The 60,948-nt window shown below is 49.2% G+C and overlaps 1 protein-coding gene across 1 annotated transcript; it reads left to right on the forward strand.

Annotated features, from left to right (window-relative positions):
* Positions 1-42,079: 42,079 nt before the first annotated feature.
* LOC106579780 (xin actin-binding repeat-containing protein 1) lies at positions 42,080-60,319 on the forward strand. The gene is made up of 3 exons (XM_045702860.2): positions 42,080-42,329; positions 53,894-53,941; positions 54,588-60,319. Exon 3 carries the CDS (start codon positions 54,588-54,590, stop codon positions 59,883-59,885), a length of 5,298 nt encoding a protein of 1,765 aa, XP_045558816.2. The 5' UTR covers positions 42,080-42,329; positions 53,894-53,941; the 3' UTR covers positions 59,886-60,319.
* Positions 60,320-60,948: the final 629 nt, after the last annotated feature.

Below are 60,948 nucleotides of genomic sequence, written 5' to 3' on the forward strand. Positions count from 1 at the left end.
GGAGAAAGAGGTCAAAGCACAGGGTAGGGCAGTGTGAGCAGGACAAGCGGTGTCGTTTGACTTAGCAAATGAGGATCGGATGTCGTCGACCTTCTTTTCAAAATGGTTGACCAAGTCATCCGCAGAGAGGGAGGAGGAGGGGGGGGAGGAGGATTCAGGAGGGAGGAGAAGGTAGCAAAGAGCTTCCTAGGGTTAGAGGCAGATGCTTGGAATTTAGAGTGGTAGAAAGTGGCTTTAGCAGCAGAGACAGAAGAGGAAAATGTGGAGAGGAGGGAGTGAAAGGATGCCAGGTCCGCAGGGAGGCGAGTTTTCCTCCATTTCCGCTCGGCTGCCCGGAGCCCTGTTCTGAGGATGTGGAACTGGCCCTGTCCTACACACTGAAACTGCTGAGCTGGCCCTGTCCTACACACTGAAACTGCTGAGCTGGCCCTGTCCTACACACTGAAACTGCTGAGCTGGCCCTGTCCTACACACTGAAACTGCTGAGCTGGCCCTGTCCTACACACTGAAACTGCTGAGCTGGCCCTGTCCTACACAATGAAACTGCTGAGCTGGCCCTGTCCTACACACTGAAACTGCTGAGCTGGCCCTGTCCTACACAATGAAACTGCTGAGCTGGCCCTGTCCTACACAATGAAACTGCTGAGCTGGCCCTGTCCTACACACTGAAACTGCTGAGCTGGCCCTGTCCTACACAATGAAACTGCTGAGCTGGCCCTGTCCTACACACTGAAACTGCTGAGCTGGCCCTGTCCTACACACTTAACTCTTAAGGGTAAAAAACGACCTGCCTCCATGTTTAAAAACAGAGAAATTGCCTTAAATTACATTTTTTAATCTTGAAATTAGTGACTTTTCCAAGCGAGACACCAACATTAGAGAAAGTGAAGCATCGCCTTTGTTCATATTTCCATGAAAGCTGAACATCACCAGGGTACACAGAATGTCTTAGGGTCATTTTTGACCTGGCAGTTATAAAATCATTTACACAAAAACCACACACACAAGGAGAAATTGTAAACAAGACATCAGACATCATCAGACGGGGACGGCAGGGAGCCTAGTGGATCTGAGTGTTGGGCCGGTAACTGAAAGGTTGCAAGTTCAAATCCCCGAGCTGACAAGGTAAAAATCTGTCGTTCTGCCCCTGAACAAGGCAGTTAACCCATGGTTCCCTGGTAGGCTGACATTGTAAATAAGAATTTGTTCTTAATAACTGACTTGCCTGGTTAAATAAAGGTTAATAGACAGACTAAAAAAGACAGACATAAAGAGAGAGGTGGGCTTGAAGAATGGATGGGGAGGGGTTTCGATATTAACCTGGGTTAGGTGCTGGTGTGTGTGTGTGTGTGTGTGTGTGTGTGTGTGTGTGTGTGTGTGTGTGTGTGTGTGTGTGTGTGTGTGTGTGTGTGTGTGTGTGTGTGTGTGTGTGTGTGTGTGTGTGTGTTGTTCCTCTCAGACATGACTCATCATTTCTCCTTCATGATCCTGACTCGTCTCTTCTCCAGCCACGTGATGTCACAGCGAGGCAACACAGGAACTGGAACACCTCCAATGTTCTTTCTCCTGCCTCCGTCTTACAGGCACACACACACACACACATACACACCCAGGCACAGGCACACAGGCACACACACAGGCACACACACACACACACACACACACACACACACACACACACACACACACACACACCCAGGCACGCAGGCACAGGCACACACAGGCACACACAGGCACACAGGCACACACACACACCCAGGCACGCAGGCACAGGCACACACACACACACAGGCACACACACACACCCAGGCACGCAGGCACAGGCACACACACACACAGGCACACACACACACCCAGGCACACACACAGACACAAGAGAACTCTTGTGTCCAGTTGAATGGTCCTGTCCGTCTCCGTCTCTAATCCCACAGAGATGAACTCAGGGACAGGAAACAGCCACTCAGTGTTCCATTGTAGAGAAATGACAGACGCTGATGTTGTATATGTAGGCAGTATAAAAGGACTATGGGTCTGGATGTGTCTCTCCTCTCTTTCTCTCTCTCTCTGTTTCTCTCCCTCCCTGTTTCCCACTGAAACTGAAACTCTCCTCTCTTTCTCTCCCTCCCTGTTTCTCTCCCTCCCTGTTTCTCTCCCTCCCTGTTTCTCTCCCTCCCTGTTTCTCTCCCTCCCTGTTTCTCTCCCTCCCTGTTTCCCTTCCTCCCTGTTTCCCTCCCTCCCTGTTTCTCTCCCTCCCTCCTGCCTAACGGCAGCTCCCTCTCTCTCCCTCCCTGTTACCCTCCCTCCCTCCCTCCTGCCTAATGGCAGCTCCCTCTCTCTCTCTCTCTCTGTGTTCCCTGTCAGCAGCTGATGTCTGTTTTAACCAAACTGCTGCTACAAGGGCTTCCAGATAACGAGGTTGAACTGACTCCTATATCCCTGAGTATTACTGGAGGTTGAACTGACTCCTATATCCTATATATTACTGGAGATTGAACTGACTCCTATATCCTATATATTACTGGAGGTTGAACTGACTCCTATATCCTATATATTACTGGAGGTTGAACTGACTCCTATATCCTATATATTACTGGAGGTTGAACTGACTCCTATATCCTATATATTACTGGAGGTTGAACTGACTCCTATATCCTATATATTACTGGAGGTTGAACTGAATCCTATATCCTATATATTACTGGAGGTTGAACTGACTCCTATATCCCTGAGTATTACTGGAGGTTGAACTGACCCTCCTATATATTACTGGAGGTTGAACTGACCCTCCTATATATTACTGGAGGTTGAACTGACTCCTATATCCTATATATTACTGGAGGTTGAACTGACTCCTATATCCTATATATTACTGGAGGTTGAACTGACTCCTATATCCTATATATTACTGGAGGTTGAACTGACTCCTATATCCTATATATTACTGGAGGTTGAACTGACTCCTATATCCTATATATTACTGGAGGTTGAACTGACTCCTATATCCTATATATTACTGGAGGTTGAACTGACTCCTATATCCTATATATTACTGGAGGTTGAACTGACTCCTATATCCTATATATTACTGGAGGTTGAACTGACTCCTATATCCTATATATTACTGGAGGTTGAACTGACTCCTATATCCTATATATTACTGGAGGTTGAACTGACTCCTATATCCTATATATTACTGGAGGTTGAACTGACTCCTATATCCTATGTATTACTGGAGGTTGAACTGACTCCTATATCCTGAGTATTACTGGAGGTTGAACTGACTCCTATATCCTATATATTACTGGAGGTTGAACTGATTCCTATATCCCTGAGTATTACTGGAGGTTGAACTGACTCCTATATCCTATATATTACTGGAGGTTGAACTGATTCCTATATCCTATATATTACTGGAGGTTGAACTGACTCCTATATCCTATATATTACTGGAGGTTGAACTGACTCCTATATCCTATATATTACTGGAGGTTGAACTGACTCCTATATCCTATATATTACTGGAGGTTGAACTGACTCCTATATCCTATATATTACTGGAGGTTGAACTGATTCCTATATCCTATATATTACTGGAGGTTGAACTGATTCCTATATCCTATATATTACTGGAGGTTGAACTGACTCCTATATCCCTGAGTATTACTGGAAGTTGAACTGACTCCTATATATTACTGGAGGTTGAACTGACTCCTATATCCTATATATTACTGGAGGTTGAACTGACTCCTATATCCTATATATTACTGGATGTTGAACTGACTCCTATATCCTATATATTACTGGAGGTTGAACTGACTCCTATATCCTATATATTACTGAAGGTTGAACTGACTCCTATATCCTGTATATTACTGGAGGTTGAACTGACTCCTATATCCCTGAGTATTACTGGAGCCTCTGTAGAAACAGTGAACTGTAGATAGATTGACTTTAGCCTCAGAGGGAGAAGGGCCCCACTTAAAACTGAGATATAATTCTCCTTCAGTGGTGCGACGTGGGATTAATAAACACGGTAATTAATGAATTAATAAAACATGTTGATGTGTGGTTGAATGACGTGTAGATGGCAGTAGGACGGGGACACCAAGCGTAGGTTGTCCATAATATCCTGTCTCTAACAGACAGATAGGATCCGTGATAATACACAGGATCTGGTGACTCCACGTGTTGAGAAACGAGGGTCCTTGTTTTGGCTCAGAGCGGCGATTCAGTGGCGACCCATTGTTTATTTCTAGCTGGTAGTTGAAGGACAGAAGCTGTCAGAGTGACAGTTTAGTTCCTGCAGCAAACAAAATAACTCTCCTAAATGTTTCAGTTACAAGTTTTAATGTCACCTGCATAAATACAGTGAAATGGCTTCCTTGAAGCTCTAAACCCAACAATGCAGTAAACAATATCAATGTAGCACTAAAGATAACAAGGTAGAACAAACACACCAGATATAAGAATGAGGAATAAGAAGAACATGAGAAAGGAAGAAGCTACTGTACAGTTTATACAGGGTCAGTTCAGTACCATATTAACAATGGACAGGGATACTGGAGGGATGGAGGTAGATATGTATAGGGGACAGGGATACTGGAGGGATGGAGGTAGATATGTATAGGGGGAAGGGGACAGGGATACTGGAGGGATGGAGGTAGATATGTATAGGGGGAAGGGGACAGGGATACTGGAGGGATGGAGGTAGATATGTATAGGGGGAAGGGGACAGGGATACTGGAGGGATGGAGGTAGATATGTATAGGGGGAAGGGGACAGGGATACTGGAGTGATGGAGGTAGATATGTATAGGGGGAAGGGGACAGGGATACTGGAGGGATGGAGGTAGATATGTATAGGAGACAGGGATACTGGAGGGATGGAGGTAGATATGTATAGGGGACAGGGATACTGGAGGGATGGAGGTAGATATGTATAGGGGGAAGGGATACTGGAGGGATGGAGGTAGATATGTATAGGGGGAAGGGGACTATATACAGGGTCAGTTCAGTACCATATTAACAATGTACAGGGATACTGGAGGGATGGAGGTAGATATGTATAGGGGACAGGGATACTGGAGGGATGGAGGTAGATATGTATAGGGGGAAGGAGACAGGGATACTGGAGGGATGGAGGTAGATATGTATAGGGGGGACAGGGATACTGGAGGGATGGAGGTAGATATGTATAGGGGGACAGGGATACTGGAGGGATGGAGGTAGATATGTATAGGGGGAAGGAGACAGGGATACTGGAGGGATGGAGGTAGATATGTATAGGGGGGACAGGGATACTGGAGGGATGGAGGTAGATATGTATAGGGGGAAGGGATACTGGAGGGATGGAGGTAGATATGTATAGGGGGGGGACAGGGATACTGGAGGGATGGAGGTAGATATGTATAGGGGGAAGGGGACAGGGATACTGGAGTGATGGAGGTAGATATGTATAGGGGACAGGGATACTGGAGGGATGGAGGTAGATATGTATAGGGGGAAGGAGACAGGGATACTGGAGGGATGGAGGTAGATATGTATAGGGGGAAGGGGACAGGGATACTGGAGTGATGGAGGTAGATATGTATAGGGGGAAGGGGACAGGGATACTGGAGGGATGGAGGTAGATATGTATAGGGGGAAGGGGACAGGGATACTGGAGTGATGGAGGTAGATATGTATAGGGGGAAGGGGACAGGGATACTGGAGGGATGGAGGTAGATATGTATAGGGGGAAGGGGACAGGGATACTGGAGTGATGGAGGTAGATATGTATAGGGGAAGGGACAGGGATACTGGAGGGATGGAGGTAGATATGTATAGGGGGAAGGGGACAGGGATACTGGAGGGATGGAGGTAGATATGTATAGGGGGAAGGAGACAGGGATACTGGAGTGATGGAGGTAGATATGTATAGGGGAAGGGGACAGGGATACTGGAGTGATGGAGGTAGATATGTATAGGGGGAAGGGGACAGGGATACTGGAGGGATGGAGGTAGATATGTATAGGGGGAAGGGGACAGGGATACTGGAGTGATGGAGGTAGATATGTATAGGGGAAGGGGACAGGGATACTGGAGGGATGGAGGTAGATATGTATAGGGGGAAGGGGACAGGGATACTGGAGTGATGGAGGTAGATATGTATAGGGGGAAGGGGACAGGGATACTGGAGTGATGGAGGTAGATATGTATAGGGGGAAGGGGACAGGGATACTGGAGGTGATGGAGGTAGATATGTATCAGGGGGAAGGGGGACAGGGATACTGGAGTGATGGAGGTAGATATGTATAGGGGGAAGGGGACAGGGATACTGGAGTGATGGAGGTAGATATGTATAGGGGGAAGGGGACAGGGATACTGGAGTGATGGAGGTAGATATGTATAGGGGGAAGGGGACAGGGATACTGGAGTGATGGAGGTAGATATGTATAGGGGGAAGGGGACAGGGATACTGGAGTGATGGAGGTAGATATGTATAGGGGGAAGGGGACAGGGATACTGGAGTGATGGAGGTAGATATGTATAGGGGGAAGGGGACAGGGATACTGGAGTGATGGAGGTAGATATGTATAGGGGGAAGGGGACAGGGATACTGGAGTGATGGAGGTAGATATGTATAGGGGGAAGGGGACAGGGATACTGGAGTGATGGAGGTAGATATGTATAGGGGGAAGGGGACAGGGATACTGGAGTGATGGAGGTAGATATGTATAGGGGGAAGGGGACAGGGATACTGGAGTGATGGAGGTAGATATGTATAGGGGGAAGGGGACAGGGATACTGGAGTGATGGAGGTAGATATGTATAGGGGGAAGGGGACAGGGATACTGGAGTGATGGAGGTAGATATGTATAGGGGGAAGGGGACAGGGATACTGGAGTGATGGAGGTAGATATGTATAGGGGGAAGGGGACAGGGATACTGGAGTGATGGAGGTAGATATGTATAGGGAGAAGGGGACAGGGATACTGGAGTGATGGAGGTAGATATGTATAGGGGGAAGGGGACAGGGATACTGGAGGTAGATATGTATAGGGGGAAGGGGACAGGGATACTGGAGTGATGGAGGTAGATATGTATAGGGGGAAGGGGACAGGGATACTGGAGTGATGGAGGTAGATATGTATAGGGGGAAGGGGACAGGGATACTGGAGTGATGGAGGTAGATATGTATAGGGGGAAGGGGACAGGGATACTGGAGTGATGGAGGTAGATATGTATAGGGGGAAGGGGACAGGGATACTGGAGTGATGGAGGTAGATATGTATAGGGGGAAGGAGACAGGGATACTGGAGTGATGGAGGTAGATATGTATAGGGGGAAGGGGACAGGGATACTGGAGTGATGGAGGTAGATATGTATAGGGGGAAGGAGACAGGGATACTGGAGTGATGGAGGTAGATATGTATAGGGGGAAGGGGACAGGGATACTGGAGTGATGGAGGTAGATATGTATAGGGGGAAGGGGACAGGGATACTGGAGTGATGGAGGTAGATATGTATAGGGGGAAGGGGACAGGGATACTGGAGTGATGGAGGTAGATATGTATAGGGGGAAGGGGACAGGGATACTGGAGTGATGGAGGTAGATATGTATAGGGGGAAGGGGACAGGGATACTGGAGTGATGGAGGTAGATATGTATAGGGGGAAGGGGACAGGGATACTGGAGTGATGGAGGTAGATATGTATAGGGGGAAGGGGACAGGGATACTGGAGTGATGGAGGTAGATATGTATAGGGGGAAGGGGACAGGGATACTGGAGTGATGGAGGTAGATATGTATAGGGGGAAGGGGACAGGGATACTGGAGTGATGGAGGTAGATATGTATAGGGGGAAGGGGACAGGGATACTGGAGTGATGGAGGTAGATATGTATAGGGGGAAGGGGACAGGGATACTGGAGGGTAGATATGTATAGGGGGAAGGGGACAGGGATACTGGAGTGATGGAGGTAGATATGTATAGGGGGAAGGGGACAGGGATACTGGAGTGATGGAGGTAGATATGTATAGGGGGAAGGGGACAGGGATACTGGAGTGATGGAGGTAGATATGTATAGGGAGAAGGGGACAGGGATACTGGAGTGATGGAGGTAGATATGTATAGGGGGAAGGGGACAGGGATACTGGAGTGATGGAGGTAGATATGTATAGGGGGAATGTAGACAGGGATACTGGAGTGATGGAGGTAGATATGTATAGGGGGAAGGGGACAGGGATACTGGAGTGATGGAGGTAGATATGTATAGGGGGGGACAGGGATACTGGAGTGATGGAGGTAGATATGTATAGGGGGAAGGGGACAGGGATACTGGAGTGATGGAGGTAGATATGTATAGGGGGACAGGGATACTGGAGTGATGGAGGTAGATATGTATAGGGGGAAGGGATACTGGAGTGATGGAGGTAGATATGTATAGGGGGAAGGAGACAGGGATACTGGAGGGATGGAGGTAGATATGTATAGGGGACAGGGATACTGGAGTGATGGAGGTAGATATGTATAGGGGGAAGGAGACAGGGATACTGGAGTGATGGAGGTAGATATGTATAGGGGGAAGGAGACAGGGATACTGGAGTGATGGAGGTAGATATGTATAGGGGGAAGGAGACTATATACAGGGTCAGTTCAGTCAACACACATAATGAGATAAGAAGAACACGAGAAAGATATGTATACCATGGAGTTAATGGAGAGAACCCGTTACCATGGAGTTAATGGAGAGAACCCGTTACCATGGAGTTAATGGAGAGAACCCGTTACCATGGAGTTAATGGAGAGAACCCGTTACCATGGAGTTAATGGAGAGAACCCGTTACCATGGAGTTAATGGAGAGAACCCGTTACCATGGAGTTAATGGAGAGAACCCGTTACCATGGAGTTAATGGAGAGAACCCGTTACCATGGAGTTAATGGAGAGAACCCGTTACCATGGAGTTAATGGAGAGAACCCGTTACCATGGAGTTAATGGAGAGAACCCGTTACCATGGAGTTAATGGAGAGAACCCGTTACCATGGAGTTAATGGAGAGAACCCGTTACCATGGAGTTAATGGAGAGAACCCGTTACCATGGAGTTAATGGAGCGAACCCGTTACCATGGAGTTAATGGAGAGAACCCGTTACCATGGAGTTTTTAATGGAGAGAACCCGTTACCATGGAGTTAATGGAGAGAACCCGTTACCATGGAGTTTTTAATGGAGAGAACCCGTTAACATGGAGTTAATGGAGAGAACCCGTTACCATGGAGATTTTTATGGAGAACATACGTTACTATGCAAGGCTTTTATAGAGAGAACACCTATAGTAGACAGTAGACAGTAGACAGTAGACAGTAGACAGTAAACAGTAGACAGTAGACAGTAGACAGGAGACAGACAGTAGACAGTAGACAGTAGACAGACAGTAGACAGACAGTAGACAGACAGCGAGACAGTAGACAGGAGACAGGAGACAGGAGACAGTAAACAGTAGACAGTAAACAGTAGACAGGAGTCAGGAGACAGGCGGCAGTAGAAAGGAGACACGAGATGGAATCAGGTGACCCTTCCATAACCCATTGGAAGTACCACCCAGTCGACTACTTTAAAATGGTGTAAACCCTCAATGTCCATGCCAAAACAGGTTTCATCCATCTAGAGTCCTCTATCTAACTCTATGGTGTGAGCACTCTGAGTCATGATGTCATGTTTCAGCGTCAGCAGCAACCCACCGTGGCTGGAGGGGACAGAGGAACTACAGTTAGAACAGATATAAGAATAGACAGGCCTGAGACCACACACACCGCCACACACACCGCCATACACACCGCCATACACACACACACACCGCCACACACACACACACACACACACACACACACACACACACACACCGCCACACACACACACACACACACACACACCGCCATACACACCGCCACACACACCGCCACACACACCGCCATACACACACACACACACACCGCCACACACACACACACACCGCCACACACACACACACACCGCCACACACACCGCCACACACACCGCCATACACACACCGCCATACACACACCGCCATACACACACACACACACACACACACGCACACACACACACCACCACACACACCGCCACACACACACCGCCACACACACACCGCCACACACACCGCCATACACACACACACACCGCCACACACACACACACACACACACACCGCCATACACACCGCCACACACACCGCCACACACACACACACACCGCCACACACATACACACACACACACACACACACACACCGCCATACACACCGCCACACACACACCGCCACACACACCCACACACCGCCACACACACACACCCACACACACCGCCACACACACCACCACACACACACACCACCACACACACACACACACCGCCACACACACACACACCACCACACACACACCACCGCCACACACACACACCACCACACACACACACACCGTCACCACACACACACACACACACCGCCACACACACACACACCGCCACACACACACACACCGCCACACACACACACACCGCCCACACACACACACCGCCACACACACACCGCCACACACACACACCGCCCACACACCACACACCGCCACACACACACACCGCCACACACACACACACCGCCACACACACACCGCCACACACACCGCGCCACACACACACCGCGCCACACACACACCGCCACACCACCCCACCGCCACACATGCAGTGACCGCCTGAGGCCAGGGGAGATGACATAAGTAGCTCATGGCATCTGTGGTTCATCGGTCGGTGGTTTGCTTCCTCTTATCTTCTCGGTTTAATAATACTCATCATGTTCACACAGATGTAGGATTTTAAAACCTCTCTGGGGTAGCTGGGACGCTAGCGTCCGCGGGACACACTATTCAACAGCCAGTGAAATAGCAGGGCGCCAAATTCAAAACAACAAAAATCTCACGATTCAAATTTCTCACACATACAAGTATTATATAAGACTCTCGTTAATCCAACCACATTGTCCGATTTCAAAAAGGCTTTACAGCGAAAGCATAACATTAGATTATGTTAGGACATCAACTTCACAAGATAAAAAACACAGCCATTTTCCAAACAAGGAGAGGCGTCACAAAAACCAGAAATACAGCTAAAATGAATCACTAACCTTTGATGATCTTCATCAAATGACACTCCCAGGACTCCCACTTCCACAAGAAATGTTCGTTTTGTTCGATAAACTCCATATTTATGTCCAAATACCTCATTTTTGTTCGCACGTTCAGTGGAGTTATCCAAATGCGCCATGCTCGCGCATTTTGTTGAGACGAAGAGTCCCCAAAATTATACTACAGTTTATAGAAACATGTCAAACGATGTATAGCATCAATCTTTAGGATGTTTTTATCATACATCTTCGATAATATTCCAACCGGACTTTGTCTTCAGAAAGTAAAAACAAAGCACCTCCCGCTGACGGCCATGCGGATGAATGATCTAATGGCACTCAGCCAGACACCTGCTTGAAATGGCTGTCATTCCCTTCCAGGTCACAGTAGAAGCCTGTAACAACGTTCTAAAGACTGTTGACATCTAGTGGAAGCTTTAGGAAGTGCAAAATGACCCCTAAGTCACTGTAGTTTGAATAGGGAATCAATTGAAAAAAACTACAAGCCTCAGATTTTCAACTTCCTGGTTGGATTTTTCTCAGGTTTTTGCCTGCCATATGAGTTCTGTTATACTCACAGACATCATTCAAACAGTTTTAGAAACTTCAGAGTATTTCTATCCAAATCTACTAATAATATGCATATCCTAGCTTCTGGGTCTGAGTAGCAGGTAGTTTACTACGGGCACACTTTTCATCCGGACGTCAAAATACTGCCCCCTACCCTAGAGAAGTTAATTTGAGCGAGTTTGCTACAGCAGGAAAAATAATCCCGCAGCAACAGGAAATGTGAATTTTTTTAATGGATTATAATTAATGGGGTTGATACATTTTCCATTAGGGCAAATCATGTCTGATATTTTAAAGTGGAAATTACAAACTTTTAAAATCATTTTTAACTTCGAATACACTACAAGTTTGCATTTCCTGCTGTGCAGGAAAATTCTCAAAAACAAAAGACTAATCAAATTAAGATCCTACGTATGCAGAGCAGGGCTACATTTCCACATGGTAGGTAGGAGCTCTTTGGCCACGCACACCAGTGGTGGGTTTGATGTTGAAATGAGACTGCATAAGCAGAAAAAAACACTATCCTGTAAAATATGGTGCTGGATATTTGATGTTATTCTACTTCCACTGGTCCTGGGGTCCTTGTTATTAAGGTCAATGGCCTCATGAACTTCACAAGTACCAGGACATTTTAGCCCAAAACCTGGTTGCCTCTGGCTGAAACTTGGCAGCAACCCCCCCCCCTTTCAGCAAGACAATAACCCCAAGCACACATCATCCTAGGTAAAGAAATGGTTAATTGGCCACAAAATCAACATTTTGCAATGGCCATCTCAGTATCTGGGCTTGAAAACCTGTGGCTTGAACTGAAGATCAAATCAAATCACATTTTATTAGTCACATGTGCCGAATACAACAGGTGTAGACCTTACCGTGAAATGCTGAATACAACAGGTGTAGTAGACCTTACAGTGAAATGCTGAATACAACAGGTGTAGTAGACCTTACAGTGAAATGCTGAATACAACAGGTGTAGTAGACCTTACAGTGAAATGCAGAATACAACAGGTGTAGTAGACCTCACAGTGAAATGCTGAATACAACAGGTGTAGTAGACCTCACAGTGAAATGCTGAATACAACAGGTGTAGTAGACCTCACAGTGAAATGCTGAATACAACAGGTGTAGTAGACCTTACAGTGAAATGCTGAATACAACAGGTGTAGTAGACCTCACAGTGAAATGCTGAATACAACAGGTGTAGTAGACCTCACAGTGAAATGCTGAATACAACAGGTGTAGTAGACCTCACCGTGAAATGCTGAATACAACAGGTGTAGTAGACCTTACAGTGAAATGCTAAATACAACAGGTGTAGTAGACCTCACAGTGAAATGCTGAATACAACAGGTGTAGTAGACCTCACAGTGAAATGCTGAATACAACAGGTGTAGTAGACCTCACCGTGAAATGCTGAATACAACAGGTGTAGTAGACCTTACAGTGAAATGCTGAATACAACAGGTGTAGTAGACCTTACAGTGAAATGCTGAATACAACAGGTGTAGTAGACCTTACAGTGAAATGCTGAATACAACAGGTGTAGTAGACCTCACAGTGAAATGCTGAATACAACAGGTGTAGTAGACCTCACAGTGAAATGCTGAATACAACAGGTGTAGTAGACCTCACAGTGAAATGCTGAATACAACAGGTGTAGTAGACCTCACAGTGAAATGCTGAATACAACAGGTGTAGTAGACCTCACAGTGAAATGCTGAATACAACAGGTGTAGTAGACTTTACAGTGAAATGCTGAATACAACAGGTGTAGTAGACCTCACAGTGAAATGCTGAATACAACAGGCGTAGTAGACCTTACAGTGAAATGCAGAATACAACAGGTGTAGTAGACCTTACAGTGAAATGCTGAATACAACAGGTGTAGTAGACCTTACAGTGAAATGCTGAATACAACAGGTGTAGTAGACCTCACAGTGAAATGCTGAATACAACAGGTGTAGTAGACCTCACAGTGAAATGCTGAATACAACAGGTGTAGTAGACCTCACAGTGAAATGCTGAATACAACAGGTGTAGTAGACCTCACAGTGAAATGCTGAATACAACAGGTGTAGTAGACCTCACAGTGAAATGCTGAATACAACAGGTGTAGTAGACCTCACAGTGAAATGCTGAATACAACAGGTGTAGTAGACCTCACAGTGAAATGCTGAATACAACAGGTGTAGTAGACCTTACAGTGAAATGCTGAATACAACAGGTGTAGTAGACCTCACCGTGAAATGCTGAATACAACAGGTGTAGTAGACCTTACAGTGAAATGCTAAATACAACAGGTGTAGTAGACCTCACAGTGAAATGCTGAATACAACAGGTGTAGTAGACCTCACAGTGAAATGCTGAATACAACAGGTGTAGTAGACCTCACCGTGAAATGCTGAATACAACAGGTGTAGTAGACCTTACAGTGAAATGCTGAATACAACAGGTGTAGTAGACCTTACAGTGAAATGCTGAATACAACAGGTGTAGTAGACCTTACAGTGAAATGCTGAATACAACAGGTGTAGTAGACCTCACAGTGAAATGCTGAATACAACAGGTGTAGTAGACCTCACAGTGAAATGCTGAATACAACAGGTGTAGTAGACCTCACAGTGAAATGCTGAATACAACAGGTGTAGTAGACCTCACAGTGAAATGCTGAATACAACAGGTGTAGTAGACCTCACAGTGAAATGCTGAATACAACAGGTGTAGTAGACCTCACAGTGAAATGCTGAATACAACAGGTGTAGTAGACTTTACAGTGAAATGCTGAATACAACAGGTGTAGTAGACCTCACAGTGAAATGCTGAATACAACAGGCGTAGTAGACCTTACAGTGAAATGCAGAATACAACAGGTGTAGTAGACCTTACAGTGAAATGCTGAATACAACAGGTGTAGTAGACCTTACAGTGAAATGCTGAATACAACAGGTGTAGTAGACCTCACAGTGAAATGCTGAATACAACAGGTGTAGTAGACCTCACAGTGAAATGCTGAATACAACAGGTGTAGTAGACCTCACAGTGAAATGCTGAATACAACAGGTGTAGTAGACCTCACAGTGAAATGCTGAATACAACAGGTGTAGTAGACCTCACAGTGAAATGCTGAATACAACAGGTGTAGTAGACCTCACAGTGAAATGCTGAATACAACAGGTGTAGTAGACCTCACAGTGAAATGCTGAATACAACAGGTGTAGTAGACCTTACAGTGAAATGCTGAATACAACAGGTGTAGTAGACCTCACAGTGAAATGCTGAATACAACAGGTGTAGTAGACCTTACAGTGAAATGCAGAATACAACAGGTGTAGTAGACCTTACAGTGAAATGCTGAATACAACAGGTGTAGTAGACCTTACAGTGAAATGCTGAATACAACAGGTGTAGTAGACCTCACAGTGAAATGCTGAATACAACAGGTGTAGTAGACCTCACAGTGAAATGCTGAATACAACAGGTGTAGTAGACCTCACAGTGAAATGCTGAATACAACAGGTGTAGTAGACCTTACAGTGAAATGCCGAATACAACAGGTGGAGTAGACCTCACAGTGAAATGCTGAATACAACAGGTGGAGTAGACCTCACAGTGAAATGCAGAATACAACAGGTGTAGTAGACCTCACAGTGAAATGCTGAATACAACAGGCGTAGTAGACCTCACAGTGAAATGCTGAATACAACAGGCGTAGTAGACCTCACAGTGAAATGCTTACTTACGAACCCCTAACCAATAGTGCAGTATAAAAAAATATTGATAAGAACTAGAAATAAAAGTAAAAAGTAATTAAAGAGCAGCAGTAAAATAACAACAGCGAGAATATATACAGGGGGTACCGGTACAGAGTCAATGTGCGGGGGTACCGGTTATTTGAGGTAGTATGTACAGGTAAAGTTATTAAAGTGACGATGCATAGATGACAACAGAGAGCAGCAATGGTGTGGAGGGGGGGGGCAATGTGAATTGTCCGGGTAGCCATTTGACTAGATGTTCAGGAGTCTTATGGTTTGGGGGTAGAAGTTGTTTAGAAACCTCTTGGACAATTTTTAGGGCCTTCCTCTGACACCGCCTGGTGTAGAGGTCCTGGATGGCAGGCAGCTTAGCCCCAGTGATGTACTGGGCCGTACACACTACCCTCTGTAGTGCCTTGCGTCGGAGGCCGAGCAATTGCCGTACCAGGTAGTGATGCAACCAGTCAGGATGCTCTCGATGGTGCAGCTGTAGAACCTTTTGAGGATCTGAGGACCCATGCCAAATCTTTCCAGTCTCCCGAGGGGGAATAGGTTTTGTTGTGCCCTCTTCACGACTGTCTTGGTGTGTTTGGATCATGTTAGTTTGTTGGTGATGTGGACACCAAGGAACTTGAAGCTCTCAACCTGCTCCACTGCAGCCCCGTCGATGAGAATGGGGGCGTGCTCGGTCCTCCTTTTCCTGTAGTCCACAATCATCTCCTTTGTGTTGAGGATCAGCATGGCGGATGTGTTGTTACCTACCCTCACCACCTGGGGGCAGCCCGACTGCTGAGTGTTGTCCTGTCCTCCAGATCAGATATATCGTCTGCTGAGTGTTGTCCTGTCCTCCAGATCAGATCAGTCCTCTGCTGAGTGTTCTCCTGTCCTCCAGATATGTCCTCTGCTGAGTGTTCTCCTGTCCTCCAGATATGTCCTCTGCTGAGTGTTCTCCTGTCCTCCAGATCAGATCAGATCAGTCCTCTGCTGAGTGTTCTCCTGTCCTCCAGATCAGATCAGATCAGTCCTCTGCTGAGTGTTCCCCTGTCCTCCAGATCAGTCCTCTGCTGAGTGTTCCCCTGTCCTCCAGATCAGATATGTCCTCTGCTGAGTGTTGTCCTGTCCTCCAGATCAGATCAGTCCTCTGCTGAGTGTTCTCCTGTCCTCCAGATCAGATATGTCCTCTGCTGAGTGTTCTCCTGTCCTCCAGATATGTCCTCTGCTGAGTGTTCTCCTGTCCTCCAGATATGTCCTCTGCTGAGTGTTCTCCTGTCCTATAGATATGTCCTCTGCTGAGTGTTCCCCTGTCCTATAGATATGTCCTCTGCTGAGTGTTCCCCTGTCCTCCAGATATGTCCTCTGCTGAGTGTTCTCCTGTCCTCCAGATCAGATCAGATCAGTCCTCTGCTGAGTGTTCTCCTGTCCTCCAGATCAGATCAGATCAGTCCTCTGCTGAGTGTTCCCCTGTCCTCCAGATCAGTCCTCTGCTGAGTGTTCCCCTGTCCTCCAGATCAGATATGTCCTCTGCTGAGTGTTGTCCTGTCCTCCAGATCAGATATATCCTCTGCTGAGTGTTGTCCTGTCCTCCAGATCAGATCAGTCCTCTGCTGAGTGTTCTCCTGTCCTCCAGATCAGATATGTCCTCTGCTGAGTGTTCTCCTGTCCTCCAGATATGTCCTCTGCTGAGTGTTCTCCTGTCCTCCAGATCAGATATGTCCTCTGCTGAGTGTTGTCCTGTCCTCCAGATCAGATATATCCTCTGCTGAGTGTTCTCCTGTCCTCCAGATCAGATATATCGTCTGCTGAGTGTTGTCCTGTCCTCCAGATCAGATATATCGTCTGCTGAGTGTTGTCCTGTCCTCCAGATCAGATCAGTCCTCTGCTGAGTGTTCTCCTGTCCTCCAGATCAGATATGTCCTCTGCTGAGTGTTCTCCTGTCCTCCAGATATGTCCTCTGCTGAGTGTTCTCCTGTCCTATAGATATGTCCTCTGCTGAGTGTTCTCCTGTCCTCCAGATCAGATCAGATCAGTCCTCTGCTGAGTGTTCCCCTGTCCTCCAGATCAGATATGTCCTCTGCTGAGTGTTGTCCTGTCCTCCAGATCAGATCAGTCCTCTGCTGAGTGTTCTCCTGTCCTCCAGATCAGATATGTCCTCTGCTGAGTGTTCTCCTGTCCTCCAGATATGTCCTCTGCTGAGTGTTGTCCTGTCCTCCAGATATGTCCTCTGCTGAGTGTTCTCCTGTCCTATAGATATGTCCTCTGCTGAGTATTCCCCTGTCCTCCAGATATGTCCTCTGCTGAGTGTTCTCCTGTCCTCCAGATCAGATCAGATCAGTCCTCTGCTGAGTGTTCTCCTGTCCTCCAGATCAGATCAGATCAGTCCTCTGCTGAGTGTTCCCCTGTCCTCCAGATCAGTCCTCTGCTGAGTGTTCCCCTGTCCTCCAGATCAGATATGTCCTCTGCTGAGTGTTGTCCTGTCCTCCAGATCAGATATATCCTCTGCTGAGTGTTGTCCTGTCCTCCAGATCAGATCAGTCCTCTGCTGAGTGTTCTCCTGTCCTCCAGATCAGATATGTCCTCTGCTGAGTGTTCTCCTGTCCTCCAGATATGTCCTCTGCTGAGTGTTCTCCTGTCCTCCAGATCAGATATGTCCTCTGCTGAGTGTTGTCCTGTCCTCCAGATCAGATATATCCTCTGCTGAGTGTTCTCCTGTCCTCCAGATCAGATCAGTCCTCTGCTGAGTGTTCCCCTGTCCTCCAGATCAGATATATCCTCTGCTGAGTGTTCCCCTGTCCTCCAGATCAGATATGTCCTCTGCTGAGTGTTCCCCTGTCCTCCAGATCAGCTGTATTTAATGGTAGTGTTGTTCTCCAGCTGTATTTAATGGTAGTGTTGTTCCCCAGCTGTATTTAATGGTAGTATCGTTCCCCAGCTGTATTTAATGGTAGTGTTGTTCTCCAGCTGTATTTAATGGTAGTATCGTTCCCCAGCTGTATTTAATGGTAGTATCGTTCCCCAGCTGTATTTAATGGTAGTGTTGTTCCCCAGCTGTATTTAATGGTAGTATCGTTCCCCAGCTGTATTTAATGGTGGTGTTGTTCTCCAGCTGTATTTAATGGTAGTGTTGTTCTCCAGCTGTATTTAATGGTAGTATCGTTCCCCAGCTGTATTTAATGGTGGTATCGTTCTCCAGCTGTATTTAATGGTGGTGTTGTTCTCCAGCTGTATTTAATGGTAGTATCGTTCCCCAGCTGTATTTAATGGTAGTGTTGTTCTCCAGCTGTATTTAATGGTAGTGTTGTTCCCCAGCTGTATTTAATGGTAGTGTTGTTCTCCAGCTGTATTTAATGGTAGTGTTGTTCCCCAGCTGTATTTAATGGTAGTGTTGTTCCCCAGCTGTATTTAATGGTAGTATCGTTCCCCAGCTGTATTTAATGGTAGTGTTGTTCTCCAGCTGTATTTAATGGTAGTGTTGTTCCCCAGCTGTATTTAATGGTAGTATCGTTCCCCAGCTGTATTTAATGGTAGTATCGTTCCCCAGCTGTATTTAATGGTAGTATCGTTCTCCAGCTGTATTTAATGGTAGTATCGTTCCCCAGCTGTATTTAATGGTAGTATCGTTCTCCAGCTGTATTTAATGGTGGTGTTGTTCTCCAGCTGTATTTAATGGTAGTGTTGTTCTCCAGCTGTATTTAATGGTAGTGTTGTTCCCCAGCTGTATTTAATGGTAGTATCGTTCCCCAGCTGTATTTAATGGTAGTATCGTTCTCCAGCTGTATTTAATGGTAGTATCGTTCTCCAGCTGTATTTAATGGTAGTGTTGTTCTCCAGCTGTATTTAATGGTAGTGTTGTTCTCCAGCTGTATTTAATGGTAGTGTTGTTCCCCAGCTGTATTTAATGGTAGTATCGTTCCCCAGCTGTATTTAATGGTAGTGTTGTTCTCCAGCTGTATTTAATGGTAGTGTTGTTCCCCAGCTGTATTTAATGGTAGTGTTGTTCCCCAGCTGTATTTAATGGTGGTGTTGTTCTCCAGCTGTATTTAATGGTAGTATCGTTCCCCAGCTGTATTTAATGGTGGTGTTGTTCTCCAGCTGTATTTAATGGTAGTATCGTTCTCCAGCTGTATTTAATGGTAGTGTTGTTCCCCAGCTGTATTTAATGGTGGTATCGTTCTCCAGCTGTATTTAATGGTAGTGTTGTTCCCCAGCTGTATTTAATGGTGGTATCGTTCTCCAGCTGTATTTAATGGTAGTATCGTTCCCCAGCTGTATTTAATGGTGGTATCGTTCTCCAGCTGTATTTAATGGTAGTGTTGTTCCCCAGCTGTATTTAATGGTGGTATCGTTCTCCAGCTGTATTTAATGGTAGTATCGTTCCCCAGCTGTATTTAATGGTGGTATCGTTCTCCAGCTGTATTTAATGGTGGTGTCGTTCTCCAGCTGTATTTAATGGTAGTATCGTTCTCCAGCTGTATTTAATGGTGGTGTCGTTCTCCAGCTGTATTTAATGGTGGTGTCGTTCTCCAGCTGTATTTAATGGTAGTATCGTTCTCCAGCTGTATTTAATGGTAGTATCGTTCTCCAGCTGTATTTAATGGTGGTGTCGTTCCCCAGCTGTATTTAATGGTAGTATCGTTCTCCAGCTGTATTCAATGGTAGTATCGTTCTCCAGCTGTATTTAATGGTGGTGTCGTTCCCCTTCTCTGGCGCTAGAGGTCGCCAGACACCGTCGTTACATTGACTCCATCACGTGTTAATTACCTCCCCTATTTCTGTCACTGCCTCAGTTTCTTTCCCGAGTCAGCATTAATGTGTCCCTTGTCCAGATTCCAGGCCTGTTTATTTCCAGTCTGTCTATTCATTAAATATTCACTCACTGTACTCACTTCTTGTCTCCCAGTGTCTGTCCTTACAGGTATCCAATAACCCCCTTACACACACACACACACACACACAAGTGGGTAGGATTCAGCATATAATAACGTAGTGTCACATTTATACCCTAAAGTCTGATGTAATATTTGAACAGAAACCATCCATCTGGACGTCTCACACACGGATAATCAGCTGATCAATAATGTATCAATATCTGTCCCTTCAGGATTCCGGATTCTACAAGCGCAGAATTCAATACAAAATCAACCAATCCACGCATATTATGTGAGATCTCGCAATTTTGACCAATCACCTCACTTTTACCACATAAAAGAGGGGTTGAAATTTCGATCACTGTTAGTATGGAAAACAACCCAATCAGATCACACATCAACCAACAACCCCCCCCAACCCCCCATTGTAAGAGCTTTCATTGTCTGCTTCTGTCACGCCCTGACCAGCCCTGTCACGCCCTGTCCAGCCCTGTCACGCCCTGACCAGCCCCGTCACGCCCTGCCCAGCCCTGTCACGCCCTGACCAGCCCCGTCACGCCCTGACCAGCCCCGTCACGCCCTGACCAGCCCTGTTATGCCCTGACCAGCCCTGTTATGCCCTGACCAGCCCCGTCACGCCCTGACCAGCCCCGTCACGCCCTGACCAGCCCTGTCACGCCCTGACCAGCCCTGTCACGCCCTGACCAGCCCCGTCACGCCCTGCCCAGCCCCGTCACGCCCTGCCCAGCCCTGTCACGCCCTGCCCAGCCCTGTCACGCCCTGCCCAGCCCCGTCACGCTGGTCAGGGCGTAGGGCGTGACAGGGCTGGTCAGGGCGTGACTAGGGGGGTTTCTAGGTATTATATTTCTATGTTGGTGTGTGTGTATGGTTCCCAATTAGAGGCAGCTGATAATCGTTACCTCTAATTGGGGATCATACTTAGTCCTTTTTCCCACCTGCGATGTGGGATATTGTTTTGTATGAGTGCCTATGTGCGCTACATTTTTCACGATCGTTATATCTTTGTTGTTTTGGAAGTTTCACTATTATTAAAATGTGGAACTCTACTCACGCTGCGCCTTGGTCCAATTATTTATACGACGGTCGTGACAGCTTCTGATATTTATCCTACGATTCTGACTTGGTGTACAGGGAGAATACTGCAAGAATGGCCCATGTTCTGAATTATGTCGCTGTCAATTTCAAAAGTGCTGAACAAATAGGTGGCGTATAGGCTACATCCATCTCAGATCACTCATGTCTTGATCAAAATTACGGCTTCCCTCTTAACTGCTTATCGTCATGTATGCCATAGTTTGTACATCTGGGTTGTTATATTGCTTATACAGTTGAAGTTGGAAGTTCACATACACTTAGGTTAGAGTCATAAAAATTTGTTTTTCAACCACTACACAAATTTCTTGTTAACATTTACATTTACATTTAAGTCATTTAGCAGACGCTCTTATCCAGAGCGACTTACAAAATGGTGCATTCACCTTATGATATCCAGTGGAACAACCACTTTACAATAGCGCATCTAAATATTTTAAGGGGGGGGGGTTAGAAGGATTACTTTATCCTATCCTAGGTATTCCTTAAAGAGGTGGGGTTTCAGGTGTCTCCGGAAGGTGGTGATTGACTCCGCTGTCCTGGCGTCGTGAGGGAGCTTGTTCCACCATTGGGGTGCCAAAGCAGCGAACAGTTTTGACTGGGCTGAGCGGGAACTGTGCTTCCTCAGAGGTAGGGGGGCCAGCAGGCCAGTGGTGGATGAACGCAGTGCCCTTGTTTGGGTGTAGGGCCTGATCAGAGCCTGAAGGTATGGAGGTGCCGTTCCCTTCACAGCTCCGTAGGCAATCACCATGGTCTTGTAGCGGATGCGAGCTTCAACTGGAAGCCAGTGGAGAGAGCGGAGGAGCGGGGTGACGTGAGAGAACTTGGGAAGGTTGAACACCAGACGGGCTGCGGCGTTCTGGATGAGTTGTAGGGGTTTAATTGTTAACAAACTATAGTTTTGGCAAGTCGGTTAGGACATCTACTTTCTGCATGACACAAATACTTTTTCCAACAATTGTTTACAGACAGATTATTTCACTTATAATTCACTGTATCACAATTCCGGTGGGTCAGAAGTTTACATACACTAAGTTGACTGTGCCTCTCAATAGCTTGGATAATTCCAGAAAATGATGTCATTGCTTTAGAAGCTTCTAATAGGCTAATTGATATAATTTGAGTCAATTGGAGGTGTACCTGTGGATGTATTTCAAGGCCTACCTTCAAACTCAGTGCCTCTTTGCTTGACATCATGGGAAAATCAAAAGAAATCAGCCAAGACATCAGAAAAACAATGGTATACCTCCACAAGTCTGGTTTATCCTTGGGAGCAATTCCCAAGCGCCTGAAGGTACCGCATTCATCTGTACAAACAATAGTTGTCACAGTATCTAACGAAGGTGGCGCTCGGCGGTCGTCGTCGCCGGCCTATTAGCTGCCACCGATCGTTGTTTCTGTGTCTTTTGGTTTTGTCTGTCTGTCTATCCCGCACCTGTTTTGTGTTTGTCATTAGTGGGGGGTTATTTAGTGTGTATTTTCAGTTGGGGTTCTCGTGCGGGATTGTTTATTGTCCACTCAGGACAGTTGCGAGTGTAAGCTGTTATTGTCCATTATATTGCCGGGCTGCGCCCCGTGCGCTTTTTTTTCAGTGCGCTTATTTTTGGGAATGTGTTTTCCCCTGGCGGACTTCGCCACGCGCCTGGTGCCCTACGGCTATTGCGTTTGCTATTATTATTAAAACACAGTTGCTCCGGCCCTCTGTCTCCTGCTACTGATTCCACATCTCCACTGGTCCTAGACAGCCGTGACAATAGTATGCAAGTATAAACACCATGGGACCACGCAGCCATCATACCGCTCAGGAAGGAGACGTGTTCTGTCTCCTAGAGATTAATGTACTTTGGTGCGAAAAGTGCAAATCAATCCCAGAACAACAGCAAAGGACCTTGTGAAGATGCTGGAGGAAACCGGTACAAAAGTATCTATATCGACAGTAAAACGAGTCCTATATCGACATAACCTGAAAGGCCACTCAGCAAGGAAGAAGCCACTGCTCCAAAACCGCCATAAAAAGCCAGACTACAGTTTACAACTGCACATGGGGACAATGATTGTACTTTTTGGAGAAATGTCCTCTGGTCTGATGAAACAAAAATAGAACTGTTTGGCCATAATGACCATCGTTATGTTTCGAGGAAAAAGAGGGAGGCTTGCAAGCCGAAGAACACCATCCCAACCGTGAAGCACGGGGGTGGCAGCATCATGTTGTGGGGTGCTTTGCTGCAGGAGGGACTGGTGCACTTCACAAAATAGATGGCATCATGAGGTAGGAAAATTATGTGGATATATTGAAGCAACATCTCAAGACATCACTCAGGAAGTTAAAGCTTGGTCGCAATTGGATCTTCCAAATGGACAATGACCCCAAGCATACTTCCAAAGTTGTGGCAAATTGACTTAGGACAACAAAGTCAAGGTATTGGAGTGGCCATTACAAAGCCCTTACCTCAATCCTATAGAAAATTTGTGGGCAGAACTAAAAATGTGTATGTGAGCAAGGAGGCATACAAACCTGACTCAGTTACATCAGCTCTGTCAGGAGGAATGGGCCAAAATTAACCCAACTTATTGTGTGAAGCAGGTCGAAGGCTACCCGAAATATTTGACCCAGGTTAAACAATTTAAAGGCAATGCTAGCAAATACTAATTGAGTGTAGAGACTAGTCTACACCACAGCAATGGTAGCTACAGTATATAGTTTACAGTATATAGTTTACAGTATATAGTTTACACCATAGCAGTGGTAGTTACAGTATATAGTTTACAGTATATAGTTTACACCATAGCAGTGGTAGTTACAGTATATAGTTTACACCATAGCAGTGGTAGTTACAGTATATAGTTTACACCATAGCAGTGGTAGTTACAGTATATAGTTTACAGTATATAGTTTACACCATAGCAGTGGTAGTTACAGTATATAGTTTACACCATAGCAGTGGTAGTTACAGTATATAGTTTACACCATAGCAGTGGTAGTTACAGTATATAGTTTACAGTATATAGTTTACACCATAGCAGTGGTAGTTACAGTATATAGTTTACAGTATATAGTTTACAGTATATAGTTTACACCATAGCAGTGGTAGTTACAGTATATAGTTTATAGTATATAGTTTACACCATAGCAGTGGTAGTTACAGTATATAGTTTACAGTATATAGTTTACAGTATATAGTTTACACCATAGCAGTGGTAGTTACAGTATATAGTTTACAGTATATAGTTTACAGTATATAGTTTACACCATAGCAGTGGTAGTTACAGTATATAGTTTACACCATAGCAGTGGTAGTTACAGTATATAGTTTACAGTATATAGTTTACAGTATATAGATTACAGTATATAGTTTACAGTATATAGTTTACAGTATATAGTTTACACCATAGCAGTGGTAGTTACAGTATATAGTTTACAGTATATAGTTTACAGTATATAGTTTACACCATAGCAGTGGTAGTTACAGTATATAGTTTACAGTATATAGTTTACACCATAGCAGTGGTAGTTACAGTATATAGTTTACAGTATATAGTTTACACCATAGCAGTGGTAGTTACAGTATATAGTTTACAGTATATAGTTTACAGTATATAGTTTACACCATAGCAGTGGTAGTTACAGTATATAGTTTACACCATAGCAGTGGTAGTTACAGTATATAGTTTACAGTATATAGTTTACAGTATATAGTTTACACCATAGCAGTGGTAGTTACAGTATATAGTTTACATATAAAATAGCTATTTCTCTGCTTTTTAGTTTACCGCTTTATAAAAACACAGACCATTTCATAAAACACAGTGGTAGTGTCCCAAATGCACCCTATTCCCTTCATAGAGGACAGCCTTCACCAGGGCCCTGTTCCCTTCATAGTGGACTACCTTCACCAGGGCCCTGTTCCCTTCATAGAGGACAGCCTTCACCAGGGCCCTGTTCCCTTCTGCCTTCACCAGGGCCCTATTCCCTTCATAGAGGACAGCCTTCACCAGGGCCCTGTTCCCTTCATAGAGGACAGCCTTCACCAGGGCCCTGTTCCCTTCTGCCTTCACCAGGGCCCTGTTCCCTTCATAGAGGACAGCCTTCACCAGGGCCCTGTTCCTTTCTGCCTTCACCAGGGCCCTATTCCTTTCTGCCTTCACCAGGGCCCTGTTCCCTTCATAGTGGACTACCTTCACCAGGGCCCTGTTTCCTTCATAGTGGACTACCTTCACCAGGGCCCTGTTCCCTTCATAGTGGACTACCTTCACCAGGGCCCTGTTCCCTTCTGCCTTCACCAGGGCCCTGTTTCCTTCATAGAGGACTACCTTCACCAGGGCCCTGTTCCCTTCATAGTGGACTACCTTCACCAGGGCCCTGTTCCCTTCTGCCTTCACCAGGGCCCTGTTCCCTTCATAGTGGACTGCCTTCACCAGGGCCCTGTTCCCTTCAAAGAGGAATACCTTCACCAGGGCCCTGTTCCCTTCATAGTGGACTACCTTCACCAGGGCCCTGTTCCCTTCATAGTGGACTACCTTCACCAGGGCCCTGTTCCCTTCATAGTGGAATACCTTCACCAGGGCCCTGTTCCCTTCATAGAGGACCACCTTCACCAGGGCCCTGTTCCCTTCTGCCTTCACCAGGGCCCTGTTCCCTTCATAGTGGACTACCTTCACCAGGGCCCTGTTCCCTTCATAGTGGACTACCTTCACCAGGTCCCTGTTCCCTTCGTAGTGGAATACCTTCACCAGGGCCCTGTTCCCTTCATAGTGGACTACCTTCACCAGGGCCCTGTTCCCTTCTGCCTTCACCAGGGCCCTATTCCCTTCATAGAGGACAGCCTTCACCAGGGCCCTGTTCCCTTCATAGTGGACTACCTTCACCAGGGCCCTGTTCCCTTCAAAGAGGAATACCTTCACCAGGGCCCTGTTCCCTTCATAGAGGACTACCTTCACCAGGTCCCTGTTCCCTTCGTAGTGGAATACCTTCACCAGGGCCCTGTTCCCTTCAAAGAGGAATACCTTCACCAGGGCCCTGTTCCCTTCATAGTGGACTACCTTCACCAGGGCCCTGTTCCCTTCATAGTGGACTACCTTCACCAGGGCCCTGTTCCCTTCATAGTGGAATACCTTCACCAGGGCCCTGTTCCCTTCATAGAGGACTACCTTCACCAGGGCCCTGTTCCCTTCATAGTGGACTACCTTCACCAGGTCCCTGTTCCCTTCGTAGTGGAATACCTTCACCAGGGCCCTGTTCCCTTCATAGAGGACTACCTTCACCAGGGCCCTGTTCCCTTCTGCCTTCACCAGGGCCCTGTTCCCTTCAAAGAGGAATACCTTCACCAGGGCCCTGTTCCCTTCATACTGGACTACCTTCACCAGGGCCCTGTTTCCTTCATAGTGGACTACCTTCACCAGGGCCCTGTTCCCTTCGTAGTGGACTACCTTCACCAGGGCCCTGTTCCCTTCTGCCTTCACCAGGGCCCTGTTCCCTTCATAGTGGACTACCTTCACCAGGGCCCTGTTCCCTTCTGCCTTCACCAGGGCCCTGTTCCCTTCATAGTGGACTGCCTTCACCAGGGCCCTGTTCCCTTCTGCCTTCACCAGGGCCCTGTTCCCTTCATAGTGGACTGCCTTCACCAGGGCCCTGTTCCCTTCTGCCTTCACCAGGGCCCTGTTCCCTTCATAGTGGAATACCTTCACCAGGGCCCTGTTTCCTTCATAGAGGACTACCTTCACCAGGGCCCTGTTCCCTTCATAGTGGACTACCTTCAACAGGGCCCTGTTCCCTTCATAGTGGACTGCCTTCACCAGGGCCCTGTTCCCTTCTGCCTTCACCAGGGCCCTATTCCCTTCATAGTGGACTACCTTCACCAGGGCCCTGTTCCCTTCATAGTGGACTGCCTTCACCAGGGCCCTGTTCCCTTCTGCCTTCACCAGGGCCCTGTTCCCTTCATAGTGGACTGCCTTCACCAGGGCCCTGTTCCCTTCTGCCTTCACCAGGGCCCTGTTCCCTTCATAGTGGACTGACTTCACCAGGGCCCTGTTTCCTTCATAGAGGACTACCTTCACCAGGGCCCTGTTTCCTTCATAGAGGACTACCTTCACCAGGGCCCTGTTTCCTTCATAGAGGACTACCTTCACCAGGGCCCTGTTCCCTTCTGCCTTCACCAGGGCCCTGTTCCCTTCATAGAGGACTACCTTCACCAGGGCCCTTATGGTGGTAGTGTCATTTTTTTTTTGCTACAGGCTCATCTTCTAAATCAGGGCCCTAACTTTCCAACGCTCGAGAAACTCCCCTAATTCATTCTTGCTTCGGTCTGAATTGTTCTTGGTGGGTCAGTGTTGCTGTCAGTGTTGTCAGCGAGATGTGGGGGACCAGAGACAGCCCTTGTGCCCAACTCATCTCCACACCCCCTCAACCCATTACACCCCAACCCCTGACGTCAGAGAGGTGTTGTATTCTGGGGTGGAGACACTTGTTTTCCGTCTGTGTCCAGTAGCCAATAGGCCAATGAGTATTGCTGCTGAAAGCAGTGTTGTTAATCTGGAATAAACAGCCAATAGGCCTATGAGTATTGCTGCTGAAAGCAGTGTTGTTAATCTGGAATAAACAGCCAATAGGCCTATGAGTATTGCTGCTGAGAGCAGTGTTGTTCATCTGGAATAAACAGCCAATAGGCCTATGAGTATTGCTGCTGAGAGCAGTGTTGTTAATCTGGAATAAACAGCCAATAGGCCTATGAGTTTTGCTGCTGAGAGCAGTGTTGTTAATCTGGAATAAACAGCCAATAGGCCAATGAGTTTTGCTGCTGAGAGCAGTGTTGTTCATATGGAATAAACAGCCAATAGGCCTATGAGTATTGCTGCTGAGAGCAGTGTTGTTAATCTGGAATAAACAGCCAATAGGCCTATGAGTATTGCTGCAAAGAACCTGTTGTTAATCTGGAATAAACAGCCAATAGGCCTATGAGTATTGCTGCTGAGAGCAGTGTTGTTAATCTGGAATAAACAGCCAATAGGCCTATGAGTATTGCCGCTGAAAGCAGTGTTGTTCATCTGGAATAAACAGCCAATAGGCCAATGAGTATTGCTGCTGAAAGCAGTGTTGTTCATCTGGAATAAACAGCCAATAGGCCAATGAGTATTGCTGCTGAAAGCAGTGTTGTTAATCTGGAATAAACAGCCAATAGGCCTATGAATATTGCTGCTGAGAGCAGTGTTGTTAATCTGGAATAAACAGCCAATAGGCCTATGAGTATTGCTGCTGAGAGCAGTGTTGTTAATCTGGAATAAACAGCCAATAGGCCGATGAGTATTGCTGCTGAAAGCAGTGTTGTTAATCTGGAATAAACAGCCAATAGGCCTATGAGTATTGCTGCTGAGAGCAGTGCTGTTCATCTGGAATAAACAGCCAATAGGCCTATGAGTATTGCTGCTGAGAGCAGTGTTGTTAATCTGGAATAAACAGCCAATAGGCCTATGAGTATTGCTGCTGAGAGCAGTGTTGTTAATCTGGAATAAACAGCCAATAGGCCTATGAGTATTGCTGCTGAAAGCAGACATATTGCTGAGAGCCTGTTGTTTTCTAATTTAAGACCAACCACATATCCAGCATACCAGAGCTGGTACTGATGTGTTGTTACATGTGTTTGTTGTGACACCAGATTAATCATTACTCTGTTGGGTCACTGTTCTGCACTGTGTCCTGCTGTAGTCCAACATGTGTCCGGATCCCAGTTAATATCTGGCAAAAAATCAATCAGTTTCTTGAATCAGTTATCAAACTCATTACCCTCTATGGTTGTGAGGTACCAATAATTCACTAAATGGGACAAACACCTGTCACAGGCCAGCTCATAGCCTGTGGCAAAAATGAGAGGACATCAACAACCGGTATAGGCCAATTCAAAAAGTTATTTATTATCAAACAAAACTATTAATTCTAAACAAAGAAAAAAGGAATGAGGTGTGGAAATGTCATAATGTAGGGTGTATGTAGGGTGCATGGATGCGTGAATATGTGTGTGTGAACATGACTTAGTGGAAACTAAATAAACCAACAAAGGAACAAACAAAACAGGATCATACCTGGAGGAGCAGGGAGAGCAGGCCAAGCCAGGAGACAGAGAGGTTAGTGGAGCAGTTGGTTAAATACCCTGAGCCCAGGTGGATCATACCTGGAGGAGCAGGGAGAGCAGGCCCAGCCAGGAGACAGAGAGGTTAGTGGAGCAGTTGGTTAAATACCCTGAGCCCAGGTGGATCATACCTGGAGGAGCAGAGAGAGCAGGCCCAGCCAGGAGACAGAGAGGTTAGTGGAGCAGTTGGTTAAATACCCTGAGCCCAGGTGGATCATACCTGGAGGAGCAGAGAGAGCAGGCCCAGCCAGGAGACAGAGAGGTTAGTGGAGCAGTTGGTTAAATACCCTGAGCCCAGGTGGATCATACCTGGAGGAGCAGAGAGAGCAGGCCCAGCCAGGAGACAGAGAGGTTAGTGGAGCAGTTGGTTAAATACCCTGAGCCCAGGTGGATCATACCTGGAGGAGCAGAGAGAGCAGGCCCAGCCAGGAGACAGAGAGGTTAGTGGAGCAGTTGGTTAAATACCCTGAGCCCAGGTGGATCATACCTGGAGGAGCAGAGAGAGCAGGCCCAGCCAGGAGACAGAGAGGTTAGTGGAGCAGTTTGTTAAATACCCTGAGCCCAGGTGGCTCCAATCACTAACGGCCCTCACTAACGACCCTAACGAACCACTAACCGCCCCTGCACTGCAGAGGAGGAGCCGTGACACATCCAATTGAGACTGTATGCAGAATTCTGCAAAAATATACTTTGTGTACAATGCAAAATCCCAAATAATGCATGCAGAATTATGACTACACACACTAATTATCAAAATCCAGAAAAGAGCTGTTAAATTATACAACCACCTAAAAGGAAGCGATGCCCACATATTCCACCACAAAGTCCTCACCTACAGAGAGATGAACCTGGAGAAGAATCCCCTCAGCAAGCTGGTCCTGGGGCTCTGTTCACAAACACAAACAGACCCCTCAGAGCCCTCACCTACAGAGAGATTAACCTGGAGAAGAGTCTCCTCAGAGCCCTCACCTACAGAGAGATTAACCTGGAGAAGAGTCCCCTCAGCAAGCTGGTCCTGGGGCTCTGTTCACAAACACAAACAGACCCCTCAGAGCCCTCACCTACAGAGAGATGAACCTAGAGAAGAGTCTCCTCAGAGTCCTCACCTACAGAGAGATGAACCTAGAGAAGAGTCCCCTCAGCAAGCTGGTCCTGGGGCTCTGTTCACAAACACAAACAGACCCCACAGAGTCCTCACCTACAGAGAGATGAACCTAGAGAAGAGTCCCCTCAGAGCCCTCACCTACAGAGAGATTAACCTGGAGAAGAGTCTCCTCAGAGCCCTCACCTACAGACAGATGAACCTGGAGAAGAGTCTCCTCAGAGCCCTCACCTACAGAGAGATTAACCTGGAGTCTCCTCAGAGCCCTCACCTACAGACAGATGAACCTGGAGAAGAGTCCCCTCAGAGCCCTCACCGACAGACAGATGAACCTGGAGAAGAGTCTCCTCAGAGCCCTCACCTACAGAGAGATGAACCTGGAGAAGAGTCCCCTCAGAGCCCTCACCTACAGAGAGATTAACCTGGAGTCTCCTCAGAGCCCTCACCGACAGACAGATGAACCTGGAGAAGAGTCTCCTCAGAGCCCTCACCTACAGACAGATGAACCTGGAGAAGAGTCCCCTCAGAGCCCTCACCTACAGAGAGATGAACCTGGAGAAGAGTCCCCTCAGCCAGCTGGTTTTGAGGCTCTGTTCACAAACACAAACAGACCCTACAGAGTCCCAGGACAGCAACACATTTAGACCGAACTATGAGAAAACTAAAATATACTGCTCCAAAAAAATAAAGGGAAACACTTAAACAACACATCCTAGATCTGAATGAAATTTTTTTTGACATGAAATTTTTTCCAATTTTTTTGAGCAGTGTATAACTATTGGACACACTGGAATGTGCCACTTTCAATATGACAATGCCCCCGTGCACAGAGAGAGGTCCATATCGAAATGGTTTGTCTAGATTGGGGTGTAATAACTTGACTGGCATGCACAGAGCTCTGACCTCAACCCCCATCAAACACCTTTGGAATGTATTGGAACGCCGACTCCAAGCCAGGCCTAATCGCTCAACATCAGTGCCCGACCTCACTAATGCTCTTGTGGCTGAATGGAAGCAAGTTCCTACAGCAATGTTCCAACATCTAATATTGGAACTCCATATTAACGCCAATAATTTTGGAATGAGTTGTTCGACGAGCTGGTGTCCACATACTTTTGGTCAAGACGTCATACACTTTATTGAATCAATCACACACCTCGTTGAATCAATCACACACCTCGTTGAATCAATCATACACCTCGTTGAATCAATCATACACCTCGTTGAATCAATCATACACCTCGTTGAATCAATATTACACTTCGTTGAATCAATCATACACCTCGCTGAATCAATCATTCACCTCGTTGAATCAATCATACACCTTGTTGAATCAATCATACACCTCGTTGAATCAATCATACACCTCGTTGAATCAATCATACACCTTGTTGAATCAATCATACACCTCGTTGAATCAGTGGACAAACAACTATCTGCACTTTGATCTGTTTTGATGACTGGAAGTGTTTCACTGCTAAACTCTGCTAGGGATCTGAATGCGCCTGCTGACATCACAGAGTGGGCGGTCCCATGCCGGGACAGCTAAAATAAAACGCCCGTCTCTGAATCATTCCAAATGAAGTAAAGTGTAGAGGCATCGTTTGGTCTTTAAGAGTTACATTGAGCATCAATAGTAACAAGATCATAATAGATTTGCAAAGTACTGTAGTGTAGTGTAGTGAATTCACAGTGCTCTGGTGAATGGAGACTGATTCCTTCACACTGCTGTGGTGAATGGAGACTGATACCTTTTATTTAATCCCAAGAGAATCTACTCTCTCAGCAAGGCGTTTTACCTCAATAAAGGCATTTCTATTTTCAATGAATTATCAATAAAAAGAAAAGGAGAAGTTATTCATTTAAAACGTTTTTACATTATTTAATTTTAAATGTAAATCTCTTACTGAATTGACTGAACCCAACCCTGCCTTTACCCTCTGGCTCAATGACAAGCCCCATAGGTTCAGATCTAGGATCAGCTGACTCTTCTGTAATCCTATCCTTAACCATCTAGGATCAGCTGGCTCTTCGGTAATCCTATCTTTTTCCATCTAGGATCAGCTGACTCTTCTGTAATCCTATTTTTAACCATCTAGGATCAGCTGACTCTTCTGTAATCCTATCTTTAACCATCTAGGATCAGCTGACTCTTCTGTAATCCTGTCCTTAACCATCTAGGATCAGCTGAATCTTCTGTAATCCTATCTTTAACCATCTAGGATCAGCTGACTCTTCTGTAATCCTATCTTTAACCATCTAGGATCAGCTGACTCTTCTGTAATCCTATCTTTAACCATCTAGGATCAGCTGACTCTTCTGTAATCCTATCTTTAACCATCTAGGATCAGCTGACTCTTCTGTAATCCTATTTTTAACCATCTAGGATCAGCTGACTCTTCTGTAATCCTATCTTTAACCATCTAGGATCAGCTGACTCTTCTGTAATCCTATCTTTAACCATCTAGGATCAGCTGACTCTTCTGTAATCCTATCTTTAACCATCTAGGATCAGCTGACTCTTCTGTAATCCTGTCCTTAACCATCTAGGATCAGCTGAATCTTCTGTAATCCTATCTTTAACCATCTAGGATCAGCTGACTCTTCTGTAATCCTATCTTTAACCATCTAGGATCAGCTGACTCTTCTGTAATCCTATCTTTAACCATCTAGGATCAGCTGACTCTTCTGTAATCCTATCTTTAACCATCTAGGATCAGCTGACTCTTCTGTAATCCTATTTTTAACCATCTAGGACCAGCTGACCCTTCTGTAATCCTATCTTTAACCATCTAGGATCAGCTGACTCTTCTGTAATCCTATCTTTAACCATCTAGGATCAGCTGACTCTTCTGTAATCCTATCTTTAACCATCTAGGATCAGCTGACTCTTCTGTAATCCTGTCCTTAACCATCTAGGATCAGCTGAATCTTCTGTAATCCTATCTTTAACCATCTAGGATCAGCTGACTCTTCTGTAATCCTATCTTTAACCATCTAGGATCAGCTGACTCTTCTGTAATCCTATCTTTAACCATCTAGGATCAGCTGACTCTTCTGTAATCCTATCTTTAACCATCTAGGATCAGCTGACTCTTCTGTAATCCTATCTTTAACCATCTAGGATCAGCTGACTCTTCTGTAATCCTATCCTTAACCATCTAGGATCAGCTGACTCTTCTGTAATCCTATATTTAACCATCTAGGATCAGCTGACTCTTCTGTAATCCTATCCTTAACCTTTAGGGCTAAACTAAACATCTGGGGGCCACTCGACCCTGCTGACAACCCGCAGGATGTTCAGGAGTCTTGTGGTTTGGGGGTAGAAGCTGTTTAGAAGCCTCTTGGACCTAGACTTGGCACTCCGATACCGCTTGCAGTGTGGTAGCAGAGAGAACAGTCCATGACTAGAGTGGCTGGAGTCTTTGACAATTTTTAGGGCCTTCCTCTGACACCGCCTGGTGTAGAGGTCCTGGATGGCAGGAAGCTTGGCCCCAGTGATGTACTGGGCCTTTCGCACTACCCTCTGTAGTGCCTTGCGGTCGGAGGCCGAGCAGTTGCAATACCAGGCAGTGATGCAACCGGTCAGGATGCTCTCGATGGTGCAGCTGTAGAACCTTTTGAGGATCTGAGGACCCAGGCCAAATCTTTTCAGTCTCCTGAGGGGGAATAGGTTTTGTCATGCCCGCTTCACGACTGTCATGGTGTGTTTGGATCATGTTAGTTTGTTGGTGATGTGGACACCAAGGAACTTGAAGCTCTCAACCTGCTCCACTGCAGCCCTGCCGATGAGAATGGGGGCGTGCTCGGTCCTCTTTTTCCTGTAGTCCACAATCATCTCCTTTGTCTTGATCACACTGAAGGAGAGGATGTTGTCCTGGCACCATATGGCCAGGTCTCTGACCTCCTCCCTATAGGCTGTCTCGTTGTTGTCGGTGATCAGGCCTACCACTGTTGTGTCATCGGCAAATTTAATGATGGTGTTGGAGTCGTGCAGTCATGAGTGAACTTGGAGTACAGGAGGGGACTGAGCACGCACCCCTGAGGGGCCCCCGTGTTGAGGATCAGCATGGCGGATGTTTTGGGGGATGTGTTGGGGCGGTTTGCAAATTGGAGTGGGTCTAGAGTTTCTGGGATATTGGTGTTGGTGTGATCCATGACCAGCCTTTCAAAGCACTTCATGGCTACAGACGTGAGTGCTACGGGTCGGTAGTCCTTTAGGCAGGTTACCTTAGTGTTCTTGGGCACAGGGTCTATGGTGGTCTGCTTAAAACATGTTGGTATTACAGACTCAGACAGGGAGAGGTTGAAAATGTCAGTGAAGACACTTGCTAGTTGGTCAGCGCATGCTTGCAGTACACGTCCTGGTAATCCATCTGGTGCTGCGGCCTTGTGAATATTGACCTGTCTAAAGGTCTCACTCACATCTGCTGTGGAGAGCGTGATCACAGTCTTCCGGTACAGCTGGTGCTCTCATGCATGCTTCAGTGTTATTTGCCTCGAAGCAAGCATAGAAGTAGTTTAGCTCCTCTGGTAGGCTTGTGACTCTGGGCAGCTCTGGGCCGTACTTCCCTTTGTAGTCTGTAATAGTTTGCAAGTCTTGCCACATCCGATGAGCATCAGAGCCGGTGTAGTATGACTCGATCTTAGTCCTGTATTGATGCTTTGCCTGTTTGTGCAGGTGTTGGTCCAGGTGTCCTGTATTGATGCTGCACCTTGACCAACACCTGGACCAACACCTGCACATGCTGCACCTGGACATGCTACACCTGGACATGCTACACCTGGACATGCTGCACCTGGACCAACACCTGGACCAACACCTGGACATGCTACACTGGATATGCTAAACCTGGACCAACACCTGGACATGCTACTCCTGGACCAACACCTGGACATGCTACACCTGGACATGCTACACCTGGACATGCTACACCTGGACATGCTACACCTGGACCAACACCTGGACATGCTGCACCTGGACATGCTACACCTGGACCAACACCTGGACATGCTACACCTGGACATGCTACACCTGGACATGCTACACCTGGACATGCTGCACCTGGACCAACACCTGGACATGCTACTCCTGGACATGCTACACCTGGACATGCTACACCTGGACATGCTACACTGGACATGCTACACCTGGACCAACACCTGGACATGCTACACCTGGACATGCTACACCTGGACATGCTACACCTGGACATGCTGCACCTGGACATGCTGCACCTGGACCAACACCTGGACCAACACCTGGACCAACACCTGGACATGCTGCACCTGGACCAACACCTGGACCAACACCTGGACCAACACCTGGACATGCTACACTGGACATGCTACACTGGACATGCTGCACCTGGACCAACACCTGGACATGCTACACCTGGACATGCTGTACCTGGACATGCTACACCTGGACATGCTACACCTGGACATGCTGCACCTGGACATGCTGCACCTGGACCAACACCTGGACCAACACCTGGACATGCTGCACCTGGACATGCTGCACCTGGACATGCTACACCTGGACATGCTACACCTGGACATGCTGCACCTGGACCAACACCTGGACATGCTGCACCTGGACATGCTGCACCTGGACATGCTGCACCTGGACCAACACCTGGACATGCTACACCTGGACATGCTACACCTGGACATGCTGCACCTGGACCAACACCTGGACATGCTACACCTGGACATGCTACACCTGGACCAACACCTGGACATGCTGCACCTGGACATTCTACACCTGGACCAACACCTGGACATGCTACACCTGGACATGCTGCACCTGGACCAACACCTGGACATGCTACTCCTGGACATGCTACACCTGGACATGCTACACCTGGACATGCTACACCTGGACATGCTACACCTGGACCAACACCTGGACATGCTACACCTGGACATGCTACAACTGGATATGCTACACCTGGACATGCTGCACCTGGACCAACACCTGGACCAACACCTGGACATCCTGCACCTGGACCAACACCTGGACCAACACCTGGACATGCTACACTGGACATGCTGCACCTGGACCAACACCTGGACATGCTACACCTGGACATGCTGCACCTGGACCAACACCTGGACCAACACCTGGACATCCTGCACCTGGACCAACACCTGGACCAACACCTGGACATGCTACACTGGACATGCTGCACCTGGACCAACACCTGGACATGCTACACCTGGACATGCTGCACCTGGACCAACACCTGGACATGCTGCACCTGGACATGCTGCACCTGGACATGCTGCACCTGGACCAACACCTGGACCAACACCTGGACATGCTACACCTGGACATGCTACACCTGGACCAACACCTGGACATGCTACACCTGGACATGCTACACCTGGACCAACACCTGGACATGCTGCACCTGGACATTCTACACCTGGACATGCTACACCTGGACATGCTGCACCTGGACCAACACCTGGACATGCTACTCCTGGACATGCTACACCTGCTACACCTGGACATGCTGCACCTGGACCAACACCTGGACATGCTGCACCTGGACATGCTGCACCTGGACATGCTGCACCTGGACCAACACCTGGACCAACACCTGGACCAACACCTGGACATGCTACACCTGGACATGCTACACCTGGACCAACACCTGGACATGCTACACCTGGACATGCTACACCTGGACCAACACCTGGACATGCTGCACCTGGACATTCTACACCTGGACCAACACCTGGACATGCTACACCTGGACATGCTGCACCTGGACCAACACCTGGACATGCTACTCCTGGACATGCTACACCTGGACATGCTACACCTGGACATGCTACACCTGGACATGCTACACCTGGACATGCTACACTGGATATGCTACACCTGGACCAACACCTGGACATGCTACACCTGGACATGCTACACCTGGACATGCTACACCTGGACATGCTACACCTGGACATGCTGTACCTGGACCAACACCTGGACCAACACCTGGACCAACACCTGGACCAACACCTGGACATCCTGCACCTGGACCAACACCTGGACCAACACCTGGACATGCTACACTGGACATGCTGCACCTGGACCAACACCTGGACATGCTACACCTGGACATGCTGCACCTGGACCAACACCTGGACATGCTGCACCTGGACATGCTGCACCTGGACATGCTGCACCTGGACCAACACCTGGACCAACACCTGGACATGCTACACCTGGACATGCTGCACCTGGACATGCTGCACCTGGACATGCTACACTGGATATGCTACACCTGGACGAACACCTGGACATGCTACTCCTGGACCAACACCTGGACATGCTACACCTGGACATGCTACATCTGGACATGCTACACCTGGACCAACACCTGGACATGCTGCACCTGGACATGCTGCACCTGGACCAACACCTGGACATGCTACACCTGGACCAACACCTGGACATGCTACACCTGGACATGCTGCACCTGGACCAACACCTGGACATGCTACTCCTGGACATGCTACACCTGGACATGCTACACCTGGTCATGCTACACTGGATATGCTACACCTGGACATGCTAGACCTGGACATGCTACACCTGGACATGCTACACCTGGACCAACACCTGGACATGCTACACCTGGACATGCTACACCTGGACCAACACCTGGACATGCTGCACCTGGACATTCTACACCTGGACCAACACCTGGACATGCTACACCTGGACATGCTGCACCTGGACCAACACCTGGACATGCTACTCCTGGACATGCTACACCTGGACATGCTACACCTGGACATGCTACACCTGGACATGCTACACCTGGACATGCTACACCTGGACCAACACCTGGACATGCTACACCTGGACATGCTACACCTGGACATGCTACACCTGGACATGCTACACCTGGACATGCTGCACCTGGACCAACACCTGGACCAACACCTGGACCAACACCTGGACCAACACCTGGACATCCTGCACCTGGACCAACACCTGGACCAACACCTGGACATGCTACACTGGACATGCTGCACCTGGACCAACACCTGGACATGCTACACCTGGACATGCTGCACCTGGACCAACACCTGGACATGCTGCACCTGGACATGCTGCACCTGGACATGCTGCACCTGGACCAACACCTGGACCAACACCTGGACATGCTACACCTGGACATGCTGCACCTGGACATGCTGCACCTGGACATGCTACACTGGATATGCTACACCTGGACGAACACCTGGACATGCTACTCCTGGACCAACACCTGGACATGCTACACCTGGACATGCTACACCTGGACATGCTACACCTGGACCAACACCTGGACATGCTGCACCTGGACATGCTGCACCTGGACCAACACCTGGACATGCTACACCTGGACCAACACCTGGACATGCTACACCTGGACATGCTGCACCTGGACCAACACCTGGACATGCTACTCCTGGACATGCTACACCTGGACATGCTACACCTGGACATGCTACACTGGATATGCTACACCTGGATATGCTAGACCTGGACATGCTAGACCTGGACATGCTGCACCTGGACATGCTGCACCTGGACATGCTACACCTGGACCAACACCTGGACATGCTGCACCTGGACATGCTGCACCTGGACCAACACCTGGACATGCTACACCTGGACATGCTACACCTGGACATGCTACACCTGGACATGCTACACCTGGACATGCTGCACCTGGACATGCTACTCCTGGACATGCTACACCTGGACATGCTACACCTGGACATGCTACACCTGGACATGCTACACTGGATATGCTACACCTGGACCAACACCTGGACATGCTACACCTGGACATGCTACACCTGGACATGCTACACCTGGACATGCTACACCTGGACATGCTGCACCTGGACCAACACCTGGACCAACACCTGGACCAACACCTGGACCTCCTGCACCTGGACCAACACCTGGACCAACACCTGGACATGCTACACTGGACATGCTGCACCTGGACCAACACCTGGACATGCTACACCTGGACATGCTGCACCTGGACCAACACCTGGACATGCTGCACCTGGACATGCTGCACCTGGACATGCTGCACCTGGACATGCTGCACCTGGACCAACACCTGGACCAACACCTGGACATGCTACACCTGGACATGCTGCACCTGGACATGCTGCACCTGGACATGCTACACTGGATATGCTACACCTGGACGAACACCTGGACATGCTACTCCTGGACCAACACCTGGACATGCTACACCTGGACATGCTACACCTGGACATGCTACACCTGGACCAACACCTGGACATGCTGCACCTGGACATGCTGCACCTGGACCAACACCTGGACATGCTACACCTGGACCAACACCTGGACATGCTACACCTGGACATGCTGCACCTGGACCAACACCTGGACATGCTACTCCTGGACATGCTACACCTGGACATGCTACACCTGGACATGCTACACTGGATATGCTACACCTGGACATGCTAGACCTGGACATGCTAGACCTGGACATGCTACACCTGGACATGCTACACCTGGACCAACACCTGGACATGCTACACCTGGACATGCTACACCTGGACCAACACCTGGACATGCTGCACCTGGACATTCTACACCTTGACCAACACCTGGACATGCTACACCTGGACATGCTGCACCTGGACCAACACCTGGACATGCTACTCCTGGACATGCTACACCTGGACATGCTACACCTGGACATGCTACACCTGGACATGCTACACCTGGACATGCTACACTGGATATGCTACACCTGGACCAACACCTGGACATGCTACACCTGGACATGCTACACCTGGACATGCTACACCTGGACATGCTACACCTGGACATGCTGCACCTGGACCAACACCTAGACCAACACCTGGACCAACACCTGGACCAACACCTGGACATCCTGCACCTGGACCAACACCTGGACCAACACCTGGACATGCTACACTGGACATGCTGCACCTGGACCAACACCTGGACATGCTACACCTGGACATGCTGCACCTGGACCAACACCTGGACATGCTGCACCTGGACATGCTGCACCTGGACCAACACCTGGAGGAGGGGAGGGAGAAGAGGGGAGAAGGGGAGGGAGAAGGGAAGGGAGAGGGGGGAGGAGGGGAGGGAGAAGGGGAGAGAAGGGGGGAGAAGGGGAGGGAGAGGGAGGGAGAAGGGGAGGGAAGGGGAGGGGAGGGAGAAGGAGGGGAGAGGGAGGGAGAAGGGGAGGGAAGGGGAGGGAGAAGGGGGAGGAGGGGAGGGAGAAGGGGGAGGAGGGGAGGGAGAAGGAGGGGAGGGAAGGGGAGGGAAGGGAGAGGGGGGAGGAGGGGAGGGAGAGGGGGAGGGAAGGGAGGGGAGGGAAGGGAAGGGAGAGGGGGGAGGAGGGGAGGGAGAAGGGGAGAGAAGGGGGGAGAAGGGGAGGGAGAGGGAGGGAGAAGGGGAGGGAAGGGGAGGGGAGGGAGAAGGGGGAGGAGGGGAGGGAGAAGGAGGGGAGAGGGAGGGAGAGGGAGGGAGAAGGGGAGGGGAGGGAGAAGGGGGAGGAGGGGAGGGAGACGGAGGGAGAAGGGAGGGGGAGGAGGGGAGGGAGACGGAGGGAGAAGGGAAGGGGAGGGGAGGGGAGGGGAGGGAAGGGAGAAGGGAAGGGAAGGGAAGGGAGGGGAGGGGAGGGGAGGGAGAAGGGGGAGGAGGGGAGGGAGAAGGAGGGGAGGGAGAGGGAGGGAGAAGGGGAGGGGAGGGAGAAGGGGAGGGGAGGTGAGGGAGAAGGGGAGGGGAGGGGAGGGGAGGTGAGGGAGAAGGGGAGGGAGAGGGGGGAGAAGGGGAGGGGAGGGGAGGGAGAAGGGGAGGGAGAGGGGGGAGAAGGGGAGGGAAGGGGAGGGGAGGGGAGGGGAGGTGAGGGAGAAGGGGAGAAGGGGAGGGAAGGGGAGGGGAGGTGAGGGAGAAGGGGAGGGAGAGGGGGGAGAAGGGGAGGGGAGGGGAGGGAAGGGGAGGGGAGGGGAGGAGGGGAGGGAAGGGAGGGGAGGGGAGGGAAGGGAAGGGAGAAGGGGAGGGAAGGGAGAGGAGGGGAGGGAGAATACTAGGCCAGTCGCCCTGAGAGATAGAAATAGACCCTGGAACCAGATCTTTCTTCCAGGGTGGAAGTGTTGGGATGACATGCTCAGCTGTCACTAGAGCAGGCAGGAACACACAGTGACAGAGAGAGAGAGAGAGAGATATATATATATAGTGAGAGAGCAAGAGGTAGAGAGAGGTAGAGAGAGAGAGAGCAAGAGAGAGAGCAAGAGAGAGAGCGAGAGAGAGAGAGCGAGAGAGAGCGAGAGAGAGCGAGAGCGAGAGAGAGAGGGAGAGGTACACAGAGAGGTACACAGAGAGAGAGACTAACCATTTAAAGCTAACCTCTCAGATACCAGTCCTATAGAGAGACAGAGGGAGTAGCAGCAGTTACACTCATACCTTCAACTTTCAAACCCAGAGGACAGTCAGGAACGAGGACAGACGACAGTCAGGAACGAGGACAGAGGACAGTCAGGAACGAGGACAGAGGACAGTCAGGAACGAGGGATTGAGAGCAGTTTACTCCTGTGAGTATGTGGAGTGTTTAACATGAAGGAAAATAATTCATTTTTGGTGAAGATGGAATTGAGCATGTGCAGGTTTGTTTGTTTGTGTGTATGTGGGTAGGGGTGTGTGTGTGGGTAGGGGTGTGTGTGTGGGTAGGGGTGTGTGTGTGGGTAGGGGTGTGTGTGTGGGTAGGGGTGTGTGTGTGGGTAGGGGTGTGTGTATGTGGGTAGGGGTGTGTGTATGTGGGTAGGGGTGTGTGTGTGGGTAGGGGTGTGTGTATGTGGGTAGGGGTGTGTATGTGGGTAGGGGTGTGTATGTGGGTAGGGGTGTGTGTATGTGGGTAGGGGTGTGTGTGTGTGGGTAGGGGTGTGTGTATGTGGGTAGGGGTTTGTGTATGTGGGAAGGGGTGTGTGTGTGGGTAGGAGTGTGTGGGTAGGAGTGTGTGTGGGTAGGGGTGTGTGTGGGTAGGGGTGTGTGTGGGTAGGGGTGTGTATGTGGGTAGGGGTGTGTGTGGGTGGGGGTGTGTGTGTGGGTAGAGGTGTGTGTGTGGGTAGGGGTGTGTATATGGGTAGGGGTGTGTGTATATGGGTAGGGGTGTGTGTATATGGGTAGGGGTGTGTGTATATGGGTAGGGGTGTGTGTATATGGATAGGGGTGTGTGTGTGGGTAGGGGTGTGTGTGGGTAGGGGAGTGTGTGTGTGTGGGTAGGGGTGTGTGTGTGTGTGGGTAGGCGTGTGTATGTGGGTAAGGGTGTGTGTGTGTGGGTAGTGGTGTGTGTGTGTGGGTAGGGGTGTGTGTGTGGGTAGGGGGTGTGTGTATGTGGGTAGGGGTGTGTGTGTGGGTAGGGGTGTGTGTAGGTAGGGGTGTGGATGTGGGTAGCGGTGTGTGTATGTGGGTAGGGGTGTGTGTATGTGGGTAGGGGTGTGTGTGGGTAGGGGTGTGTGTATATGGGTAGGGGTGTGTGTATATGGGTAGGGGTGTGTGTATATGGGTAGGGGTGTGTGTATATGGGTAGAGGTGTGTGTGTGGGTAGAGGTGTGTATGTGGGTAGGGGTGTGTGTGTGGGTAGGGGTGTGTGTATGTGGGTAGGGGTGTGTATGTGGGTAGGGGTGTGTATGTGGGTAGGGGTGTGTGTATGTGGGTAGGGGTGTGTGTGTGTGGGTAGGGGTGTGTGTATGTGGGTAGGGGTTTGTGTATGTGGGAAGGGGTGTGTGTGTGGGTAGGAGTGTGTGGGTAGGAGTGTGTGTGGGTAGGGGTGTGTGTGGGTAGGGGTGTGTGTGGGTAGGGGTGTGTATGTGGGTAGGGGTGTGTGTGGGTGGGGGTGTGTGTGTGGGTAGAGGTGTGTGTGTGGGTAGGGGTGTGTGTATATGGGTAGGGGTGTGTGTATATGGGTAGGGGTGTGTGTATATGGATAGGGGTGTGTGTGGGTAGGGGAGTGTGTGTGTGGGTAGGGGAGTGTGTGTGTGTGGGTAGGGGTGTGTGTGTGTTGGTGGGTAGGCGTGTGTATGTGGGTAAGGGTGTGTGTGTGTGGGTAGTGGTGTGTGTGTGGGTAGGGGTGTGTGTGTGGGTAGGGGGTGTGTGTGTGGGTAGGGGGTGTGTGTATGTGGGTAGGGGTGTGTGTGTGGGTAGGGGTGTGGATGTGGGTAGGGGTGTGTGTATGTGGGTAGGGGTGTGTGTATGTGGGTAGGGGTGTGTGTATGTGGGTAGGGGTGTGTGTGTGGGTAGGGGTGTGTGTGGGTAGGGGTGTGTGTATATGGGTAGGGGTGTGTGTATATGGGTAGGGGTGTGTGTATATGGGTAGGGGTGTGTGTATATGGGTAGGGGTGTGTGTATATGGGTAGGGGTGTGTGTGTGGGTAGAGGTGTGTATGTGGGTAGTGGTGTGTGTGTGGGTAGGGGTGTGTGTATATGGGTAGGGGTGTGTGTGTGGGTAGGGGTGTGTGTATATGGGTAGGGGTGTGTGTGGGTAGGGGTGTGTGTATATGGGTAGGGGTGTGTGTGTGGGTAGGGGTGTGTGTATATGGGTAGGGGTGTGTGTGTGTGGGGGTAGGGGTGTGTGTGTGTAGGGATGTGTATGTGGGTAAGGGTGTGTGTGTGTGGGTAGTGGTGTGTGTGTGTGGGTAGGGGTGTGTGTATGTGGGTAGGGGTGTGTGTGTGGGTAGGGGTGTGTGTAGGTAGGGGTGTGGATGTGGGTAGGGGTGTGTGTATGTGGGTAGGAGTGTGTGTATGTGAGTAGGGGTGTGTGTATGGGTAGGGGTGTGTGGGTAGGGGTGTGTGTGGGTAGGGGGGTGTGTGGGGGTAGGGGTTTGTGTATGTGGGCAGGGGTGTGTGTGTGGGTAGGGGTGTGTGTATGTGGGTAGGGGTGTGTATGTGGGTAGGGGTGTGTATGTGGGTAGGAGTGTGTGTGTGGGTAGGGGTGTGTGTATGTGGGTAGGGGTGTGTGTATGTGGGTAGGTGTGTGTGTGGGTAGGGGTGTGTGTGGGTAGGGGTGTGTGTATATGGGTAGGGGTGTGTGTGGGTAGGGGTGTGTGTGTGTGTGGGTAGGGGTGTGTGTGTGTGTGTGGGTAGGGGTGTGTATGTGGGTAAGGGTGTGTGTGTGTGGGTAGTGGTGTGTGTGTGTGGGTAGGGGTGTGTGTGTGGGTAGGGGGTGTGTGTATGTCGGTAGGGGTGTGTGTGTGGGTAGGGGTGTGTGTAGGTAGGGGTGTGGATGTGGGTAGGGGTGTGTGTATGTGAGTAGGGGTGTGTGTATGTGGGTAGGGGTGTGTGTATGGGTAGGGGTGTGTGTGTGGGTAGGGGTGTGTGTGGGTAGGGGTGTGTGTGGGTAGGGGGGTGTGTGGGGGTAGGGGTTTGTGTATGTGGGCAGGGGTGTGTGTGTGGGTAGGGGTGTGTGTATGTGGGTAGGGGTGTGTATGTGGGTAGGGGTGTGTATGTGGGTAGGAGTGTGTGTGTGGGTAGGGGTGTGTGTATGTGGGTAGGTGTGTGTGTGGGTAGGGGTGTGTGTGGGTAGGGGTGTGTGTGGGTAGGGGTGTGTATGTGGGTAGGGGTGTGTGTGTGGGTAGGGGTGTGTGTATGTGGGTAGGGGGGTGTGTATGTGGGTAGGGGTGTGTATGTGGGTAGGGGGGTGTGTGGGTAGGGGTGTGTATGTGGGTAGGGGAGTGTGTGTGGGTAGGGGAGTGTGTGTGGGTAGGGGTGTGTATGTGGGTAGGGGAGTGTGTGTGGGTAGGGGTGTATGTGGGTAGGGGAGTGTGTGTGGGTAGGGGAGTGTGTGTGGGTAGGAGAGTGTGTGTGGGTAGGGGTGTGTGTGTGGGTAGGGGTGTGTGTGTGGGTAGGGGAGTGTGTGTGGGTAGGGGAGTGTGTGTGGGTAGGGGTGTGTGTGTGGGTAGGGGAGTGTGTGTGGGTAGGGGTGTATGTGGGTAGGGGAGTGTGTGTGGGTAGGGGTGTGTATGTGGGTAGGGGAGTGTGTGTGGGTAGGGGTGTATGTGGGTAGGGGAGTGTGTGTGGGTAGGGGAGTGTGTGTGGGTAGGGGGGTGTGTGTGTGGGTAGGGGAGTGTGTGTGGGTAGGGGAGTGTGTGTGGGTAGGGGAGTGTGTGTGGGTAGGGGTGTGTGTGTGGGTAGGGGTGTGTGTGTGGGTAGGGGTGTGTATGTGGGTAGGGGAGTGTGTGTGGGTAGGGTAGTGTATGTGGGTAGGGGAGTGTGTGTGGGTAGGGGTGTGTGTGTGGGTAGGGGTGTATATGTGGGTAGGGGAGTGTGTGTGGGTAGGGGTGTGTGTGTGGGTAGGGGTGTGTGTGTGGGTAGGGGAGTGTGTGTGGGTAGGGGTGTGTGTGTGGGTAGGGGAGTGTGTGTGGGTAGGGGAGTATGTGTGGGTAGGGGTGTGTGTGTGGGTAGGGGAGTGTGTGTGGGTAGGGGTGTATGTGGGTAGGGGAGTGTGTGTGGGTAGGGGTGTGTATGTGGGTAGGGGAGTGTGTGTGGGTAGGGGTGTATGTGGGTAGGGGAGTGTGTGTGGGTAGGGGAGTGTGTGTGGGTAGGGGGGTGTGTGTGTGGGTAGGGGAGTGTGTGTGGGTAGGGGAGTGTGTGTGGGTAGGGGAGTGTGTGTGGGTAGGGGTGTGTGTGTGGGTAGGGGTGTGTGTGTGGGTAGGGGTGTGTATGTGGGTAGGGGAGTGTGTGTGGGTAGGGTAGTGTATGTGGGTAGGGGAGTGTGTGTGGGTAGGGGTGTGTGTGTGGGTAGGGGTGTATATGTGGGTAGGGGAGTGTGTGTGGGTAGGGGTGTGTGTGTGGGTAGGGGTGTGTGTGTGGGTAGGGGAGTGTGTGTGGGTAGGGGTGTGTGTGTGGGTAGGGGAGTGTGTGTGGGTAGGGGAGTATGTGTGTGGGTAGGGGTGTGTATGTGGGTAGGGGTGTGTATGTGGGTAGGGGAGTATGTGTGTGGGTACGGGTGTGTATGTGGGTAGGGGAGTGTGTGTGGGTAGGGGTGTGTATGTGGGTAGGGGAGTGTGTGTGGGTAGGGGAGTGTGTGTGGGTAGGGGTGTGTATGTGGGTAGGGGAGTGTGTGTGGGTAGGGGTGTGTGTGTGGGTAGGGGAGTGTGTGTGGGTAGGGGTGTGTGTGTGGGTAGGGGAGTGTGTGTGGGTAGGGGTGTGTATGTGGGTAGGGGAGTGTGTGTGGGTAGGGGAGTGTGTGTGGGTAGGGGAGTGTGTGTGGGTAGGGTAGTGTGTGTGGGTAGGGGAGTGTGTGTGGGTAGGGGTGTGTGTGTGGGTAGGAGTGTGTGTGTGGGTAGGGGAGTGTGTGTGGGTAGGGAGTGTGTGTGGGTAGGGGAGTGTGTGTGGGTAGGGGTGTGTATGTGGGTAGGGGAGTGTGTGTGGGTAGGGGTGTATGTGGGTAGGGGAGTATGTGTGTGGGTACGGGTGTGTATGTGGGTAGGGGAGTGTGTGTGGGTAGGGGTGTGTTTGTGGGTAGGGGAGTGTGTGTGGGTAGGGGAGTGTGTGTGGGTAGGGGTGTGTATGTGGGTAGGGGAGTGTGTGTGGGTAGGGGTGTGTGTGTGGGTAGGGGAGTGTGTGTGGGTAGGGGTGTGTGTGTGGGTAGGGGAGTGTGTGTGGGTAGGGGTGTGTATGTGGGTAGGGGAGTGTGTGTGGGTAGGGGAGTGTGTGTGGGTAGGGGAGTGTGTGTGGGTAGGGTAGTGTGTGTGGGTAGGGGAGTGTGTGTGGGTAGGGGTGTGTGTGTGGGTAGGAGTGTGTGTGTGGGTAGGGGAGTGTGTGTGGGTAGGGGAGTGTGTGTGGGTAGGGGTGTGTATGTGGGTAGGGGAGTGTGTGTGGGTAGGGGTGTATGTGGGTAGGGGAGTGTGTGTGGGTAGGGGTGTGTATGTGGGTAGGGGAGTGTGTGTGGGTAGGGGAGTGTGTGGGTAGGGGAGTGTGTGTGGGTAGGGGAGTGTGTGTGGGTAGGGGTGTGTGTGGGTAGGGGGGTGTGTGGGTAGGGGTGTGTGTGTGGGTAGGGGAGTGTGTGTGGGTAGGGGTGTGTGTGTGGGTAGGGGAGTGTGTGTGGGTGGGTAGGGGTGTGTGTGGGTAGGGGTGTGTGTGTGGGTAGGGGGGTGTGTGTGGGTAGGGGTGTGTGTGTGGGTAGGGGTGTGTGTGTGGGTAGGGGAGTGTGTGGGTAGGGGTGTGTGTGTGGGTAGGGGAGTGTGTGTGGGTAGGGAGGTGTGTGGGTAGGGGTGTGTATGTGGGTAGTGGAGTGTGTGTGGGTAGGGGAGTGTGTGTGGGTAGGGGAGTGTGTGTGGGTAGGGGTGTGTGTGTGGGTAGGAGAGTGTGTGTGGGTAGGGGAGTGTGTGTGGGTAGGGGTGTGTGTGGGTAGGGGAGTGTGTGGGTAGGGGTGTGTGTGTGGGTAGGGGTGTGTGTGTGGGTAGGGGTGTGTGTGTGGGTAGGGGAGTGTGTGTGGGTAGGGGAGTGTGTGGGTAGGGGGGTGTGTGTGGGTAGGGGAGTGTGTGTGGGTAGGGAGGTGTGTGGGTAGGGGAGTGTGTGTGGGTAGGGGTGTGTGTGTGGGTAGGGAGGTGTGTGTGGGTAGGGGAGTGTGTGTGGGTAGGGGTGTGTGTGTGGGTAGGGAGGTGTGTGTGGGTAGGGGAGTGTGTGTGGGTAGGGTGTGGGTGGGAGGGGGGTGTGGGGTGGGGGTGTGTGGGGTAGGGGTGGTGGGTGGGGTGTGTGGGTAGGGGTGTGTGTGGGTGGGGGGGGGAGTGTGTGTGGGTAGGGGAGTGTGTGTGGGTAGGGGTGTGTATGTGGGTAGGGGAGTGTGTGTGGGTAGGGGGGTATGTGGGTAGGGGAGTGTGTGTGGGTAGGGGTGTGTATGTGGGTAGGGGAGTGTGTGTGGGTAGGGGTGTATGTGGGTAGGGGAGTGTGTGTGGGTAGGGGTGTGTATGTGGGTAGGGGAGTGTGTGTGGGTAGGGGTGTGTGTGTGGGTAGGGGAGTGTGTGTGGGTAGGGGAGTGTGTGTGGGTAGGGGGGTGTGTGTGTGGGTAGGGGAGTGTGTGTGGGTAGGGGAGTGTGTGTGGGTAGGGGTGTGTGTGTGGGTAGGGGTGTGTATGTGGGTAGGGGAGTGTGTGTGGGTAGGGTAGTGTATGTGGGTAGGGGAGTGTGTGTGGGTAGGGGTGTGTGTGTGGGTAGGGGTGTATGTGTGGGTAGGGGAGTGTGTGTGGGTAGGGGTGTGTGTATGGGTAGGGGAGTGTGTGTGGGTAGGGAGGTGTGTGTGGGTAGGGGTGTGTGTGTGGGTAGGGGAGTGTGTGTGGGTAGGGGAGTGTGTGTGGGTAGGGGAGTGTGTGTGGGTAGGGGTGTGTGTGTGGGTAGGGGAGTGTGTGTGGGTAGGGGTGTGTGTGTGGGTAGGGGAGTGTGTGTGGGTAGGGGTGTGTGTGTGGGTAGGGGAGTGTGTGTGGGTAGGGAGGTGTGTGGGTAGGGGAGTGTGTGTGGGTAGGGGAGTGTGTGTGGGTAGGGGTGTGTGTGTGGGTAGGGGAGTGTGTGTGGGTAGGGGAGTGTGTGTGGGTAGGGGTGTGTGTGTGGGTAGGGGAGTGTGTATGGGTAGGGGAGTGTGTGTGGGTAGGGGAGTGTGTGTGGGTAGGGGAGTGTGTGTGGGTAGGGGAGTGTGTGTGGGTAGGGGAGTGTGTGTGGGTAGTGGTGTGTGTGTGGGTAGGGGTGTGTGTGTGGGTAGGGGAGTGTGTGTGGGTAGGGGAGTGTGTGTGGGTAGGGGAGTGTGTGTGGGTAGGGGAGTGTGTGTGGGTAGGGGAGTGTGTGTGGGTAGGGGAGTGTGTGTGGGTAGGGGAGTGTGTGTGGGTAGGGGAGTGTGTGTGGGTAGGGGAGTGTGTGTGGGTAGGGGAGTGTGTGTGGGTAGGGGAGTGTGTGTGGGTAGGGGTGTGTGTGTGGGTAGGGGAGTGTGTATGGGTAGGGGAGTGTGTGTGGGTAGGGGTGTGTGTGTGGGTAGGAGTGTGTGTGGGTAGTGGAGTGTGTGTGGGTAGGGGAGTGTGTATGGGTAGGGGAGTGTGTGTGGGTAGGAGTGTGTGTGGGTAGGGGAGTGTGTGTGGGTAGGGAGGTGTGTGGGTAGGGGAGTGTGTATGGGTAGGGGTGTGTGTGTGGGTAGGGGAGTGTGTATGGGTAGGGGAGTGTGTGTGGGTAGGGGAGTGTGTGTGGGTAGGGGAGTGTGTGTGGGTAGGGGAGTGTGTGGGTAGGGGAGTGTGTGTGGGTAGGGGAGTGTGTGTGGGTAGGGGAGTGTGTGTGGGTAGGGGTGTGTGTGGGTAGGGGGGTGTGTGTGGGTAGGGGAGTGTGTGTGGGTAGGGGAGTGTGTGTGGGTAGGGGAGTGTGTATGGGTAGGGGAGTGTGTGTGGGTAGGGGAGTGTGTGTGGGTAAGGCCCTGATTCTTCTATAGATTCTACTGTGTGAATCACAAGGCCCTTGGTCTGTTTCTGTATTTGTGTCAGAGGCATTCAGTGTCCTCCCCACCCAGTGGCACATTGAGAACAGGCAGCTGTTCCAGAACAGCTCAGTGAGCCTATTATGGCGTAATGACTACTGACAGAGAAATTATAACTATTGTCATGTGGTCCTGTGTGGGTCAGTTGATAAGAGCATGTCGCTACAAACGCCAAACAAACAATACTGTTGTGGGTTTCATTCCCACTGGATTTGATGGCTGCTCAGGCCACTAATGCTCCTAAAGACAGACTGTCTCTTCTTTACTTCCTGACTTCCTGTTTCTCTGTGTTTTTAAGTGCTGTATACTGCATACAGTTGAAGTCGGAAGTTTACATGCACTTAGGTTGTACTCATTAAAACTCGTTTTTCAACCACTCCACAAATTTCTTGTTAACAAACTATAGTTTTGGCAAGTCGGTTTGGACATCTACTTTGTGCATGACACAAGTCATTTTTCCAACAATTGTTTACAGACAGATTATTTCACTTATAATTCACTGTATCACAATTCCAGTGGGTCAGAAGTTTACATACACTAAGTTGACTGTGCCTTTAAACAGCTTGGAAAATTCCAGAAAATGTCATGGCTTTAGAAGCTTCTGATAGGCTAATTGACATCATTTGAGTCAATAGGAAGTGTACCTGTGGATGTATTTCAAGGCCTACCTTAAAACTCAGTGCCTCTTTGCTTGACATCATGGGAAAATCAAAAGAAATCAGCCAAGACCTCAGAAAGAAAATTGTGGACCTCCACAAGTCTGGTTCATCCTTGGGAGCAATTTCTAAATGCCTGAAGGTACCACGTTCATCTGTACAAACAATAGTACGCAAGTATAAACACCATGGGACCACGCAGCCGTCATACCGCTCAGGAAGGAGACGTGTTCTGTCTCCTAGAGAGAACGTACAGTTGAAGTCAGAAGTTTACAAACACTTAGGTTGAAGTCACTAAAACTCGTATTTCAACCACTCCACAAATTTCCTGTTAACAAACTATAGTTTTGACAAGTCGGTTAGGACATCTACTTTGACACAAGTCATTTTTCCAACAATTGTTTACACACAGATTATTTCACTCAGGAAGGAGACACGTTCTGTCTCCTAGAGATGAACGTACTTTGGTGTGAAAAGTGCAAATCAATCCCAGAACAACAGCGAAGGACCTTGTGAAGATGCTGGAGGAAACAGGTACAAAAGTATCTATATCCACAGTAAAACGAGTGCTATATCGGAAATCGGATTGGAAAGCTGCCGCGGTCGTCCCCCTCTTCAAAGGGGGAGACACTCTAGACCCAAACTGTTATAGACCTATATCCATCCTGCCCTGCCTTTCTAAGGTCTTCGAAAGCCAAGTTAACAAACAGATCACTGACCATTTCAAATCCCACCGCACCTTCTCCGCTATGCAATCTGGTTTCCAAGCTGGTCATGGGTGCACCTCAGCCACGCTCAAGGTCCTAAACGATATCATAACCGCCATCGATAAAAGACAATACTGTGCAGCCGTCTTCATCGACCTCGCCAAGGCTTTCGACTCTGTCAATCACCGTATTCTTATCGGCAGACTCAACAGCCTTGGTTCCTCAAACGACTGCCTCGCCTGGTTCACCTACTTCTTCTCAAATAGAGTTCAGTGTGTCAAATCGGAGGGCCTGTTGTCCGGACCTCTGGCAGTCTCTATGGGGGTGCCACAGGGTTCAATTCCCGGGCCGACTCTTTTCTCTGTATATATCAATGATGTTGCTCTTGCTGCGGGTGATTCCCTGATCCACCTCTACGCAGACGACACCATTCTGTATACATCTGGCCCTTCTTTGGACACTGTGTTAACTAACCTCCAAACGAGCTTCAATGCCATACAACACTCCTTTCGTGGCCTCCAACTGCTCTTAAACACTAGTAAAACCAAATGCATGCTTTTCAACCGTTCGCTGCCCGCACCCTCTCGCCTGACTAGCATCACTACCCTGGAGTGGAGACATATTTCCCTCACTAACTTTAAACATCCGCTATCTGAGCAGCTAACCAATCGCTGCAGCTGTACATAGTCCATCTGTAAATAGCTTGGAGGGTACTATGGTGTTGAAGGCTGAGCTATAGTCAATGAACAGCATTCTTACGTAGGTATGTATTCCTCTTGTCCAGATGGGCTAGGGCAGTTTGGAGCAATTGCATCATCTGTGGATCTAGTGGATCTGGTCCCGTGTGGCTCAGTTGGTAGAGCATGGCGTTTGCAATGCCAGGGTTGTGGGTTCGATTCCCACAGGGGACCAGTACGGAGAAAAAAATGTATGAAATGGATGAAATGTATGTATTCATTACTGTAAGTCGCTCTGGTTAAGAGCGTCTGCTAAATGACTAAAATGTAAAAAATGTAAAAATGTATTGGGGCAGTAAAAAAATTGAAGTGGGTCTAGGGTATCAGGTAAGGTATAAGTGATATGATCCTTAACTAGCCTCTCAAAACACTTCATGATGACAGAAGTGAGTGCTACAGTGCAATAGTAATTTAGTTCAGTTACCTTTGCTTTCTTGGGTACAGGAACAATGGTGGACATCTTGAAGCAAGTGGGGACAGCAGACTGGGATAGAGATAGATTTAATATGTCCGTGAACACTCCAGCCAGGTGGTCTGCACATGTTCTCAGGATGCGGCTAGGGCCATCTGGGCCGGCAGCCTTGAGAGGGTTTTACACACGTTTAAATGTCTTACTCACGGTGGTCACGGAGAACAAGAGCCCACAGTCCTTGGGAGAGGGCTGCGTCGCTGGCACAGTGTTATCCTCAAAGCGGGCGAAGGTGTTGAGCTTGTCCGGGAAGCAAGATGTTGGTGTATGCGACGTGGCTGGTTTTCCCTTTGTAATCTGTGATTGTCTGTAGACCCTGCTACATACATCTCGTGTCTGAGCCATTGAATTGCGACTCCACTTTGACTCTGTACTGACGTTTTGCCTGTTTGATTGCCTTTCAGAGGGAATAACAACGTTTGTATTCAACCATATTCCCAGTCACCTTTCCATGATCAAATGCAATGGTTCAGTTTTGCCCAAATGCTACCATCTATCCATAGTTTCTGGTTTGGGTAGGTTTTAATAGTCACCATGGGAACAACATCCACTATACACTTCCTGATGAACTCAGTCACCGTGTCCGTGAACACGTGAATGTTATTCTCCGAGGCTACCCGAAACATATCTCAGTCAGCGTGATCAAAACAATCTTGAACTATGGATTTCGATTGGTCAGACCAGCGTTGAATAAACCTTAGCACGTGTACTTCCTATTTGAGTTTGAGTTTGAGGAGCAAAATAGAGTCATGATCTGATCTGCTAAAGAGAGGGTGGGGAAGGGCCTTGTAAGCATCTCAAAAAGGTGAGTAGCAGTGGTCTAGTGGTTTCCCGAAGAGAGTACTACAGTCAATATGTTGATAGAACTTCAGCAGCCTAGTCCCATATTTGCTTTGTTAAAAGCCCTGGCTACAATAAATGCGGCCTCAGGATATGTGGTTTCCAGTTTGCATAAAGTCCAGTGTAGTTCCTTGAGGGCCGTCGTGGTATTGGCTTGAGGTGGAATATATACGGCTGTGACTATAACCGAAGAGAATTCTCTTGGTTGTCATATTGACCTGATATAATGATCCTTTTCCTGCAGGCTCAAGATCCATCCTCTCCAACCAAGAGAGGAGGGAAACCATCCAAGGTAGGCATAGGAAACTGGAGTCCTATTGTGTTCATAAACTCCCAGAGTTGGCATGGCAAAGTGCAAGGTGTGTTTTACAAGGATTGTTTGTTTGGCTTGCAGTTAACGGTGTGTTGTTCTTGCTGTTGCTGTTGTTCAGGGGATAACATGGCAATATAACCATAACAATACAAACATTGAAAAATGTGGACATGTCTCCTTTCACCGAGGACTGTGATTTATGGCACTGATTGTTTTGGAGTTCAGCAAACACATTGTTCTATAGTTAAGCTAACAAAATGTTTTGAGTTCAGCAAACATCATTTTTGGAGTTGAGCTTATAGAATTTTTGGAGTTCAGCTAATAGAATGGGCAGCAGGTAGCCTAGCGGTTAAGGGTCAGTAAACTAAAGGTTGCTGGTTCGAATCCCCTAGGTGAAAAATCTGTCGATGTGGCCTTGATTGCTCCTGTAAGTCGCTCTGGATAAGAACGTCTGCTAAATGAGTAAAATGTAGAATGCAAGTTGGTTTGTGGAAGGCTGTTTGCAATGTATGGCTCAAATCCCTTCAAGCATGGCTGCCCTCTCTGTGCATGGTTTTCTTTGGATTGGTACTTCCCTCAATGGCGACAATGACAAAAATATATCCCCTTTTGCTTTCCATCTAAGATGGCGGAGGTTAGCCAACAGAGGAAAGATGGTCTTCTTCAACCTGGTCCATCCAGACTTCACCCAGAGGCAGGACCCACTGTGAGAACATCCACCCAGCCATCCATCGCCTCTCCCATTCTTCCTTCCAAAGAGGCACTGTCAGCATTGTACCAACAGCGACAGAAAGTTGAGCTGCGGAGGCTCCTGAAGCACACCCACCCGGAGCTGAGGAGCCTGGAAAGCCTGGATGGGGTGGTGGATCAGGAGCTGGCTGAGGTTCTGCGTTTAGAAACCCAGCCGATAGCTGACGAGACCGGATACGAGGGAGAGGTCCTGTCCAGGCGGTTGATATTTGAGAACTGTGTAAAGAGCAATACTGTGCATCCCCACACTTCTAAAATGCACATCACGGAGGGGGCCGGGGTTGGAGTTGGGGCTGGAGTTGGGGAAGGGGTTTGGGGAGAGGTGAAGAGAACATCAGCCTTGTTTGAACAGCCATTGTATAACCCTAACCCTAACCTTCAGGAGGAGAGGGTTAAGGAAACCACGGACCACGTGGAGAGGACTGATGCTGCTCATGGGGAACTTACTGAGTGTGAGGAGGAGGAGGTTGTCAGGTTGGACGTCCAGTCTGCTAGGAGGCTGTTTGAGAGCCAGCAAGTCGACACCCTGGGGGCCAGCCAGGAGGACGTGACCCTGAACAAGGTTATCGTGTCAGAGGACGAGAGGGGATCTGTTCAGAAAAGAAAACAAGTGTTTGAGACAAAAAGCAGTAAGACAGTTCAGAGAGTGATCAAAAGCCAAATTTGTTTTAAAAATCTTGATGTGAGTTCTCAGTCTGAGGGAGAAGCTCTGGGTGTAGGTGTTAATAGTGCAGATACTGAGCCTGAGGTTCGCAAAGTCCAGCCACAGCATGAAGGGTTCTCCACAGTCAAACAAGTCCTCGAGAGAAAGTCACAGTGTGTTTCAAATGCAGATGTTGATGTTGAAACTAGTCCAAGAATTCCAAAGTATCAGTGTACTTCTCTACTTGAAAACCAAGCAATAAATAAAACTGGAAAACTATCACATCTGCAGGAACCAAAGCCCCAGAACACTAGTTCACTCCCAAGCGACCTAGCTCCTGACAGAAGGGTCCAGGAGGACATGTTAGAGTTAGTGGCTAACGTAAGGAACAGAGCTCAGTTGTTTGAGTCCACTCTGTTCGACCTGATCAACCACCATAACAGAGAGGAGGTGGAGATGGTGGCAGAGAGCATCAACGAGACATTGAACTCTCTCTATCACTTCAATGCCATCCACTCCCATGGATCCATCATCAAGGCTAGCGAGACGGGAAGTGGTCAAAAGGCTAGGTACAGGCTGACCCCCGGTCTGAGACCAGAGATAGAACAGGAAAAGGTGACTGAGGGCAGGGTTAAGAATTTTATACTCCAGCTGTTACCCCGGGCAACCCTTAAGCCTCAGGTAGTTTACCTGAAGGAGGACGCGAAGAGGAACGTGGAGGTTACCATGGTGACAGTACCTTTCCATCAGGTACGTCTGGCTTCAAACCAAGATAAAGAGTTCAGAACAGCTAACGTTGTCCAGCTCATTGAGGACATCCTCAGTCAGGACAGCTCTCTGAGGAAAGGAGTAGTTATACAGGAGGCCGGTCAGGGACAGACTGAGGTCACCGTTTACTCCCTGTACAACGATTCTGAAGAAGAGGTGGAGAGGTACTACCCCCCGCAGGAACAGAGGACGGAGACCAACGTCCTAGACATTGCTGCAGGCGATGAGATTAAAACTGAGACTGGTGAAGTAAGGAGAGGCGATGTGAAGTCAACCATCAGCTCTCTCTTGGCCACCAGTCAGGACCACTCAGCCCCAGCCACTTACAAACCTGAGGTCAATGTCATGGGGAATGTCAAGTTATTCAGGAGCTGCATTGAAAAGGGAGATCTGGAGTATCTGAAAACCCTGCAGGTCCAGCCAGAGGAGAAGGAACTCCAGGCTGATGTTGTAACAGGTGTCTCCGCGGAGCCAGAGATACGTAATCAACAACAACAACCAGAGGATCAGGTGGAGCAGAATGATTCGGATATAGTCCTGAAGAACATCTTCTTAGCTAACCAGAGCTGTGCCCAACAGAAAGAGACTAAGGCAGAGAAGACCTCTAAAGCAATAGTACAGGTCCAGCACACCTCTGTGGAGAAGAAAGAGACGTGCTCTGATTCTGTTATAAAGAGCTCCACATCCCAGACATCCACAGAGCAGCACCAGGAGGAGGAGGAGGAGGAGGTAGTGAGAGGTCATGTACAGGCAGCGCTCCATTCTCTGGAGAAGACTAGTGGCGTTAATGTCAGCCAAGGAGACTTCGAGGCTGCCATGATCTCCAGGAAATCTCCAGAATCTCAGAAAGGAAGCCATAAGAAGAAGACTGATGTGAGGTATGCTCCCCAACACAGTGAAGTAAAGACTGGGACTCTGACTGAAGCTCAACCAGCCCCTTCAGTAGTGATGAGGGAAGGACAAGCCATCTCTGTGAAGAGCAGTGACACTGTAGTAGATGTCCAGCAGACCTCTGTGCAGAAGGAAGAGACCAGCTGTAATTCTGTTATAAAGACCTCCACATCCCACTCTTCTATCACCTCAGAACAGGAACCTGCACCCTGCCGCCGCAAGACCGAAGAGGCTAGCTGTGCTGCTACGTCTTCTGAAGAACTACAAAATGCAGAAGCCTGGAGTGTGGAGGTCCAAGAGGGCACTGAGGTGGTCCAGAGAGGACACTTAAAAGCTGCCATGAAGTCTTTAAAGAGTGCTACAACAGAGGAGGAGGAGGAGGAAGAGGAGAAGGAGGAGGTAGTGAGAGGTAATCTACAGGCAGCGCTCCATTCTTTGGAGAAGACTAGCGGCGTTAACATCAGCCAAGGAGACTTCAAGGCTGCCATGATATACAGGAACTCTGGGAAATCTACATTTCAAAGCCATAAGAAGAAAACTGATGTGAGGTATGTTCCACAACACAGTGAAGTAAAGACTGGGTCTCTGACTGAAGCTCAACCGTTCTCTTCAGTAGCGATGAGTGAAGGAGAACAGGTGGCCACCAAGGAGCTGAGAGTAGCAACTGCAAAAACCCCCAGCCCAGACCAAACCACAAATAAACTTGCTACAGCCTCCACTTTGAAACATGAATCTCAGACTGGCTCTCAATCTCTAGCTCCCTCAAAGAAAAAGAAAAGACCTGTTGGCCCAAAACCAGGTCTTCTGCCGAAACCAGCAGTTCCTCCTAAACCAGGTCTTCTGCCGAAACCAGCAGTTCCTCCTAAACCAGGTCTTCTGCCGAAACCAGCAGTTCCTCCTAAACCAGGTCTTCTGCCGAAACCAGCAGTTCCTCCTAAACCAGGTCTTCTGCCTAAATCACACGTTCCTCTTAAACCAGATCAGATGACAGGAAGCACAGCTAGTCAGTCAACAGAGACAGAGGTACATATCAGTGAAAGCAACACCATTTCTATAATAACCACTAGTAGTATTTCTAGTATTGCTAGTGCTAACAGTACTCAACTGAAAGAGTCAACCAAAAGTCAACCGAAAGAATCAACTAAACATCAACAGAAAGAATCAACCAAAACTCAATCAAAGGAATCAATTAAAAGTCAACCAAAGGAATCAACTAAACGTCAACAGAAAGAATCAACCAAAACTCAATCAAAGGAATCAATTAAAAGTCAGTCAAAAGAAGAGCAACCTCCCCAACCATTCACTATCAAACCAATGTCCTACGCAGATGCCCTTTGCAGAGGCTTACAACAGACAGATAGTGTTACAGAGGCACAACATAGTAGGTACGTATCTGAGAGGCCAGCTTGGAGCTCAGTAGGAACAGCTGATACTGGGGCTGCCGAGGCCACCCAACACACTGGTGATGCAACCCAACTCAATGAAGAAATTACATTAAACCAGGAAGGTCAAGGGTCTGAGGTCATCCCTCAGAGACAGACTAGTTTTAACTCTGTTCCAGTGGAGGAGAGCAACACTAAGTCACCACAGGAGAGGACTCCTACACAGCAGAGCCAGGGAGCAGGACCCAAAGGGGCCCTAGAGGACAGAGAGGAGAAGGTCAATGAGGACTTCATAGGCTTTCAAGCAGCACTTCAGAACTTTGGAGGGAAGAGTAAAGCCCCTGTGAAACCTAAACGAGAGAAGAAGACCCAGAGTGAAGAGAACCAGAAACAAACCTCTCTCACAGTTACACACACTGCTGTGGGACAGCAAGCCAGTGACCCTTCACAGCCTCAACCATGCAGTAAACCAGAGAACAACATCCAGGAAGAAGAGAAGGAAAACACAGTGGTAATGAGGGAGAAGAAAGCGGAGATGAAAGCAGAGACGGAGGATGAGCGTGGCCAGAGGCTGTCGGTCCACATGGATAAGATCATGAGGGGTAACGTGACCATGGCCATGGAGATCTTTGACAACCTGAGGAAGCAGGAGGAGCTGAAAGAGATCTTGACCTGGGTGGAGGAGGTGGAGGAAGACACCAGCCAGGTGGACGTCAGGGCCCTCAGGAACATCTTTGAGAATGTACCTGACTGGGTCGTTGCCCCGAGAGACAAGAGACAACATAAACAACAACAACAGACCAAGGTGGAACAGAAGATCTCAGAAGTGAAGAGATCAGAGACGCCGAAAGATGATACCGAGACCTCAATGTCCTCCATGGCTCTTGTGTTCGGAAATCTGGAGAGAGCAAGTGAGGAGATCATGAACCTGAAGGAGCAGACGTTAGCCAGACTGATGGACATAGAAGTCACCATTAATAAAGCTTTGTATTCTGTGTCCACTCTGAAGTCAGACTCTGACATCGCTGGTCTGTCTGGCCTGTTTAAAGAGTCCCTAAAGGGGACAGCAGCCCAGACCCAAGGCTCCACTAGCAACATCAGCACTATCAGTACCGGCTTCAGCAGCAGAGCCAAGACGGCCCAGGGAAAGGACAGCCCTCCCACTAAGACACAAAGAGACCCAGATCTGCCAACTGATGAGGGACCTGTCATTAAGTCCCAGAGCAGTCCTCCATCCTCCCTTTCCTTCATCTCCATCCAGTCTGCAGCCAGGCAGGAGTCAGAAGACAGACAACATGAGTCTGCAGACAGACCGAAGGGTTCTGCAGCCAGTCAAAAGTCCTCCCTGCAGCTTCCACTGTGCTCAGCCTGTCAGCTCAGCCCGAAGTGTCGCCCTTCCGGTAGCCCTTGTAGCAGAAGCCCTCTCAATCAGAAACGTCAGGTCAGTGTACTCGAAGTGAAGACAGCCCCAGAGGGGAGTCGGCACTAAGACAGTTAGGGAGAACTAGGAGAAGACTGATCAGTTTGGCAACAGGGTCTCCTCCACCAAGACCTCCTCTGTGGTGACTCAGCAGACACCAGTACCTCTCCTAGGGGTCAGGTAGTGACCCCCAGTCCAACCATGTATTGGGTAGTGACATACCCAGAGGTCAAAGTCATCTTGCCTATCAATAAACCTTCGCCGTTTTAAAATGGTGCTTGCAACGGCAAGGGTAGTGGGTTCGATTCCCGCTGGGGCCACCCATACAAAAATGTATGCACTTTGGCTAAATGGCATATCTTATAAACTGTTTGATTGAATGAGAAAAGACACTTCAGGTAAAAAAGAAAAAAATGACAGTCAGGAAGACAAGATTTTTTTAAAGTGTGTGATTTCATGAAACATTTGTTTGGATAGAATTGTAATAAAATGTTGTTGGTATATTCTCTAGTTCCACTGCCTATTATCTGTCCTGCTTATCAACAACAAACTGGACACACACACACACACACACACACACACACACACACACACACACACACACACACACACACACACACACACACACACACACACACACACACACACACACACACACACACACACACACACCTCTCCCTGAGGAGTTGTTCTTGCCAAAGCTACAACTGCAATAAGACTCAGATCTCCTTCTTTCCTCTTTCCAAATATAACAAAAACATGAGGTGAATTTCAGAGGCCATTCATTGTTTTCAGTCATTAAACATGAGGTGAATTTCAGAGGCCATTCATTGTTTTCAGTCATTAAACATGAGCCTTTCTCTAGTCCACAGTACAGCTGTTTGCCATGTAATAACCTACAGTTGAAGTCAGTAGTTTACATACACCTTAGCCAAATACATTTAAACTCAGTTTTTCACAATTCCTGACATTTAATCCTAGAAACAATGTCCTGTCTTAGGTCAGTTAGGATCCCCACTTTATTTTAAGAATGTGAAATGTCAGAATAATAGTAGAGAGAATGATTTATTTCAGCTTTTATTTCTTCCATCACATTCCCAGTGGGTCAGAAGTTTACACACACTCAATTAGT

Source organism: Salmo salar, chromosome 19 (genome assembly GCF_965601325.2).
Source record: "Salmo salar chromosome 19, fSalSal1, whole genome shotgun sequence".
Taxonomy (NCBI): Eukaryota; Metazoa; Chordata; class Actinopteri; order Salmoniformes; family Salmonidae; genus Salmo; species Salmo salar.

Excerpts from the sequence above, each read along its gene's own strand:
- LOC106579780 (XM_045702860.2), top strand. The coding sequence starts at position 54,588 with ATGGCGGAGGTTAGCCAACAGAGGAAAGATGGTCTTCTTCAACCTGGT.